Raw genomic sequence first — 72,089 nt, 5'->3', positions numbered from 1 at the left:
TTACTGTTTGTATAATTTCCATTTTAAACTTGGATGGAGTACAAATTTTGAAATTATAACACATATCTCATTTGCAATTGTGTTTCTTGTTCTCCTTTTTGCAAAAGTAATTTTTAAAAGAAGCAGGTAGATACATTTTGCATTTTCAAAAACCCCTTTTGGCATACTTTCAATCAACAATATAGTTGATTCAACAAACTGAAGCGCTTTGAGAGGCTTAAAAACAAGTTCGGGTGATCATACAGTATGCAAAGAAGAGGAATTTAGAGGATATGTTTCTGGTTTTGTCATTGGTACACAGGAGAGCATTTTTAAGTCTTACCTAAATCATATGGGGAACATAAGAGGCAGAGGCATTTCTTAAGTCATCGCTGTTTTCTGGGGTCACAGGACTCCAATAAAGTTCAACAGAGCTGACTTTTAAACCAATATTTAAAAAATGACAAATGGAAAAATATACACTAGTTTGTGCTTTAGGGAAGAGTGAGCAATGCAGGCAAAATTTTCCTGTTCAATTAACTTTTTCTAGTGAAAGTTATGCACTGGGTAATGTTGAGAGTTCAAAGTAAAATAGATAATGCCAACTGCACACAGTGGCTCAGGCCTGTAATCCCAGCCCTTTGGGAAGCTGAGGCAGGCAGATCACTTGAGGCCAGGGGTTTGGTAGCCTGGGAAACATGGCAAAACCCCATCTCTACCAAAAATACAAAAATTAGGCAGGCATGATGGTGCACATCTGTGGTTCCAACTACTTAGGAGGCTGAGGCATGAGAATCGTTTTTACCTAGAAGGTGCAGGTTGCCGTGAACAGAGATCCCACCACTGCACTCCAGCCTGGGCAACAGAACAAGACCCCGCCTCAAAAAAAAAAAAAGGGTAATAACTTCAAAGGGCTTCCCATATAATGCAAGAGAGTATTTGAATCCTATATAATAACTCCCACAACTTAGATATAAATTAAAGGCTTTTGTAGCCCAGAGGAGGAAAATGGATTCTTTTTAGATGTGGGCACGCATTAATTCCTGAAGAAGGTATATTTGAGTCGGCTCAATCTAATAAAGCTTTGCTCTTTTCAAATTGCTTTCACATATATAATCTCACTTAAAAATTACAAATCATCATGAGTTAAACATAGTGGGTATTATTTCCCTCATTTTGCGGTTCAAGAAATAAGGCCAATGAATGATGGGATTAATTCTCCAGGCTCCAGTTTGGTTGACTGCCTGTAGAGTGATTTTTTTCCCTTTTCTGTATTATATTTTAAGGGCAGTGAAGGTTAGAGAGTGTGATGAAAGAAGTAGATTTTACTCAAAACAGAAAAGAAGACTGAAAGGAGAGAAAAGGGAATAAAGAAATAAGACAAATAAAAGAAATATATACCATTGAGCCTAGGGTTTGGGAAGAAACATAATGAAAAACTCTTGGAGAATAAATGAGATCACCACTGATTATGACTGTGCATGGCATACTAGAATTTACCCTTATTCAGTGGAGTGTCTGAAGATTTCTGGCAACACTTATGCAATGTCTTTATTTTCTCTCAAATATAACCCGAAATCAATTTATCTCTATAAACCTTGATTTTCAACCTAGTTGGTCCTCTGTATTTCTCTTTCAGTACCTCATAAAGTTTTAAATAATAACTTCTTCAATATGAATTTTCAAAAACAGCTAAGTATATATGCATATAATATGCATATATTTTATATATACACACATACACACACACACATATATACACACACACACACATATAATGATTATATTCAGAAATAATGCAAACTACCAGGATAGGCCTATAGCTGACACTGAAAAGTTTAACGTACTGGTTATCACGCAGTTCTAACGGTTCAAAGGAATCCCTAATAAAGAGAGATAAATATAAATGCAACACTTTATATATAATGAAATATTGCAGATTGTATAGATTTTATATGAAATTGATATTTTGCTTTTTAAAAATAAGTCTTAAGGTTATTCTAATAAGTAGATGATTTCCAGTGAGTTGTAAAATAACATATTCAAGCTTACGCTGAAAACATCTCATAATTTACATGATTGCACCTTAAGGAAACAAATTTGATTAACAATATTATATGCTTGGCAGTGTCATTAGATGAAAAAGAATCACCTTTTAAAAATTTAACCTTCTAGATAACTTATTTGTGTTTATCAGAATATTCTCTCTTCAAGAAGGTAATTTAGACATAAATTAATCATGTTTTGATAAAGATGGACTTGCAGTAAAAAAACAGCATATTGACTGACACATGGTTTTCTGGTGTGTTTATTTGGCTAAACATCAAATTCACTACAGCTACAGTTATTGTGGGAAAGACCAGAAGAAAAAAAACTTAATTATTCAATAAAAAGTTTACAGTGTCACAAGTTTACATGTGCAAAAATTAAACCAATGTGCGTAAGTTTAGTCTTCACCATGGGAAGGCCTAGAAGAAGCTATAATTGAAATACCCTGAAAAAGAACTGGCATTTTAATTTGCCAATGACTTGTGGCAGACACACTGGCTGGCAGAGACAGAATATCAGTATTAAGAAACACACATAAAGGAAAAAAATCATATGGTATGGTAACTTGAAAATCTTGCTAATTATTTTCCTACAGAAGCCCCAGGCTTCTGCTTAAAAAGTCAAAAAATGAAAACCAAATGGGCAAATAAGTGTTCCCCATTTTATGCAACACTGTAATAATTTAAACATCATACAACCTAACCTATAATCTAAGCATGGACTCATGTAAAAGATATGTGTTAATTAATTTGAAATATGAGTTAACAAATGTTCACCAAGCAATAACTATGTCTAATGCTTACTGCTGAGCAGGTACCAAAATGCATGGAATGTAAACCAACCCTGATGTCCAAAAACCTTCAATTTATTAAAAAAGAAACAGAATAAATGCAAAAAATTGGTTAAGAGTACGACAATTATTATAAGGACATATTTACAATAAACACTGTTGTTGATTTGTTCAGATTCTCTCTGATCCCTCTTACAATCTGTGTGCCTGTTCTTCAGCTTTTTTGAGCTTGTTTCTATCACTTGGCCTCTACCATCTTTGGAAGGTTACCATTGTGCTGCTAAAGATGCACCATCCAAAGGAGCCTAGGGCCAGAAGTTTCTGGGAGTTATATCCTGCCCTCACCCCACCCCATGCCAAAAGTGGTCAAGTGTTACTAAAGGATAAATAAATCACTGGTAAGTGGTATGGAAATCCATGCCATGAGATGGGATAAACTCTCCTGTGACAGACCTTCACAAACGATTCAAGTGAATCTGGGTTTTCAACTCAATAATGCCTTTGCTTGACTTCTTCCGTTGATGCACAGATCCCTCTGACAAAAGCTGACTTAAGAAAATAATTGCAAGATATATTCTATAATAGTATATTGCTAATTGAAAATAACAAGTAAAAATATACATGTTGATGCCTCAGAAGAGAGAGACATTATGGGCTGGAACAGGCTAGCTTTATAACTAAGAAAGATTTTTTTGCTTGAAACAAGAATAGGGTTTAGATAGAGGAAGGAAATTAGCTATTCTGCCACAAGAACAATGTAGAAAAATCTTTATGACAGAGTCTTCAAGTCTTTGTACGGTTGGTAGAACAATTCTCGTAGAATAAAAGTCTTTATGATAACTGGTGATTTGCTTAGGAATAAAAGTCTTGAAGATAAAGAATGACTTTCTTGGAAATCGATTATGGAGGTTCCTAAAACTGAAAACCAATTGTAATTAAAGAGCGTAAGATATAACCAAAAATGTATTCTGTAGAATTGGAGAAATCATTTAACATTTAGGAATAGAGGAGGGATATGATTGCAGTTGTGTTTTAGGATTCATCTACTGGTGGTTGTACTACATATTTTGAGGAACAGGGAGAAAAGACAACAATTTAGAACCTAATACACATGTACCAACATGAAGTAACCAGTGGATCTAAATCTAAAATTTTGGCAACAGTAGGGGAAAGAGTTGTTAAAAGGAATGGAAATTAAGATTTTAGAATGACCAGTGCTCTAAAGAATTTTTAGAATCACTTATAGGGTTTTGTGACTAATTTGATGGCAGGTGGTAAAGGTGTGAACAGGCTTTAAAAAATAGAAGAAAGTAAAAATAAATCCAATGAGACATTTTAATTCTTAGAGACTAATCAATTCATAGCACCGTCATCAGAAATAGGCATGCATTAAATCGCAGGTCTAGTAGAAAGAACACAAAACTAGAATCCAGGAATCACCCATTTTACTAACTGTGTCTCCAAATCTTTCTTACAATATTATATAAATTGTAAAGTTTTCCAGGCTTTAAGAATTCATCCTCGGATAATTCTGATGACAATAATAATTGTCAAGTTATCTTCTGAGTCTTGTGATATCATGAAGAATCTTAACAATTTTGATTTAATTTTTTTTCTTTAGAGAAAATGTTAGGAGATATATGTAGAATTACCTAGAAGGTGGTTACTAGAAATGTAGAAGTGATCTTGACAAGAAGGCTGGATTAGGGCAGGAGTTCCCCCACAAGGCATTTAGTAATTGACAGAGACATTTCGGGTTGCAACAAATGGGAAATTGCTACTAACATCTAGTGGGTAGAGGCCAGCGATGCTGCTAAACATCCTAGAACACACCTGACAGACTCCCACAGCAAAGGCATATTTATTCCAAAATGTCTATGATACTGAGGCTGAGAATCCCTGAGCTAGATGTCATCATCGTGGAGTTAGATGCATTGACATTATATATAAACAGACCACATCAATTTTATTTGACTCTAAAAAGTTTTAGTTGACACTAAATAACAGTGTTTTCACATCTACCTCTTATTCTTTCTTGCATCACACATCTTCTAAATATCTACTTGACCTTAGATTTAAAGTTGTAAGTCACTATTCATGACACATCACACTATAAGATTCATTTATTCCTTACTGTCTACTCAGCTCTTGGCCCAGTGTCTGACCAGTGTTAGGCAAACAAGTGTAGTTATGATATAATAAATAAAATAATAAGTACTTTTATTATTTTTACCATTGTATTTCTTAACTTACTTCAAAGAAATATGCACATTTTTCCAGGAATAAATACTAATGATCTATATGTTCCAAAATTAGATATTAGTTAATGAGAGATGCATGGCACATAATAGATGCTCACGACATGTTTAGTAAATACTTGTGTGAAACAGGTAGACTAGAAGCCTTGATGAAATACATTTCATATCAAGATAAAGATGTTTAAAAGACTTTGAAAACAAGCAATAGCAGATAAAATGTCAACTGGCTATTAGGTATGCTTATTCCATTTTGTCAATATGACATACAATTGTCAATTTTACTTGTATACTATGAACTTCAGTAAGACATATTGATGGCAAGGTTAAAAATTAACTCATTAGCCAGATAGCTATTTGAAGTCACCACTAAAATAGCATCTAAATCTGAACTTGCCTAAAAAAAGAATATTCTCCCCAATACCTTCTTTCCCGATTCTCACTCATTTCTGGACATGACATCATCCAGTGCTCACTTTAACTTAAACTCAAAACCTAAACATTATTTTGCTCTTTTCCTCATCCTGAAATCCAAAGGATCCATGCGTTAGTAAAATCTCAAAACATAGAATTAATCCTTTTGACTCCATCGCTATTGACAATCCCCAAATCAAGATAGCATTGCCTACACTCTGGATTACAGCAAGAGCTTCTTCACTGACCTCTCTGCTTTCATTCTTGTTCCCAAATTTCCATTCTTTACATAGCGGCCTAAATAAATTGAGAAAAATAATAAATTAACTGATGACATTTCTGCTTATAAATCTAAAACTCTATTACTCCATTTAGTATAAACTCATTAATGCAGCACAATAGATTTCTTCGCTGCTTTCCTAGCATCATTTCTGTCTTTCCCACAGAAGATTCCTGTAGTTTTAGGGAAACTTTACTTTTGCCTCCTGGTTAGGAATATGCGACTAAACATTTAAACAGAAACAGAAAATCCTGTCAGCATATGTTACACCCATGATCACAGGATTGACAAAGGGAAGGCATGAGACTTACACCTATCCAATCAAAGTGAATTTCAGAGAAATTAGTGGAAATTGTGGAACACACACTTTCCTGTACTATGAGCGCTTCAACTGCTTCAGCAATTTTGAGGTCAGGAGAAAAGAAAGAGTCTGAGGACATAACCAACGTATAGAGGTAAAGAGCTGAGGAAATTACAGGGAACAGAATTCTCCACAGTGATAGACTGGATAAAGAAAATGTGGCACATTATACACCATGGAATACTATGCAGCCATAAGAAGGATGAGTCCATGTCCTTTGCAGAGACATGGATGAAACTGGAAACCATCATTCTCAGCAAACTAACACAGGAACAGAAAACCAAACACCACAGCTTCTCACTCATAAGTGAGAGTTGAACAATGAGAACACATGGACACAGGGATGGGAACATCACATACCAGGGCCTGTCGGTGGGTGGGGGGCTAGGGGAGGGATAACATTAGGAGAAACACCTAATGTAGATGATGGGTTGATGGGTTCAGTAAAACACCATGGCACATATTTACCTATGTAACAAACCTGCACGTTCTGCACACACATGTATCCAGAAGTTAAAGTATATATATATAAAAAAAAAGAATTCTGTACAAACAACACTTGAAGTATCTCTGACTTCTGGGTTACAGTGGCCAATACATTTCTTTCTTGTTTAAGTGAGTTATAGTTGGATTTTGTGACCGAAAACATTCTAAAGCAGCAGGGCTTACCCATTGCTATCTCAGGACTCCTTTACACTCTTACATATTATTAAGAACTCTATAAAGCTTTTCCTTATGTGAGTTTATCTGGTAGTAATCTTAAAATAGCATCCATAAACTCATTACTATATGTGCTCTTTAACTCATAAGATAAAGAGCAGATATTTGTAAAACTAACTATGTTTTCCAAAACAATATGCTGAGTGAAAGAATGACGTTATTTTACATGTTTGCAAATCACTTTAACATCTGGCTTAATAAAAGACAAATGGAATCCAATATCTGCTTCTGCATTCCATCTGCTGCAATTTTTTTTACCATTTTGAAGAAAATTTTATCACACCAGAATATGTAATTCTAAAGAACACATACAAATGACCAAGAGGCCATTTTCATATGAAAAGAAGCTTAATATCACTAATCATTACAGAAACATAAAACCACAATGAAATATAATCTCACACCTGTTATGATGGCTATTTTTTTCTTCAAAAGTAGAAGGCATATGTTGGTGAGAATGTGGAGAAATTGCAACTCTTGTATACTGTTGGGAGTGCAAAGTGGTGCAGCCACTAAACATGATGGAGTTTCCTCAGAAAATTAAAAATAGATCTCCCATACGATCCAGTAACACCACTTCTAGGTATTTGTTCCAAAGGACTGAAATTAAGGTCTTAGAAAGATATTAGTACTTTCATACTAATTGCAACCCTATTCACAATAGTCAAGATGCAGAAATAACCTAAATATTCACACATAAAAGAATGCATTTTTTAAAATCTGGTATATACATACAAGGCAATATTATTTAGCCATAATAAAAGAAAACATCCTGCAATATATAACAATACGGATGAACCTTAAGGACATCATTTTAAGAGAAATAAGCCCATTACAGAAGGAAAAGCACTTCATGATTCCACTTCTATGAGGTATCTAAAATAGTCAAACTCAAAGAGGCGAAGAGTCAAGTTTGTGGGCACCTTGCTTAGACTTCCCAGCCTCCAGAACAGTGAGAAATAAATGTCTGTTGTTTAAAGTGTCCAGGCTATGGTAGTTTCTTATTGCAGCCTGAGCTGACTAAGACACTCTTACACCCCCAATTTCCTCCTCTAGGTTTAATTTCAATCTGTTCACTTAAATCCCACCATTATCTTAAAAATATTATAGTTTCCAACTATTTTTATTCTGACTATAAAAATATTTATTTATTTTTGTTACCACTTCAGTCTGTTTAGTTGTTCAATAGATTAAGTAAGTAACACTGAAATATAGTGACATTTGCCACAAATTTGAGATGCAGGAGATAATGAATTTTAGACAAAAAAAAAAAAAGAGTCGAATTTACACCCTCCTCTACAAGATGTTGTAGTAAAATAGACATTTTCTTTGGCTTTTATAATTATTTACTTCTTCCAATGTGTAAAAGGAAAAGTTGACTCTGTAGCCATTGTGGATATAAGATATGATTCACACTGATGTCACTCTTCAGTTGATTTTTTTTTTTTTTTTTTTTTTTAGATTTAGTTACTTAAAGTTAGTTACCTGTGGAGTAAATGAATGGAACAGGTGGCACAAAAAAAGAATTGAAACCAGACATTCTGGCAGTATTAAGAAATAGTTTGTGACTGTCACAATCTGCCAGGAAGAAAAGGAGACCACACTTGGTCGTAAATTACATCCTATGCATTAATTTGCACTCATTATAGTGGCATATAGGTCCAAGACTCTACTGATCTGAATAAGTGAAACAATGATATCTCACCACTTAGTACTGTTTGATGATAATTGTTGCATTTCAATGAGAACAGAAGTAAAGGCTTTGTGATTTTCCTAGGTAAGGCAAGGCAAACAGAATCAACATCTGCGATTTACTTCATTTATGTGCGGCTTGTTAGGGAGAGAAGGAATAATGCTGGCAGCACTCTGCAATTTTCATCTCTGCTGCAAAAGGGCACAATGATTTTTCACTTTACAAAAATAGTTACTATTAGTCCTGTCATACAAAACCATTTAACACAGTTGATTTGGTATTGTATCACTAAAAATTCAAATGAAATAACTGTATTCTCATGCCAGAATCAGACTGGATTGTGAATATTTTTTTCCAGCTTGTATTCTCTTGTATTCATGAAAGATGAAAAGAGGAGGAATTATGTACACACACACACACACACACACACACACACACACACCAAACACTTCTAAATAATTCAGCTAGCTAAAAATCTTTTGTTTGCCAGCAAACAAGCAATGCTAATACTTACATACTCTATTTTCTCTGCTTTGCTTCATCAGATAAAACCAAACTGGACACTAGGAGATATATTTTATGTGAACTGCACAGGGAATTAGCTCTGCAGTTTCCAGGGACAACAGTAAAATTTGTGTGCTGGATTGCATTCATGTTATTTAAAGTAAGTCAGATATTTCAAAGCAAGCTGATTTAAGGAAACTGAAAATATTTCTTAAGTGATTAAAACAGGCTAGGATATTGTTTGTGCCATTACAAAATAATCTATTGTTAGGATTTTTATTTCACAGATTTTTAAAATTTGTATTATAAAATTTAAAATAACTAGCAAGTACTATAGTGATATGGGCAATGGGACAAATAATTTTTCATTTATGGTATCAATGAAATTATAAGGAACTAAGTGCTAACAACACGAAAATGTTTTTTAATAATTTGAGGTTTAGAAGACATTTTAATGTGCCTCTGAAAAACATTACGATACTTTAAAAATTTAAATCTAAAACTGAATGCCTATTTTGAAGGAAATAAAAGGAGATAAGATACATTAATTGCCTATTAGGCACTAGGATATTTTTCAATAGTGAGGTGTTGTATGACATGGAAATATTTCCTTCATTTTCAATGGATAAATTAAGCTCATTTACCACTTAAGTGGTAAATGCTTAGCATATTGTGAGCCGTGACAGGCTTGGGCCTGCTCTGACCTCAAAGTACTTGTTCAATGAAAGCCCTATCCTGTCTTTTCTCTCTTTGGAATCTAATGAATAATTTAATGAATGCTCTCTTTTCACTAAAATACTCTTAACTAAAGAATGGAAGTGCAATGCAGGCAATTATTATAAATTACAAGAAAATAGTCACTGTAAATAAATAGAGTTTAACATAGTGAGCAAGATTTAAAGACTTGGCAATGAAGATTAAGAATTATAAAGAAACAATGAATTGTGGAATGCTACTTATTATACTTCAAAAACTGCAATTCAGCTTTTGGGGATAGGGAGAGAGAGAGGAAAGAAGGGACTGAGTCAGGGAAAGAACAAGACAGAGAGTAAGAGCAAGAGCGAGCGAGCGAGAGAGACAGAGAGAGAGAGATTGTCACTATCCTGTAAGCCAAGTTGAAATATCGCAACTGTGATCCATATGTCAATCAATAATTATCTCCTTGGATCCAATAACACACTTGAGTTGCAATAATTCTGGTCTGTCTTTATAGCCAAACATTCAATCTAGTTATGAAGCATTGTCTTTTAAATCCCATATCTTCCATATATAATATCTTCGACCCTAACAAAACTATACAAATGTGTTATTCAACTGCTGCAAAAATAATAATAATAATAAGGTGAAGGCATAGTCCACCCAAGATATGATATTCCATAGTATGTTTCTGGTGGGATATTAGATGGCATTAACAACCACACAGGTCATGGGCTGAAAGTTACTATAGTCTGCACTGAAGTTATAATAGACATTGTTTTCTTCCAAACACACGTGCACATGCACACGCGCACACACACACACCCCATATATATAATATATATATAATAGAGCTCTAAATTTCTGGATTACAGGTAAAACTTCCTTAGCAATAGGAAATCTATTTTCTTGTTGTAAAAAGACCACTGGAAAACATTTGCTTGTTTTGTTCAATTTACAGAAATTATGCATTGTGTAATTGACCATGTAGCCATACAGCTTTAGATAATCTTTAGGCCTTTTCTACTTGACAACATGTATTTTTCTGTAGCAATTGCTACATTACCTGTTACAACTTTGCATCTCTTTTCATTTCGTTTTAGTTTTAAAAAACAATTTGTACTCCTGCCCTCCACTCTTCAATAAGTCCTTTTGGAAATGAGGCAGATAAAAATACATGAATTTTAGAAATACTTTTTCCAAAAGTATTCAAGTTTATAGAAAAAATTTTGGTAATCTGAATACTACATATAGAATGCCACATAGAATATCACATTAATGATCACAAATAATTATGTGACGCTAGGCTGCATATTGTGCCATTGCCAATCCAACCCCAGTTTGAGTACACCAAAATCCATTTTTACTAGAGATTTGTAATTTAATCCCCACCCTGACCTCAAATCAACAGCAAAATATACTAATAGACCCGCAGAACTGTGGTTAGCATGGAGGGAAACCTGAGGATGAAGAGAAGAAAGAACATTTTGCCTGTCATCTCTCTGCTTGGAATCTACTCTGTTTAAAGATACAGTGCTCCAATACATAGATAATATAGAAACTTCTGCTACAGTCCTGAGAAACTCATATTTTGAAAGTAAAGACTAATTTATATAGAAAGATTCTATATTTATTATGAGAATCTACAATATCAAGGATTGATAAAATACAAATAAATCACACTGATATGAGCTGTAAATAAAGTACCACTTAGATTTTAGCTAAACAGACTACCAAAACTATTTGACCAGGTAATAAAAATAGGAAATATGTTGCTATACAGAACAGCTCTAAATAAAACTTAGAGACTGAGACAAAAAGCTAAAAAGTAAGTGGGTAGATTTTAGAAAAATGTGGACAAAAATTTCCTCAGAATGTATAATGTGTATATTTTATTTCAAAATGAATATTGGTATTTTCAATATACAGAAAAAAATACTATTCGATATCTTCTACTGAGAATATGACTCATTTAAGTTATATTTAAATGATAATTAGCTTGACTCTAATATCTCAAATATCCAGTTTTGTGCATATTTAATATAAATTAAATAAATGAATAGTATCTGCATGATGCACATATACCTAATGAGCAAAATTTATGTTACTATTATATTAGAAGAAATAGATGCAATGATTCTAGAATATTGGACAACTTATTCATTTAACAAAAGTTTATCTGTAACCTATTCCTATTATATATAATGTATTACATACATTGTGCTGGATTTCAACTCCTATTACTAAACAAAACTTCTTTCCTTTTAACCTCCTCCCTGTGTTAAAGACATTGGAAGATTCAAAACTGCTTCTCTCAGATTTCCTTGGTTTCACATACTATTTTAGATTTCAAGAATGAGAGGTACTCACATAATACATGGAAGATGAAAGAGAAAGAGAAACCAACATTCTTCTTTGTTAAGTATGCCAAATATGTTGGCCTCAACCACACTGGCTTCCTCTCCACCAGCCTGATCCAACTAACCACAATGTTAAGTGTCTTAGAGACTGAGAAGAGTTGAGCTGTATGGCACCAATCAATCAGCTGTAAACAGGCTGATTGCATTAAATCAGAAGTTGAAGGCGTTTTTCTACATTAGAGTAACCCAAGTTTGGGAGTATGAACTTGCCTTCCCCGATTTCAATGCTTCTGCCTGCATCACCACCCATGGTAATCTTGAAAGCCATATATACATCATGATTTTCCAAATATCACTGATTTTGACCAGAAAGATAATGGATTTGAAGCCAATGAGATTGATCTTTTCCTATCTTTCTCATCACCCAGAAGCAGATGGCCTGAGAAAATAATAGAATGTCCTGTCAAAGGCTCAGTGGTGGTGGTGCTGCTGCCACAACACATTACATTTTTGGACCACTCTCTTATCAAATTCAGTCTATTCTTTGAAACAGTAGTTAATGTATTATACAGCATAGTTACTCTGGTAAGCAGGATCAATGAGTCCAGACATGAAGAAGGAGAGTTGAAGTTCATTCCTCTATTACCTCTGATGACCCAGTTGTGAAATATTTTCTTCCTGTCCCCACACTTTGGGCTTTTCTAGCTTAGGGAAATTAGTTCCCAAGGGAAGAAGGCTTTAAACAAGACAGAGTAATTGTCTCATTGAACTGTAAGTTGGAGCTGCAAACTGATCACTAAATCAGCTGGAGAAAAGTTGAGGTGACTCTTGTGGCTGAGGTGATAGATCCTGATGACTAAGGGGAATCATAGTTGTTGTTCACAATGAGGGCAGGCAATAATGTCTCTAGAATCAAGAGAATTCTCCAGGTGCCTCTAAGGTTTTCTACATCTAGTATTAAGAGGGAATCATTTTTTAAAAAAGATTATTTCACTGTACTATCATAAGTCTTTCAACAGTGAAAGCTTATGTCTACCTACCAGGTAAAAGCCTCATTTTCTGATGGCAAAGCAATCTTTGAATGTATGAAGGCCATAGTCCCATGACAAGAAATAAGAACTGTAGTACTTTCCTGTGTCTTTTTTTAAACTGCTCTTAATTCATATGTGATATATGTGTGTATATATAATAGTAACCAAATTTTATCCCCTTTACTGTATAATTTAATAGAAGCTGTGTTGGTGGATTATCTAGGTGGGCCTGATGTAATCTTAAAGGTACTTAGAATAGGGATGCAGGACCAGTCAGAGTCATGGAAAAGGGAATGTGATGCTGTAAGACAAAACTGGAATGATGAAATTTGAAGACAGAGAAAGGGGCCACGAACTAAAAACTTAGGTGGCCTCTAGAGGCTACAAAAGAAAAGGCAATAGATTCTTCCCTATAGCCTCCAGAAGGATATAGCCACGAAAACACCTTGATTTTAGTCTAGTGAAACCGATGTTAGACTTCTGGCCTCTAGAACTGTAAGGGAGTGAATTTGTGTTGTGTATAGCCAGCAAGATTATAGTAATTTCCTCCATCAGACATAAGAAACTAATACAATTATGTTTCAAGTATGTATTTTATGTTAACTATGTATATTTTGCTGTGTTGATTCAGTACAAAGCTCTTCAGCACTAAAGACAAATACATTAGTGTTTGAAATAATGCCTCAAAAAAACTTACTGTGAAACTCCACCTAATTGTTTATCACAATTATAAAGGCTGAATAGTATTCAATTTTAAAACCACAGGTCTTAGTTATCACTGAGATTAAGATATATTATTGGGCTAATATGATGGTCTCATCCTATTCCCTAATAGAGGTGACTCACTGGTTCCAGTATGATTGAAATACTATGATGCCCAAGGATAATGTTTCCTGTTCCTGCCCATCCCTGAATTTTTCTAGTCTAGAAACATTTTATCTACTTTTCCCTTTATTTGCTAATAGCACGGCTTGACCTATCCTTTTAAAATTCCACAATTGCCCGATCTTTTTTCATTTGGTTAAACACTCCCTGAAGGTGACTTGACATCAGTCTATGATACATAGTATATGTGACTAAACTATTATTTTATTCCCAGGACTCATTTCACAAATTGAGTTCCACATTTGTACTAATAACTCTGTATGACAGTTCCACTAAACAAGCAAACAAAAATATACAGCTTTACATGATCTTAAAACTAGGCAGTTCTTAACCTTACAAGTCTTTCTGAATATGCAGTCATGGACTTTCACTGGCTAACCTATTTGACAACCAATTGAACTCCCATCATGGCTCAGGGGCTTTTAGCCATCTGATTTTCACGCTGAAGAAAAAACAGATTCCACTAAAAAAGGACAATAGGAAATGAACCATAATAATCCTGCCTATAAGAGAATTTCCCTATGATTAGTATGTACATACTTTAGAAAAATATCAGTAGATGGAATAGGCTTTCTGAACAATAGAAATGTATTATTTCTCTCTTGGAGACAATTGTGTCCGTGAGGATGATATTTTTACAATAAGGATAGAGTATATGGAAACTGGGACACCAATTTATCTAAGCATTATTTATACCGTGGTTTCCAGAATGCCGGGAGGCTGAGTTTTGGTACATATTGAAATTGAGCAAGATAATCTCATGCACTTTGGGTAAAAAGCTTTCCTGAAGGGCAGATGGTCAGAATTCTCAGAAGGCACAGACCCAGGCGTGCAGGGCACACTCTTGCAAGCAATAAAGACTCATTGCCAGTGAAACCAGCTGTCCCAGCATCTGTGTGTGCTTCCAATGAATGCAAAAGATGAGGAAATGACAGTGTTGAACTCTCAGATTCTGTACTTCTGCAGCAAACAATGTTAAAATTATGACTTTAAGAATCTTATTTTTGGTTCCTGCTTTTTAATGCCTGTGACAACAGGACTCAGAAAAGACAAGATATATCCAGAAAATTATTTAAACCTCTTTTGACCTAAATCTGCAAGACCTATCTACATTATGAGAGGTTGCCTAGAACCTAGGATGTACTACAGGATCCTTTTTCTATCCATCAATCATAGCATACTTAACCCAATGCAGTATAGTTCTAATCTCTTGGCTCATCAGACCTGAAACAAACCAATGGCTTCTAATGTGGACTCCCGGGTATACCCTTGGAAGCCAGAAGCATAGCAGAATACTAAGAGAAATCTGAAATTCATTTAACTTTTTACTTACATCTCCCAGGTTCGTGCCTGCCAAATGGCTAAGCTAGCTTCCTTTCTAGGTCTAGCCCTACTTCCCTCTACTTACTCTCACAGGCTATGACGACTCTGCTCCCTTTAGGGTTCCTTACAGTTTAAGATTAGCTCCAATGTCTTCAGGCTGCTTCCTCTGTAGTCCTATATATCCTAAGCTGGCTCATAACTATGTCTCTTTCTGCAGCTGCATCTACACTGTGACCCACTTTTTATTCCATAACTAGGATTATACTATAGTATAAAACAAGAAGGATTAGAAACTGTAACCAAGCTTAAAAGGTAGAGTGGGATAGACGCTTGGGAAAATTCTGGTTTATGAGCTAGAACCAGGCACCTGAACGATGTAAAGACAGTGCAATCAAGAAAAATAAGCAAGATATTTGAGAAGATGGACTGGAGGTCAGTAATCAATGATGAGTAACCCTTGACTGTGCAGGAATTCATGCTCTTGATTTCTGATAATTTTTTCATAGAACAGGAGGATACAGCCTTTGGAATGGGGTTCAGAGGCAAGAACTTGGTGCTTCGAATTTCAAGTTGAAACAAAACAGTGAGCAGAACTCAAGAAAATGGCAAAAAAAAAAACCTATCTAAAGGAATAAGTTCACTAATTTAGGATTAAACGGGCAAAAAGATAATTTTATGCTGAAACCCAGAGCAAATGAATAGAAATTACCAACCAGAAAGGCTAGAATAGTGTAGGTTCTATCAAGACAATATAAGACTGAACTTGTTTTTGATCATCAGTTGGTCCTATCTATAAAAAAATAGAATGTGGAGATTAAAGACAAAAGCAACAAAATTGACAGGATCTGGAAAATTCTTTACCCATTTTGTACTTTATCCTCACTACTTACTCATGGAGTCCCATCTTTTCAGTACCCTTGTCTCCTGCCATCTCATGTACCCAGGCCTACAGATGCTAAATCAAAGCCTTCAGGTGAGTTGCAAAAACTCCTGACTTATCAAAATTTATTAGGTCAGACATAGCCTATCAGCTATTATTCTGGAGAGTAATTTTTTTCTGAGTTGCAAGACAGATAAGGATGATAGAGCAAGGTAGAGAAGAGCCACAGTCAGTAATAACTCTCAGATTCTTGAAAAAAGAGTTTATACACCACTCAGAATATAACATAGTGTATCGCTGCATTTATTATTGTGTTTTTTTAATTTGTGTTGTGTTTCAAAGTCATGCTTTGATATTGAAACAGCAGTTCACTCATTCTTTTAATAGATATGAATTGAGCTCAAGTTTTCCAATAGTGGATGGTGAGACAACAAAGTTACATGAAACAGTTATTGTCCATGTATTCGACTTCCGCTGCATATTTTGTTTGCCTCATCTTCTCTGCATTAGGTTAACACATCATTAAATCAATATGCCATCCTCACTTTTGCATTCTTCAAAATGTTAGGGCAATGCTTTTTGTCTACAATTTTTATTTTTGCATGGGTGAAAAATGAATAAATAATAAATGATTATAAAGATGATAAATAGAAAAAGAAGTACCACAAGCAAAAATTATCACTGTCACATAAAATGGGAAAACTTAATTGAAACAAAGTGATACAGATACCGCTTAAGATCTCTAAGTTAAAGGACCAGGCCAAGAGAACAGCTGCATTCAATATCCTCAAGAGTTTTTCCCAGTTACAAGTGATGGCAGTGACAACCCATCTGGAGTGGCCGCTGCGGGGATGCTGACTGCAGCAGTTGAGGTGTGGGGCTGTGCGCTCGGCAGACCCTGGGGGAACTGAGAACAGGCAAGAGCCCCACCGCTTATTGAGTTGGCGGGTCAGGGGCCCATGCTCCCAGGTGTAGCCGCAGCCTCCCAGGTGTAGCTGCAGCCTCCCAGCCGCAGCTTCAGACCATGGCATCCCCGCGCTCTTGGGGGCCCAGGAAGTCTCCTGCCCCCACAGGCTTGAAAGTGCCTGATCCCACTCCCTGGCCTCTCCCTGTTCTCAGTGCCCACTCCAGTGGGGAGGAAAGTTGTGGCCAAGCCTGGATACTGTCACAACCTGGCCAGATGTGCACATGCTCAGGGGGTTGCTGATACACCAGTCCCCTGCCAACTCGACCTGCTCCGGACTTTGGGTGCCAATGAGAGAGGAAGGGGTATTGGAAGTGTGCTAAGTGTTACTGGGCATGGGCCTGAAGGTGCCTCTTGGTGTGGACAGCCCAGGCGCCATGGACAACATATTAAAGGAAGACAGGTTCCTAGGCAGGAAGGGGTGGGTCTCCAGTGAAACCCCACCTTCAAGCCAGGGATGGCCTGAAGCCTGGGGGCCAGGCTGCCAGTTCCAGGCAAAGTCAGCAGACTGGAGTGAGAACTTCAATGATGGCCATTAGGCCAATTGGATGGTCTTCTTCCGGGCCCATCCATGGCTGCCTATGGACCAGTCAACATGTACTTCCTCCATTCTGAGGACCTAAAATTCCCAGACTGAGCTAGACTCACACACTGCCTAGGGAAAGGAGCCACCACTTTGGGTCTCCTGAGAGCTGTTCTGTCACTCAGTAAAGCTCCTCTCTGGCTTGCTCACCCTCCTGTTGTCTGCATACCTCATTCTTCTTGGACACCGGCCAAGTACTTGGGTCCCTCTGAATGGCAGAACTGAAAGAGCTGTAACACAATCAGGGTTGAAACATGCCCCGCCCCTCTCACCACATTGTGGGTGACGAGAAGGAGAAAAGAGCTGTGGCCTTTTGGGGAGAAAAGACCTATGGGCTCTCTGAGTCAGGGGTGTGACACCCTCTTTGGGGCTCTGTGGTTCCTGACATCTCCAAGCTTCTAGACGCCACCATGTTTCCCTCATCTACATGCAGGTGCCTACAGCGGAGGCTGCTTGCAGTACATCTGATCCAGCAGTAATCTTGCACAGAGCCAGCACCTGTATTGGCACCTGGAGCTGCCCGTGCTGCCACAGCAGCTGGCATACCTGGCTCTGCACAGTGGCCAGACCCTGGGCTCATTCGCTCACACATCCCTCACTACTCTGTGCCTGGCTCACCCATGGCAGACATAGGATCCCAGCCAGTAGCACGAGCGGAGCACAGCCTACAAGGCCGAGTGGGCGGAACAAGCCCAGCGGACCCAAGCAAAACAAAACAAAACCACCACCCACAGAGGCTTCTGGCTGGAAAAGCAACACCCTAAAAATCCTTTGACACAAGGATTACACTAAACTTCTATTAGAATAGTATTTCATTTCTCTTAGGCCACCTGGAATGATTTTAAGAATTAGATCTGTGAATTAGTGGCCTAGGAATGCTATGTTGTTGTATAATTATTCTACTCACATCAAAATAATGGGTAGGCTTATAGTAGTCAGGATGTTCACGCAATTTATATGTATTTTTTCCTAAAATAAAATGTATTTATTGTAATTTTTAGAAAATATCCCAAGCTCCACAAATGTTCATATATCAAATTGTCAATTAATATTATGTTACTGCATTTTTCAAAACCTTCCATGCAGAGTGGCTTCCTGATTTCTTGTTGGTACTCCAGAATGATTTAGCTATTAGAGTAAATTATAGATGATTTATTTCCTAAGCACTAGAGCTATCCATTTTGAGGGAAAGGCACAGGAATATCATTCCCCTTTTTTTTTTAGTGAGATATTTTCAAAATTAGGGCATATTTGTGTTATTTAACAAATGTTGAATTATATAAGAAGAAAACTCAATGTAACTTTGATGCCTTGACCCTACAGTTGCTTTTATATATCAATAAACAATACTTTTAATCTAAATAGCTGGATTATTAATTTTAAAATGCATGGATTAAATGTGTGTATATATACATACACACATATTAAATTTATACATACATATGTGTATTTCATATATACATGTATATATATATATATACATTCCCTGAATCAGGGAGTATATATATATATATACACACTCATTTAATACACAAACAGGCACACATATATATATGTGTGTGTACACATATGTGTGTGTGTGTATATATATATATATATATATATGGCACTGTAAGAAAGTTGAAAAGAAATTATTCTAACATAGACCAAAAAGAACCTAAAAAAGTAATTTAGGCATTGTTATAATAAGTAACACAAAATCATATGACAGTGACACTGAATTTATTAAGCACATATTAGGTGGTCTATATATATATATATATAATACTGGCACAGAAGTTGAGACATTCTACTAGTAATGTGTGCAGTTTTATTTTTCTGAAATGGTTTATGACTAACAGAAAAAAAGTTCTATAAAATAAAAAACCACCTTCAACATTCTTATCCATTCTAGATCACACTTTCCTCATCTATAAATAGAGATAATAATGCAATGTAATTTGTAGGGTTATTGTGAAGAATATGTGACATTACACATTTAAAGGCCTGAACAGAGAGCCTGGTATATGTAGATTTTCAAAATAAAGCCTTTTATTATTCCCAGCATGGTTACATAACATGCTCCTTTCTTAAACACTTTTCTAAAAATAGAATCAAACTTCTGTAGGACATGAGTTATGTGACTGTCTAAAGCTCAGAATAATCTGTTTTTAAATGGAAATACTAATATCCATTCTTGCTCTTTTGGGAAACTCTAAATGGGATTTTTTTTTCTCCGTCACTATTGCAGATGTACATCCAAATGCCTTGAATTATCCAGTTGGTTGGTGTATTAGTTTAACTAATATCTCTGAGGAAAGGAAAAAAATTGCTATGGATAACATAAAGAATAGATTCATGGCAAATCTGTTCAGTACAAGAGTATATAGGTCGGGCATGGTGGCTCATGCCTGTAATCTCAGCACTTTGGGGGGCCAAGGCGGGTGAATCACCCGAGGTCAGGAGTTTGAGACCAGCCTAGCCAACATGGTGAAACCCCATTTCTACTAAAAATAGTAAAATTAGCTGGGTGTGATGGTGCATGCCTGTAATCCCAGCTATTTGGGAGGCTGAGGTAGGAGAATCGCTTAAACCCCAGAGGCAGAGGTTGCAGTGAGCCGAGATCACGACACTGCACTCCAGCCTGGACAACAGAGCAAGTCTCCATCCCCCACCCCCAAAAAAAAGAACACATATATAGATATGTACATATCTATTATTATATTCACTCTGTGTTCATTCTTATATTGACTATTTAAATGATAAGAAACATTATATATTTTATATAATTATCTTATACAATTATAAAGATTTCCCTATGGTTTAAATAGTAAAAGAGTAATTGTGTTTACATATTTTGTTTACCTGCACTTCCCCTTCTCAAAATTAAACTGTGTTAAAAGAGAAAACTTTAATTAAATCTATTCAATATTGTGCATTTGAGTATCAGACAACTTATACATGTCTGATTATTTATATTCCATTTTCACTAATATCCTATGTATTGTATTATTACTTAGCACTCTAGAAAAACCTCCATTGTAAATAAAGGAAAATTAAACATGTCACATTTTACTCAATAATGAAGAGGTGTAGTATATAGAAAAAAATTGGGGGCAGTTAATGATTTCTACAGTAATGCTATTCTGCTTGTTTCATAGCTTTTTCTGTATTTGGCAATTATAATTACGAATATACTTTTGTTTCATGCATGGCCGAAATACAAGAAATTACTCATCCTTCTCTCTTATGAATAATGCCAATCTTTATAAATAGTGAAATAAACTTTAGTGCTTCAAGCTATACTACAATATTTGACACTTTGGAAAAATGATACACAGTTTTTCTGGATTCTCTAAACTTTTTAAACCTGGCTGGCTTGATGCATTAGTCAGAATGATCAAAGTTTGTTTACATCACAACCAGAAAACGTACTTCTCTAGGACCCAGAAAATATAGTTTTTGTTCCTGAGAAGACACTAATAATACCCCAATTCATCTTTATATCCTTGCAAGGTTTTATGGATCTGCATAGCTTCTCCATAAGGTGGACAATATATAGACAACAAATTAAAAAACTATAGATCAGAAAGCTAAGTAATCCTTCCAAGGTCACGCAGGAGTTAAGTAGAAGCCAGGAAATATTAAGCTGTTATAATGAGTTAATTATTGGCAGAAATATTAAACTTTATTTAGCATACCAAACAGCATTAATTTACGGCTGATAAACTGGCTAGATTGTGGAGAACTGAACTGACAGCCAAAGTCAATGGATGATAACCTATATATGTAATTGATTAACTAAATTTTGTGCTCAGTTAAAGAAAAGGCAATTTGTTAAGAGTATGACATGTATGCTAATAGTGAGAAATCCTACTGTTGGAACCCAAACTTCCTCTTTAAACAGATCAAAAAATAATTTTAATTAATGTGAGAGATTTAGATTAGGTAAAAAAAATTAAAATATTTTCAACATAAAAAAGATTCTAAAATGTTTCCACAAAGAAGGCTAGAAAAAGAAAGAGCTTCAGTTTTCCACTAAGTACAAGCACTTTAGAGAAACTTCATTTTATGTTTTTAAAAATCTGCTTTATATTGGCTTTGGATATATATAAAGAACTACTGCATAGAAATAAATTAGGTGGGAAAAAAGTTATTATTTCCTTTTATTATAAATTCAGGAGTGATATCACTATCCAAGAAGAAGGGAAAGAGACTAAAATGGCTTGCCCTAAAGTCTGAGATTTGGACCTAATCAGTGAAATTATACCTATCAGAATACAAAGATATAATGAGAGTAAACTCTGGGCCTTTCTCAAAAACCAGGTTGATAATTTGGGAAGTAAGTGAAGAATAAGTGCTTAAAGGCACAAGTTTGAAACAAAGCACGAAAATGCTAAGGGAAGCCATGAGACAGACATATGGCCAATTCAGGGAAACTATATTGTCAAGAAGCTGTTTTACATATCCAAGTACAATCACGATTGCATCCATCAGGGACTCTTTCTGTGGTCATTTTGCTTTTTTCTGATGTGGAAGTCAGAAGCTCCAGGAAAAGGCCAGCCACATCCTTGTCTAGGACCTGAAAAGTCATCGAAGCTGAAACAAAAAAGTAGGTTCGGAAAGTGTCTCCCTGTTACAAAGGCTTAAACAGAAATTAGACTAAGTGACTTTATTTTGCAGGAACAGGCCACATTTCTTCCTCCCACTTTGCAGACAGCTGAATCATTAAATCATGTTTCAAATGTTTACCAGACAACCTACAAGAGGGAGAAAATCACCATGACCCTCTGTATTCATATAAAGGATCTTAAGAAAACTAATGTTTAAAGTTCTAGAACTAATAGTCTAAATCATCCCTTATTTTCAAAAGATAAATATGTATCTATGAAAATAGTATGTAATGAAGGAGAATACAAAACATAGCATGAAGAGATGTCATACATTTGAATGTTAATTACATATGATTTATTCATTTAAAAATGTGAATTCTAATATATTTTTGCAATTAAAATAAATAAAATAATCATTTTTTATAGATGGCACTATTGAAAATTTCAGGAACAGATTATGTATGTGTATATACATAGTCATGCAAATTTGGCATGTGTACCTGTTGAAGCAAGGGAAACAACAAGAAGTGAAAAACCCACAGAGTGAGTGTTAAAAAGAGATATGGGATTGGATTTGGGCTCATGTTAGCTAATCTGGGGGAGAATTCAAAGTAGGAATTAGCTTTTGTTTGAGTGGTCTCAGGAAGGGAAGTGGGGACTTCAGTAATTAGATACTTCAATTTTTTTTTTAATTTATGGGGCAAGAGAAATGGAGTGTGCTACACCCTAACAGGTTAAAGCAGCAGCAGCAGTCACATTTACTGGCAGATGCTGGGGCGGAGGAGTGGTTGGTCTTCTTTGTGGTGCTCATGGTGTTTTTGTTTTCATCTGTGTAGAGCTGTGATTATGGAGCATTCTTGTTCTTACATGCTCCATACTGGGCATGGAATGCGCTTGTCTAATCTTAGCGTTCTGTGAAATTGTAGATGTTTCAGCAGAGAAACAACACAGCCCAGCTACCCAGGCCAGCTCCCAGGGGAAAGTTGCTGGGGCTGCTTTTTTCTTTCTTAAAAATTACTCCAAGAATGGGAAACTACAGAGAAAGAAGGCAGAGGAAAACAATGAGAACAAATTATGACTATTGAGGGCTCTGAACAGAGATTTATCTCCTAGTAAAGACAAATGGAGTAAAAACAATGATCAAAGTTATAATAAGGAAAAATTATGCTCATGAAGAGTCACCAAATCAGCATTAAAAGAGGGTTACACTTACAAACAAAAATTATTTAAAAGTTGCAGCTTCAAGTTTTATTGCAATAGATATTAGAATTTTAAAAATAAAGATTTGTTTGAATATCTAGTCATATATTTAAAAAGGAAGATAATTGTGAAAGGCTTTTATTATCTTCTTTGCAAAATAACAGAAAAAAGAACTTAGTCACTGAAGTTTAAGAACATTAAATATATCATTCAAAATGTTTTAAAACTCAAAAGTATCTATTTAATATTTCAAATACATAATTAAATCAGGGCACATTTATACTGGCATACCAAATTAACGGAATAAAATAGAAAGATTGGCTACAAAATTGAAAAAATATATGCATTTAGTGTAAATGGCATTTTAGTAGATGGTAACAGAAATGATATAATAATAATAATACAATTAGTTAAATATTTAGGAAAAATTATAATACATATGATTACTACACTTCATTTAAAATAAAATAAAATCCAGGTTAATATGAATTGTATATATGGAAGTAAAATGAAAACAGAAGTAAATACTGGTATATATGTATCTGATGATGCTGCACAGATCTTTCTAGTTGTTAAAAAAGTGGTGGGAACTTGAAAAACATAAATAACTTAACTGAAAAAATTGACTGTGTACAACTTTTATACATATACCATATCAAGGAGCACAGTCAAAGAAATGTTTTAAAACAAAATATCATCTGATGAAAAACATTTAAAAATATAATAGTAGCAAAAAAAATACTAGTAATATACAGGGTTAAAGATAAGTGATTTTAAAAAATAATACCTCAACTAAAAAAATGGAAAAAGGCACATCCAACTGGTCCTCTGAAGCAGTAATGCAAATGGCATCCAAATACCTGAGAAAAACAACCTCATTACACATAAAGGAACACAAATTAAGTCATCACCACAAGATGATCTGATTGCAGTGGCATAGCACTTACAAATAAAGATTAAGTGTATATGGCAATAAATTCTCCTTAGATGAGTATAGCAACAGGTGTTGCATCACGAAATATAGTTACAGACTTTCATCCAAAACTCCCACTTCTCAAAACCTATTTTAAGAAAATAATTAGATGTGTGTACAGAAATATATGTAGGAAATTGAAAGCAGAACTATTTATAATTGCCAAATATTGCAAATTATTAAAATTTCCTATAATAGGTGAATTTGAAAATAAATGCAATACATCAGCATTGTGCAGTAATGCAAAATTGTGCTGCATAAAAATATACTAAAATCAAATACATTGTTATTAGTTATTTTAAGAAACGACAAAGTGCAAGAGAATGTAAACTTAATGCATAGAAACAACCTATGTGCCAATATATTTGAAATGCAGATATATTTACTGACTTATAGAAAAATATTTAATGAAATAAAATCAAATATTCTTAGTAATTTTCAAGGTAGCAAACTTTTAACCAATTTAACTTATTCCAAAGTTAATTACATATGATTTATTCCTTTAAAAAGGTGAATTCTAATATATTTTTGCAATTAAAATAAATAAAATAATCATTTTTAAAGTAACACGGCTAGTACACTTGGAATCAGGTTGAGAAAGTGAAGTATGGACTGTCTCTTAGGAATGGAGATAATATAAACAATCCTTTTTCTTATATTTTATGCATAATACTGAATTTAATGTATAACACAATTTTAATAGCAAATATCATAAATTACAGTGTTAAATTATTCTCATGTTACCCATTTTTCCTGTGAGAAGTGCATGTATTTTGTATCTTTTTTTGTATATAGTTGCAAATTAGTTACCACCAAACAAAAAACTAAAAAGACATTTCTATTAACTCTATCATAACAAATCTTCATTACTTCCTAAATTATTTGAAAATCCTGGTCATATCAAAATCCAAGTTGTGACCCCTTCATAGCCATATACTGCTGTTGTCACAGACAATAACTCTACAGTACTCACTAACATACAAATCCAAATGTGACGCTTGTGGAGTGTGTATTGGTTTGTTGGTTGTTTATTGGTTTGCTTTTATTATTAAAATGCTGTTTCTTTACTGGTTTCTTAGTCATCTGCCTCTCTCTGGCGTAAAGAAAACATATTACTTTAGGTTGTGGAATCAGGCTATTCCCTTCCCCCTGAGTGTCCCCAACTGTTCCTTCAAGGGAGAGGGCTGATCGTTTTTTGTTTAGCTTGGCTAGGCAGCTATTTCTCATCTTATTGCTTTACTACACATTTCGAAAGAGACCACTTGGTATCTACAATACAATTAAGTCTATCTTTCTCTGATGCAATCTTTCCCTTCCCTGCGTATTTTGTGTCTTAGCTTCTGCTGAGTGCTTTATTAACTTCCTGCTGTAAATCTTCTGAAGGCAGAATGGAGATAATCTAAAATCCTTTTACATGGCTATACAATGGGAAAGAAGGGAGTACAGAATTGTCTGTCTGCAGTAGCTACATAGATTTTTCACCCACTCTTTTTCTCCACAGAAGTTTCCTAACTTCTAGTTTTCTTTTTTCTTGGAGGAACTTTGGAGCTTTTTCAAAATAATGTATAAAGTCAATATAAAATACTATAATTTTAAAAGACAGCTGAATAAATATCCTAGAATTTTCCACGTCAGATTCCATAAATTTCTGTTTATTGTATTTTCTGCCATAACTACTTATTGTCAATACAATGTAACTTGAGCAAATCCATAAAAGAGTATATAACAAGAATACCAGATTTTTAAAAAGAGATTGAATTTCTTGTTCTGGTTCTGTTAGCAATTGTTTCGAGATCATGGGCATATATCCTAGTACTGTTTGCTTTTTCTTCTTTTATATAAAGTGAGGTTGATGATACCCACCTTAAGGAATTAATGATATATAATATTTGATTCATCCATTTTTTGTCCTTTTACTGTTACTTTTTTTCTACTATATTCCAACATCCACATTAGTTCATGGAGAAAGTCCACTTCCAGGAGACGGAGACACCAATTTCTTTTTTTTTTTTTAATTTATTTTACTTTAAGTTCTGCAATACAAGTGCAGAATGTGTAGGTTCGTTACATAGGAATACGTATGCCAAGGTGGTTTGCTGCATCTTTCAACCTGTCACCTAGGTTTTAAGCCCCACATGTATTAGCTACTTGTCCTAATGCTCTCCCTCCCCTCAACCCCCATCCCGATTGGCCCCGGTGTGTGTTGTTCCCCTCCCTGTGTCCATGTGTTCTCATTGTTCAACTAACTTATGAGTGAGAACATGCAGTGTTTGGTTTTCTGATCCTGTGTTAGTTTGCTGAGAATGATGGCTTCCAGCTTCATCCATGTTCCTGCAAAGGACATGGTCTCATTCCTTTTTATGGCTGCATAGTATTTGACATTGTATGTGTACCACATTTTCTTTATCCAGTCTATCAGTTGTGGGCATTTGGGTTGGTTCCATGTCTTTGCTATTGTAAATAGTGCTACAATAAAACATATGTGTGCATGTGTCTTTATAGTAGAATGATTTATATTCCATTGGGTATATACCCAGTAATGGGATTGCTGGTCAAATGGTATTTCTATGTCCTTGAGGAATTGCCATAATGTCTTCCACAACGGTTGAACTAATTTATATTCCCACCAACGGTGTAAAAGTGTTTCTATTTCTGCACAGCCTCTCCAGAATCTATTGTTTCTGACTTTTTAATAATCGCCATTCTGACTTTCATGAGATGATATCTCATTGTGGTTTTGATTTGCATTTCTCTAATGATAAGTGATGTTGAGCTTTTTTTCATATGTTTGTTGGCTACATAAATGTCTTCTTTTGAGAAGTGTCTGTTCATATCCTTTACCCACTTTTTGATGGGGTTTTTTATTCTTGTAAATTGGTTTAAGTTCCTTGTAGATTCTGGATATTAGACCTTTGTCAGATGGGTAGATTGCAAAAATTTTCTCCCATTCTGTAGGTTTCCTGTTAGGAGGAACTTTTCCTGAGCAGAAGCTCTTTAGTGTAATTAGATCCCATTAGCAATTTTGACTTTTCTTGTAACTGCTTTTGGCATTTTCGTCATGAAGTCTCTGTTCATGCCTATATCCTAAATGGTATTGCCTAAGTTTTCTTCTAGGATTTTTATGGTTTTGGATTTTACCCTTTAAGTCTTTAACAAATTTTGAGTTGATTTTTGTATAAGGTGTAAGGAAAGGATCCAGTTTCAGTTTTCTGCATATCGTTAGCCAGTTTTCCCAGCACCATTTATTAAATAGAAAGTCCTTTCCCCTTTGCTTGTTTTTTTCAGGAGACAGAAATTTCATAGAGGAGAAATAAAGTGACAAATTAAAATGTAAGTGGTAAATGTGATTACAGAATTCTTAATAAAGCAACCTTTAGGCTGCCTTTAAAAGGAGTATTAGGAATGTTTCAGGTTACAGCAATAGGGTATTCCAGAGATAAGAAAGAAAAGATTCAAAGAAAAATGTAATAAAGGACATGGTGGTGCAAGGGACTATTGTGGAGTTCCTTGTGGTGGGAGTTTAGAACAAGTCAAAAGAGAATATGAAGATAAAACCACAAAGGTGGATGTAAATCTGTGATGGAGCTGTTATACTAAGCTAGAAAGTGTTAATTTTAAATTTAGGTACTCTGTATATCAGGAACGAGATTATCAAAACTTTGACAGAATACAATTCTGAAGGCAATATGCAAAATTGAAATTTTTGGCATGGAATTCAACAGAAAGTTATAATATTTCAAGCAAAAAATAATGAGGTCTGGAAGAGAGGCATTGAAGCAACAATGGAAAAGCTAAAACAGAGTATGTAATTACTTTTATTACAGATGATGGGTATTTTTTGTTCAAACCAATGTGAAAAGAAAATAATAAAACACTAAAGAAGAATATCTTGCAATTTTCTGTTTTAATAGAAAAGGTAGGCTGAGCACAGTGGCTCATGCCTGTAATCCTAGCACTTTGGGAGGCCAAGGCAGGTGAATCACTTGAGGCCAGGAGATTAAGACCAGTGTGGCCAACATGGTGAAAACCCGTCTCTACTAAAAATACAAAAATTAGCTGGGAGTGGTGGCGGGCGCCTATAATCCCAGCTACTCAGGAGGCTGAGGCAGGAGAATTGTTTGGACCAGGAAGGTGGACATTGCAATGGGCCAAGATCGCGCTACTGCACTCCAGCCTGAACAAAAAGAGCAAAACTCCAACTCAAAAGAAGAAAAAAGAAAAGGTGATAATGCTAATGAAAATCAAGAACACTGGTAGATCAGCATCATACCATATAACCATGTAACAAACCTGAACATGTATGATCAGCCGCTTTGTGATTTGGGTGAGCCACCTTGTGTTAAAGGAATCGAGTGATATTTCCATTTCGATATGTCTATTAGGAGAGAAGCTGAAATAAGGATCGAAATGACAGGGTCATGGTGTAACTGAGGTTGTACGTTAGAAAGAAGTGTTAAGAAAAAATGATTAATGTGAGATAAAAGAAAGCTGAAGATAGGATTAAGGACTATTAGCAATTAAGAGTGGACAGAAAAGAAGGAACAAGAAAATAGTATATGGACAGTTAATATTCTGACAGAAAAAAGTATGAAATATTTTTGTAAACGAGAAAAAAACATTTTAAAACTAAGAGAGGTCAATAGTATCTCAAAACTATTCACACAATATATGAATAAACATTTAGATTAGGTGTCTTAGTCCATTTGTGTTGCTACAAAGGAAGACCTAAGACTGCGTAATTTATTTTTTAAAAAAGTTTATCTGACCCATCATTCTGCAGGATACACAAGAAGCATGGTGTCAACATGTGCTTTTGATGTGGGCCTCAGGAAGCTTCCACTCATGGTGTAAAGTAATGAGAAGCTGATGTGTGCCGATATCACATGGTCAGAGGGCAGAAGCAAGCGAGGAAAGGGAGGTGCCAGAATCCTTTAAACAACCAGCTGTCTCTGGTACTAAGAGTGAGAACAAACTCTTTTCCCTACCATCCCAGAAAGGGCATTAATCTATTCATGAATGATCCACCCCCATGATGCAAACACCTCCCATTAGGTCCCATCTCCAATATTAGGGATCAACTTTCAAAATTAGGTTTGGAAGGGATCAACATCCAAACTATACTATATATACATATATTTTTATATATACACATATATATTTATATATACATATATTATATATTATACATAAAATAATAAGCATGGCATGATATTACCTATGAATAATTATTTATAATTATATTTATAATATATTAAATATAAATAATTATTATAATTATTTACCTGTTTTTTCTTACACCAGGTTGATGAGATCCCCAAGAAATCCTAAGTTATCAAAGGTGATTTTATTATATACAAAAAATAAAATATATTTTGTTAAATTCAACAAAGATGATCAGGTTCATGTACTAGGCAAAGTTCTAGTGACCAGGGGATATATCACTTTACAAAAGCAATGTTCCTTATGAAATTCTAGTTTAACAAATCAGAAAATAAAAAGGTAAATAAGTATATAATATGTCTGGTAAAATGTTAAGAAAAAAATTAAGCAGGTTAAGAAACGAAGAATGGTGTTGCAAGCATATGCTAGTTTAGTTTGCGTAGGCATGAAAGGTTCCACAGTATATCAGCATTTGGGCACAGACCGGTAGGAAGTGATGATGTGAACCGTGTGGATGCCTGCAAAGGCTGTGAGCAGAGGAGTGATTTCATCTAAAGAGCTTTTTAAAAGGATCCTTCTGACTCCTCTGTGATTACTTGATTGTAGGTGGATAGCTAGGGAAGAAATTTAAAGACTATTTAGGAACACATTTTAGGAAAACAGTAGTGAGAGATAATGGAATCTTGGTGCACATTAGGGTTTCTCAATCTAGGTACTCTTGCCATTTTCGAAGGGATAATTTGTTGCTGTGGAAGACTGCCTGTACTTTGCAGGATGTTTAGTGGCACCTCTAACCTCTACCCACTGAATGATAGTAGCACCCTCATGTTTTGACAAGCAAAAATATCACCAGATATTGCCCAATAATATGCAATAATATAGCTCGGGAGCAAAATCACCCTCAACTGAGAACCACTGGTTTCTGTAGATAATGGCGGAGTGAAAGAATGTGTAAATAGATATATTTCATAGCTAAAGCTGAAAGAAATTTCCTGTGAATTGGATATACACTGTGAGAGAGATGATGCCAAGGTTTCTGACTTTAACAGCTGGATGATTAAATTGCCATTCCTGAGATCCGGAAGACTAAAAGTGTAGTGGGAATCAATATATCAGTTTTGGCCTTACTAAATTTGATAACAGTTAGTTGTAAAAGTACAGTTTAAGGGAGAGCTCAGGTTGTGTATATGAATTTGGTTGCTATATGTATATAGATAGTATTTAAACCCATAGAATGGATGAGCTCATCCAGGGATTGGGCAGACATAGAAGACAGGACATATTCAGAGACTGAGCTCTAGGCTCCTACAATGTTGAGAGCTGGAGAAGATGAGGATCTGCAATGGAGAATGAGCTATCAGATGTGTGCATGTGTGTGCATGCTGATGTGTGTGCTTGATTACCTATTTCCTGTTTTATCTCACCTTCATGAATACAAAATAAAAAGTAAAAAAAAATTACAATGCAGTCTGAATGAGAATATTGTTGTGTTATAGAAATTTTTAATGACAAAATACCAACTTAACTGTGTCTACAGAACATTTTTCTTTTTATATTAGCAACTCCTTCCTTTAGGGAATTGCCCCCTCTCTCCTCATCAAACCCTGTAGTTTGGTACTGGCAATGAACATAATAAAGATCATCTAACCCAAAATTTTCTGGGCTCAGGAGTTGCTGGCAGCCATTGTGGAAAATTTTTGTGCATAAAAAAAAATTATCTATATATAAAGTAAGTAAATATAGACTGACAGCAGATATCTTGATGGCATCTGATGCTCTGGTCTAGGATCCCTGATGCCAAATATACTTTAAGCCTTCACAAATTTTGTTCTGAGACTAAATATTCATCACATCCTGCCTATTTCAAGTTAGAATTCTCTCACTTGAAACCCAAATCATTCTGCCTAAAATAATAATGCAAAATGAGTAAATAATGCCAAACACCCATCAAATATGTTTCAGTGTTATGCAGACAAAGCAAAGAAGAAAAATTTAAATAAGCATGACATGATGTTACCTATGAATAATTATTTGCCTGTTTTTTTCTTACTCCAGGTTGATGATATACCAAAGAAATCCTAAGTTTACAAAGGTGAATTTTCTTAAATCCCCTAAAAATAGTTTCAAAATATTGATAGTGAGAGGCCCTTGGAATTATTTTATTGGTGTCATAAATTCATGTGGAAACAACAAATTCATATCTTATGTCAATGTGTAAAGTTTCCTTACCTAAAAAGAGAATTCTAACATTTGAAAAATTAGGATCCATTGCACTGTGACATAAATTATGGTCATTTGCTTTTATTTAAAAATGAGCCAGGCATGGTGGCTCACGCCTGTAATCTCAGCATTTTGGAGACTAAGGTGGCTGGGTCATTTGAGCCTAGAAGTTTGAGACCAGCCTAGACAACATGGCAAATCCCCATCTCTACAAATAATACAAAAATTAGCCCCGCATTTTGGTACACACCTATAGTGCCAGCTATCAAGAGGCTGAGGTGGGAGGATTGCTTGAGCCTGGGAGGTCAAGGCTGCAGAGAGCCTTGAACATGCCATTGCACTCCAGCCTGTGTGACAGAGTGAGACCCTGTTTCAAAAAACTAAAATAAAATAGAAAATAAATAAATAAAAATGAAAAAGAATGCTAGGCCACCTTATTATTTTCAGCTCTGTAGCACAAATTTCATAACAAAACAAATTTAAGAATAGAGCGAGTTTTCCAAAAATAAAAAATTCTAGGGTTTTTAGAGTTCACTGAAAGGAATCTCTATTTTGAATGCAATTTATTATTTGTTTATGTTACTGTTATGCTTCTCAGCCTGGCCTCTTTCCATTATTGGTGCTAGCACATAGTTGATCAAAAACATCTACAATTCTCTGATTACTACCTTTATATTAAGCTCATTGCTGATATTTATTATATAATTTATTATAAACAATAATTCATGATTTTATAGTTCATCATCTGACGGTGTTCACCTTCATTAAAGACTACATAAGTCTAAATTATAAACAAAGTTGCGGCTCACGCCTGTAATCCCAGTACTTTGGGAGGCCGAGGCTGGTGGATCACGAGGTCAGGAGATTGAGACCACCCTGGCTAACACAGTGAAACCCCGTCTCTACTAAAAATACAAAAAAAAAAAAAAATTAGCCGGGCGTGGTGGTGGGCACCTGTAGTAGTCCCAGCTACTAGGGAGGCTGAAGCAGGAGAATGGCATGAACCCGGGAGGTGGAGCTTGCAGTGAGCCGAGATTGTGCCACTGCACTCCAGACTGGGCGACAGAACGAGACTCCGTCTCAAAAAAAAGAAAGTTGCGTGCAGCATCTCATGCCTGTATTCCCAGCAATTTGGGAGGCTGAGGCGGGAGGATCACTTGAGCCCAGGAGTTTGACACCAGCCTGAACAAGATAGTGAGACCTCCATCTCCATAAAAAACAAACAAAAAAATAGCCAGGCATGCTGGCATGTGCCTGTGGCCCCAACTACTCAGGAGGCTGAGGTGGGAGGATCTCTTAAGCCTAAGAGTCCAAGGCTACAGTGTGCTAGGATCACAACACTGCACCCCAGCCTGGGTGAGTGACAGAGCAAGGCCCTGTCTTTTAAAAAGAAAAATAAAATGTTGAAGAAGACATTTAAGAAGACTACCACTATAAGATAGTGAACCATCGTTAATTATTATGCTAGCATCTTCTTTATCACTCATTTTTCACTTTTCTGTTCAAATTGCAGCATAATGAATCAGAGGGGTTATTCTGCCTCTAACACTTACTTAAGCATCTAATGTCGAAATTTCTTATCTGCAAAGATAAACAAAAATACCAATCTCATACTTAAGATTTGTAGAGGAGTAAATGAGTGCTTATTTTTAAAGTGCTAAACTCAAGCCAACTTTAAAAATATTAGGTCTTTATGAATATCTCACAACATGACAGACATTCAATAAATATTTGCTAATATATGGAATCCCAATTTTACTCCATACATATAGTTATATCTTACATAGTTGGCAATTGTTATCTAATGTGTGCTTTTTCAGATGACTATATCTATTCTTTGTCTACTGCTGTTTGACAAGAAATATTAGACATAATGCATTTTTCAAGTCCCTTCACCCACCTGGCTCAGTTTCTTCATCTCTGAAGTGCACCTACAGATATGTTATGGTGAGATAGTCCTTATGAAGACATATGGACAAAATTTAAATACGAACTAAGTTAACGTGACCTTTTAAATTTCTAGATAGTTGTAGATTTATATGTAACTGCCCATAAGTAATTAAAATATTATATGCCCTTACCCTTACTCAGTTACCCACAAAATCTATAGTAGAGTATAACAACAGGATTTTCACAATGTTATAATCAACCAATCTTATTTAGATTTTCCCTAGATTAAGTGTACTCGTATGTGTATGTGTATGTGTGTGTTGTGTTTGTGTGTGTGTATAGCTCTATACAATTTTATCATATGTGTAAGTTTAATAAATTTGAAGTTTTAGAAACTCCTATAGTCATTTGCATGACTCTCTTCTTATTCTACTCTTCTTTATTTTGTTCTTTTCCTCAGTGGTCATGTTACTCAATCCAGGAAACAGTGACCTAAATGATTTGATATTTAATGTGAGGGTAATTATGAATAACTTGAGGAGAAAGTTTATGATAGAGAGGAGATTACTCAACATGTACAGAAATACGAATGAGACAAGAGGATAAAAATAAAATAATCCACGGGCTTAAAGTTACCAAAGAAGAAATTATTAGAAATCAGATCGTAAATGTTATCATTACATTAAAAGTCATGAGGTCATGAAGAGAGTATTTTAAAGGGGCAGTTAAGCAACACCATTAGAAATACGTTACAAAATGGAATATTTTCAACACCAGGTAGTTTTATATTAATGTATAACAATGAAATAATTCAATTAACTTGAATATCTACTTAGTGAATATCTATCATATAAATCAATCTCCAGTAATGAAGATGTATAAAACGCATTACTCCCTAGGTACTTACAGTCCAAAAAGAAAATAAAATACATGCATGCATGTGCAAGAGTGGAAATGAGTAATCTAGACAATACGTAGATAAGGAATCCAGAGGTAAAAGAGAGCAATTAGGTTAAATAATATTCCACAAAAGAGATGGAGGATTAATTATACTTTGGTATAATAAGTAGCAGATTGCTAGAGAAAAAAGGAAAAGATAAAGATAATGAGCCCAAGGTATGGATGAGAAAAAAAAAAAAAGCTGTCATCCAGAAAGTTGGGTTGACTGAAAGCAGGATTTACATTAGGGAGTATGAGAAGATAATGTTTCACTGATAAAGCCTGGGTTATATTATAGGATTCTTGAAAACAAGTGAGACCCAAGATCAACACATCAAACTAGGTGACGTGGCAGGCACACACTTATTTTAGTTCTTCCATTCTATGAGATACTGTGAGTTGGCACTCGCCAGGCATAAATGATGATGTTTTTAATCTATAAAATTCTTTGTCCAATTTTAACTAAAGAACTTTTCATTTTTGCAGTTATATTTTCACAGTATCCCAAACAATCCCTGAACACATAGAATGTGGGTGTAACTGATAAAACTGCATGTACAGATATGGCTAAATTGCTGTGTAATCAGGGTCTGATTGGGTCTGATTATGAAAGCTCTCCTTAATGAATACAAATGTTTGCTGGACTGTTAATTCCTTCTTATATTATTGTGTATTCACTATATAATAATTGTGAAGCACTGAAGAACAACTATTCTCTTTTTATAATTTTTATTTTAGTTTTGATTGACACACAGTAAGTGTACATATTTATGGGGTACACTGTGCTGTTTTGATACATGTATATATTCTGTAAGGATCAAATCAGGATGACTGGGATATTCATCACGTTAAACATTTCTTATTTCTTTATAATGTAGACATTCAAAGTTCTCTGTTTTAGTTATTTTTAAATATACATTTTGTTAACTCTAGTTTCCCTAATATAACTGTAACATCATATCAGTAATGAATCTCTCCCCTATCTCCTCTCCTCTATACTTCATAGCCTCTGGTAACTATTCTACCGTCAACATCTATCATTTCAAATTTTTAAGATTCCACATATAAATAAAATATTGTAGTATTTGTCTTTCTGTGCTTGGCTTAAAAATAAAAAAAGCTGAAGGCATCACAATACCTGACTTCCAACCATACTACAAAAATATAGTAACCAAAAAAGCACGGTACTGGCATAAAAACAGACACATAGACTGATGTATCAGAATAAAAAGCCCAGAAATATATCCACACACTTACAGCCTACAGGTTGTTGACAATGGAACCAGGAATACACATTGAGAAAAGGATAGTCTCTTCAATAAATGGTGTTGGGAAAACTGGATATCCACATGTAGAAGAATAAATGAGACCCTTATCTCCCACCATATGAAAACATCAGCTCAAGATGGATTGAAAACTTAAATATAATACCTGAAACTATGAAAGTACTAGAAGAAAACATAGTGCAAAAGTTTCATGACAGTATTCCGGGCAAAGATGTTTTGGATGAGACCACAAAAGCAGAACAAGAGAAGCAAACTAGATAAATGAGATTACAGCAAACTAAAACTCTTTTGCACAGCAAAGGAAACAATCAACAGAATGAGGAGACAGCCTAAAAGTGGGAGAAGACATTTGCATATTTGCGAACTATACATCTGTTAAGGGTTTAATATCCAAAATATATGAGGAACTCAATCAACTCAATAGAGAAAAAACAACCTGTTTAAAAAGGGGGGCAAATTTCCTAAATAGATATTTCTCAAAGAAGACACACAAATGCTTAACAGATATATATATAAAAAATGCTCAGCATCACTAATAATTAGGAAAATGCAAATTAAAACCTTCTCACTCTTGTTAGAATGACTATTATTTTTTAAAAAAGATAATCTGAGGCAAGAATGTGGAGAAATGGGAGCCTTTCCAACGATTGCTTGGAATGTGAATTAGCACAGCCATAATGGAAAGTATTATGGAGGTCCGTGAAATATTAAAATTAGACCTACCAAATGATGCAGCAATCTTACTATTGGGTATATATTCAAAGGGTATGAAATCAGTATGTCTTTGACATACTGATTTCATACCCTTTGAATATATACCCAATAGTAGGTGGGTGTAACTGATAAAATTGCTTACGCAGATACTGCTAAATTGCTGTGTAATTGAAGAGCATATTGGAGAGACATCCGTACTCCTATGTGTATTGTATGATTATTCACAATAACCAAGACAGAATCCACCTAAGTGCCTAACAGTGGATGAATGTATAAACTGTGATATATAAAATGGAATACTACACAGCCATAAAAAATACAAAATTTCTGTCATTTACAACATCATGGATGAACCTGGAGGACATCTATTCTCTTTTGAGTCTCACGTGCTTTATTTTATAAAATGTTAAAAAAAAACATTAATTGACTTTTTATATTATCTTTAAAAATGCTAGTATGCTAGTAAACTAGTAAGCCAGGTCATCTTTAAGCAAACAATTAGTCATAACCATGTAGTATCAAGTATCTTCTTATAAAATTACATGTGCAACTTATTTGTACATATATAGGTCAAATAATGTCCAACAAACAAAAAGTGGGAGTATTAACACTGTTGTTTCTTTTTAATTGAAACAGAAATACGTTTTTTAGCTAGTTATCTTTCTAGTTCATAAACTACAGGTTTGCAACACAACATATAAGATAAATCAAATAAAGATACATACATCTCTATGGTCATTAGAGTGGTAATCTGGGGGTTTAAATTGATATTGCTCAGCAAAAGAGGCAGCTAAGATAGCTAGGCTCTTTTTAACAAGTACAGAGAAAGGTAATTAGTACAAACCTTTACTATCTCTTCAAATTTACCAAGTTAACATACTGTCTTTTCTGTAAAGGTTATCCATCCTATTACTCTATTACCATAAGAATTACCATCTCTTCTGGACTTTTGAGAAGTTTCCTCTCAAATGTTAAACCTGTCCTAGCTAGTAAGTCTCTCTCTCTAGGGTGCATTCATCTTTGTCTTCAAGTTTACATATATTCTGGATCTTGATTCTATCACCTACAGTGTGTTAGATTTGTAAATTATGTTATAATACCCTCCAAACAACTGTTTTAAACTTTAACCTTTTTCTATAATTAATAACATAATATGTAGGATATAAATTGTTCACACAGTAAACAGGTTAGCATATACTTACAGCACTTAGCCTAGTCACTGACAAGTAGGAAGAGCTCATGGCATGTTATTTTCCTCCTTTCTCTTACCTTTTTTTCATGTCCATACTTCACAAATAAATGTCTGGAGCTATTCCATTTTTTCATCATCAGATTTAAATTTGCTTCACCATTGCATGCTCTACAAAATTGTCTTTATAAAAATCTCCACTGATCTGCAATTAGTCTCAATCCATCTGTTAAAATTCTTCCCTCTCTGAGCTTTCAAGTGCATTTCGCACTTTTAATTATTGCCTCTTTCCTGAAACCCTCTTCTCCTTTGGTTTCCATGACCCTTATTTTCCTTTCCTTACTCCACATTTTCCTCTTCTTATCTCTAGAGAATTTAGTGGCTGGTTAAGCATATTTTTGCAAAGTTGTATGAGGATTCTAAAGCACTGACAGTAATGAGCTATGCGGTTTTATTGGACTACTTCACTTCTGTAACTTACCTTTATGAATCTATAGAATGGGTTGGTTTAATATTATTAACATCTAAGATTCTATCAAAAGTAGAGATTGTGGAATACAAGATCATTTTTCATTTTAATTTAAAAAGCATAATTCAAGTGACATATAATTTATATAACAAAATAGATCATGCCATAGAAAGTTGAACCAAGAATGTGAGGAGTATATAAAGCGTTAAACTAGTGAAATACTAGAGGAAGTGATACAAATTTGTTAACAGAGTTGTATGTATTTTCCCACAAGACTCTTCCATGATTCCAAAATATTTCATGGATCTTTTGAACATCACTAGGATTGCAATAACTTTTCACAAAATTATAGGTCAACTAAAGAGCCCCCCTGTTAACTTTTCCTCCAGTCTCAAATTTCTCATTTCAATGTTAGTATCATTAGTATTAGTCTCCTAGAGTAAAAAATGAAATATAAATTTATTCATTCTAGACATAATAACAAACTCCATTTGCTTTTAAATATTTTTATTCCAAATACTACATTACAAATTTTATTATAGCTACAATTTATTGATTGATTCGATCCTATTTAATACTAGTGTGAGCTATTCTAAATTATAGAATACATACGTGAAATTTCTGGAGAATTTATTAAGAGTACAGATATATTCATGCTCTTCAGATATGAAGCTCCCAAACCCATTTGTATGTTTTTTCTGGTTTTTATCAAAATCTGAGGGCCACCTTTGGCACTATATTAAGTTGTCTGTGATACAAGCATGAATCAAAGATACTGCCTTCAACATGAAGGATGCAGAATTAGAGACACATAAAAACAACTAACACAAATAAATAAAATCAGAGATAAGGGCAAGTGCAATGGGAGGACAGGGTTAAAGTGTAGGCTGAAGACTATGGCATCAAGTGAGAGGAACTTGGAGTAAGACTTGGGGAAATTTCAGGAAGAATTATGAAACAGATTTTAGATTTTAGATCAATCTAAACAGCAGCTCATAGTAAGGGAACCATGATGGATGTAAATAGTTCACTGTGATTGGAGTAACTGTAACACCTTATAGTTTCTTCTTATTGTTTGTTCCCTTCTTTCAGCAATACACAATCCTCAATGAAAAGGACATTGATAATGGTCCATATTGTGATAGGTTTTATTTGTATATTCTTATTTAACCATTTCCAAAACTTTATTAAATATTTTTGCTATTCCTATTTTGTCACAGTGGTTGAAAAACCAGGATTCAAATTGTGATTTCTGATCATGAAATATCATGCTAATTGCCTTATTTTTATTTTGCAATCATATAAATAAATAATAAATATACACATTTATTTATTTAGTTAGCTAATCCCCCTCCACTTTAGTGTTAACCACTTATTACAAGCCCTCATATTTTTATCTTGATTTTCATAAATCTCTACTACTACTGATAGAATTTTAGATCTGGATAATGCTGGAACAACCCATTTTATAAAGGTAAGTTAGACGTGAATTTATTTAACAAAATTGCATAGTTAGATACTGTCAAGGACCATAGCCAGAAGCAGAAGCTTTTACATCTCTTGGCATGTTACTTTCTATTTTACTATCCAATTTATTTTATCTCTGTCAAATGTAGCAGCCAAGAATGTTCCTTGAATATCGCTTTTATCGTGTTAGTCTGTGACTAAATCCTATATTAAAGCCCCATTTTTTGTTATAAGCGGGGAAAAAACTCTTTAATGCATACTGTGAGCCATCTCTGTCTTCATACCTGGTTCTGTGCAGTATATTCTAAGAACCACCATTTCAACAACTCATTATTTCACGGCAATAATTGTGAATGTATCAGATAGAAAGGAACTACACTTTGCACAGAAACACAAATGTGTTTTGTCTGCCCCCAGCCTTTGCTCTTTCTAAGTCTAATGACCAGGAAAATATCCTCCTAATCTATAATCTGTCTTCCACTTGTGTTCTTAGTCCTATACGCCACCGTTTGGTCTATTATAGTCTCTCTTTCCTGTAGCCAGTCCCTTCCTTCCTTCCTTCCTCTCTCTCTCTCTATCTCCCCTTCTTGCTTTTGGCAGTAATTTAAACAACTTCAAATCTCACCTACTTGTGGCAAGAATGTTGGAGAAAGTTTATTTCTTTTTTACTAAGATCATTAAAAACTGCAATGTTTTTTAAAAAATTAATCGAAATGTTTATCTTCCATCCTCTTACCTTAATAGAATAACAATTATTGATTATACTTTTAAAGACTAGTTTATTTATGTGTATATACTCCTTTTTTTTATTTTTTATTTTTTATTTTTTTGAGACGGAGATTTGTCTTGTTGCCCAGGCTGGAGTGCAATGGCGTGATCTCAGCTCACTGCAACCTCTACCTCCCGGCCTCTCCTGTCTCAGCCTCCCAAGTAGCTGGGATTACAGGTGCATGCCACCATGAGCAGCTAATTTTTGTATTTTTAGTAGAGATGAGGTTTCATCATATTGGTCAGGCTGGTCTCGAACTCCTGACCTCAGGTGATCTGCCCACCTTGGCCTCGCAAAGTGCTGGAATTATAGGCGTTAGCCACTGCACCCAGCCTATATTCCTTACAAACAAAATTGCATGTAAGATATTTATCATGTGTGCTTTAGTAAACCAATACATGTAAGCTGAATTGATTAGACTGTTCTAAGGTTATATTTTGCTGTTCAAATAATCTGTAGTTTTTGTTTTTGTTGTTTTTGTCTTCCTGGTTGTGTTTTGGTTCAAAGAGACCTAGAAACCATTTGGTTCAATTCCTCTACTATTTCACTATGTATTTATTTTAGAACTAACTTTATACAAGTGAGAAAACCGAAACCCAGTGAGGAAATGTAACTTGCTGGTCAAGGTCAATGACTAAATCAGTCACAGAGCCAGTAGAGAAAGCTAAGGTACACTGAACTACTGTCTACTAGAGTCTACAAAATGACTGATATACAGGTATTCTTCAGTCTTCGCAGCAAATCTGTAAAGTAACTAACTACAGTTATCCTCATATGTCAAATTAGAGACCAACAGTGAGGAGCTGGGGAACTGGAATCAAGCTTATCTAGAAGGTACGCCATAGGAATTGGTATTCAGCTCTGTCTGAACGCAAGATGTGGTAATGCGCACTAAAGCAGAATTCACAGGTGACACACCTTTAAAAAACTGATTAGGAAAAAAATGAAAAAAAAAAGAAGAAAACTTACGTGTATGTGCTTTACTGTAAACTAATTCATATCTATTATATAAGTAAATTTCCACTACAGAACAGTCAATGAACAGCATATCATTATCTTCCTACTCCTCCTTTTTCTGATGCTACTACTACTGCTACTACTGCTGCTACCATTACGACTACTATTAATGCTGCTACCACTATTACCACCTATATTACTAGTAGAACCATACTGTAATAGTTTTTAAAATATTTTCCAGGCAGTTGTCTAAGTTATTTTTGTTTAAAATGTACAACCATTATATGAGATAGATATTGTTCTTATCTTCCTTTTGAAGGAAGAGGCAAAAAAAAAAAAAAAAAAACCACAGAGGTTAAATAATGTTCTTGAGAAAATGAATAAAGGATACTGGATAGATGTTATAGCCACCATGTCAAATGGAGGCAGAATGAGTACAGATCCTGCAATAGAAATGATCACATTCTAGAACCAAAATTGTCCTCAGGCATGTAGGCAGATAAATATAGAATTACATCCTTGATTAAATTGTGTTTCTGTTCCTCATTATTTTATACATTTGGTCAGACTGTATTTGAACTTTTCGAGAATGATTCTCTTGTACAAACTAGAGATAGTACTGACTTTACAGGATTACAGTTAAAATTAAGTCGAATATTAAGCATTTAATTGGCACTTTGTCCATGGTTGATATTTAAAAGACACTTGCTTTTCTTTGCGTTAAACATCATTGTCTAAATTTATAAGAATATAAAAATTAGTAGCATGATTTAGTAGGGTATGTGTATTTGCATTCATGCATATTAAAAAACCTGAGTTTGGCCGGGTGAGGTGGCTCACGCTTGTAATCTCAGCACTTTGGAAGGCCGAGGTGGGCGGATCACGAGGTCAGGAGATGGAGACCATCCTGGCTAACACGGTGAAACCCGCCTCTACTAAAAATACAAAAAATTAGCCGGGCATGGTGGCGGGGCCTGTAGTCCCAGCTACTTGGGAGGCGGAGGCAGGAGAATGGCGTGAACCCAGGAGGCGGAGCTTACAGTGAACCCATATAGCGCCAGTGCACTCCAGCCTGGACAACAGAGCGAGACTCCATCTCAAAACACAACAACAACAAAAAAAAACATACACAAAAAAAAACAAAAAACAGAGTTTATATGTGTAAGAAATCGACCCTTCTAGAAAAACTTTAGTGTGTATATATATACTAAATATATACATATATATATATATGTTCCTCATGCCACATTTTAAATAAATATACTAAGATCTGAGTCAAGAAATAGAATGACTAGCAAAAGTAAAAGTAACAAAATTATTACCGTAAAAAATCGTCAGAAAAAAATATACGCTAAGGACTACAGGGCATGCCACCCAAACTACTACCTCTAAAATGAGCTATGGAAGTTCAGAGTACAGTTCAAAGACCACATTACAAACACAAATGAACAGTTTTCCTACCACAAAACCAACTCTTTGGAACTGTAAAATTATTCATGCGAAAATTTTAAATCCTTTTAGTTATACTTCCAAAAATGTCATGTCATTTCAAGAAAGTTAAAAAAAAAAAATCAGTCAACTACTACTTCCTACCCTTCTTTGTTTATAAAATATTTTTTACCTGAAGTGCCTTGCGTAGAATAACCAGATTCATAGCAACTTATAAGTCAGTTCACTGTAATAGCCTGGAAACCAGGATTATTAATGTGTAGCTCTTAATATATTCCAAGTGTTGTGTCTACATGCAAAATATTCTTTCTCAGTTCTGCATATAATATATGCCACAACACCTTGCCAAGCACGAAGATTGAATTCTAATAAAGAATAGAATTTATCAGAGTAATATAAGGCAGCATAGCTTTTCATAATAAGGACCTTCAAGGAACATGAACTTTAACTATGAAATATTGTTTCTTTTTTTTACATTCAAACGTATGTCGCAAAAACTTGTGTAACAATGTGATATCTTATTAAATACAATTTTCTAGAACTGAAGTGTAATTTTTCCAGCGATTTTATGTATAGTTGCCTTATTTTGTTACATTCTATACAATTTCAATAAAATATTTTTAAAGCTCCTAAATTAGAAAGAGAGAGGAGTAAAGACAAACTTACTTACTACTACCTAGTATGGAGAATGTTTTAATTCATGTTAATGTACTTCTAAATTTCTTCATGAACTAAAGTGAAAATGAATAATTACAAAGCGTTTATAAATTAATTGTTCTTGTGGTTCAAATCAATAATATAGTAATATATCAATTATGTCTAAGTTTTTAATCAAATGAAAAGCATACTCTTTCATTATTGCTACTCAGTAGTATTATTTTTCCATAGCATACACAAAAGGCCAATTTGCCATAACTAAGTTTAGGGGGTACACCAAATAATTAATTGAATACCTTTGAAAAAAATAAAACGTTCAGGGATGGGGACACTTTCACTTCTTCCCTAGGTTCTTCTGAAAAGATATCATGATTCTTTACTCTTTTTTTGCTTCTCAAATTACAGCCCCATTAGCAAATTGTAATTTGCTAATGTGTCCTCGATATGAAACTCACATAGATTCTGTTTAAGACTAATTAATTTTCCTTTAATATTAATCATATCAGGTGTCTCATCCAGTCGTTGGGGAATACCGACAGACAGAGAGCAGGAGAGAATGTTTTGGGGCAATGGAACTATTCTGTGTCTAGACTGGAGTGGAGGGTAAACAAGTATATGCATTTGTCAAATCTCATTGGACTGTACAGTTTAAATGAATACATTTTATTGTATGTAAGCTATACATTAAAAACTCCAAAAGAATTTGAGTGCCTATTATGTACCAAAATAAAGTATAATTCATAAATTCTAAATTTAGTTATAATTTTGAAAAAAATGGCTTTGTAAAACAAATGCCTTTGTCTTGTTTAGCACATTTCAAAACTTGGGTATCTTTTTCAGAGTAACACAACTTTAGTGAAAAGCTGAGACTCTCAGCCTGCCTTAGTTTAATTCTTCATTGCTCATATGGCCAGAACATTCTACTAAGTTCCGGGGGAGGGTGCAAAAGCAGTAAAATCTAGGATACCTGTCTTCAACGAGTTGACAATTGAGTGGGAGATTTAAAATATTTTGCCACCTTTAAAAAGCAACAGATAAATGAGAGCAATTTAAAACTGCACAATCACAGTGCAAGTTCTGAGGTGTAGTAAATGAGAAAAGCGATCACAGTGAGTCTGGGTTAATCAGGAGAAGTGCAGAAATGATTTGTGTTTCCAGCCAGGCAATAAAGGAGAGGGAAGACAGGTTGGAGGGAAAAAGAAGGTCGGTCGGTTTTAAACACATATGCATACTGAAAGCAGTTTCTAGTGAAGAAAGATTGTCTTTGCAGCATCCAATTGGCATTACTGAGGGCCTCCACCTCATACCATCTCTGTTCCTCCATTAGAATGCCATCTACAAAGCTGCAGAATTGAAGGAGACTTGTGGCCTCCTGGTGCTTCTCCATCCTCTTGCTACTCAGAAGCAAAGCATTTCTATCTTTTCTTTCGTTACAGCTCAGTCAGCTAACGTTTTAAATAACTAGCTTTTTAAAAAAAAGCTATGAGAAATAACACAACAAATTCCAAAGTGTATTTATTTTTTTCTGAGTATGTGACAATTTCAATCTAACGGAATAATTTATTGATATAAAATATTGAATACTACATAGGGTCTTATTTATTTTCTCCATCGATCTGGAAAATCCACAACCTAAATTATTTTTGAGTTTGGCTAGCAATTGATAAATTCATTAAGACTCATAGTCTTCCCAAATATTAAGAGTCTAGTCCTCTCCCTGATTATAATTTCCACAGATATGTCCCAGGTACCCACTGCAGCTCTTTTCCCAATATTGTCTTTTTCCTTCACCCTGTATTTTTAGCTACATCTCTTTGAGTGCAAAGAATAGAGAGATACTCAAATTTTCCCAAGCACAGAAGAGAGGTGTTTATCATACTGATGTGTAAGAATACAAAATGCATGGCACATATATGTGTACGTGTCCATTTTATACACACACATACACACACAGAGGTTATATTGCATATTACAGCAGTAATTTGTAACCAGAAAAATGTCTGCTTCTCTGTGAAACAATGTGCTACAGGGAACTCAGATAAGGATGTACTGTGTTGTGTTAGATGTCAAAGAATCAGCAGTGAGCAAGACAGACATGGTCTTTGAATTCACGAAATGTGAAGCCTAAAGGGCTGATAGGCATTCAGCAAAGCACTATTCAGACAAGTGCAGATGCTATAAAAGTATACAATCAGAACTCCTAAACACTATAATACAGGCTTTCTATGGAAAATTAAGGTTGAACTATGAGCTGAAAATTATTGAAGTCAGCTATCTTAAAAGTAGGTAGAGAGAATTTTATGGGTTCCACAAGTTTTTGCATACTTGCAGAGTCCTTAAAATTCTCTCCGCCTACTTTTTCATGGCTCCTCTGAAACCAGTAACTTATTTGTTTTCTTTGTGTACTGGTTTCAGAGGAGCCATGAAAATTCTCCAATCATCCAAAACACAAGCTGACACCAGAAAATCCACCTCCGTTGTTACAAAACCTTAGAAAATTATTGTTGAATTTAACATTTAAATTCAAGTTTAAATTCACTGCTTCACTGATTCAATAAATAGTTATTAAGCATCTACCGTGTACCCACCCACCCTTATTCCAAGTAAAAGGCAAGGAACAGTGAACAACTAGGGTGACCAAACATTCTGGTTTGCCATGGACCATCTCAGTGATAGCACTGAAAGTGCCACATCCTGAGAACCTCCCTACTCCCCTTCCCTAGTCTCACACCAACCAGAACATTTGGCCACCCTAAAAAAGACACAACACAGCCTTAACTGTACAAAGTTTAAATTCCAGGTGGAGGAACAAAACATAAATGTACACTTCTATATGTATAAGGCATTAATAAATGCAAAGAAGAAAAATTAAGCAAGGCAGTGGAAAAGAGAATAAGGAGCTAGAATTTTTGACATGTTATTCAGAAAAGACTTCTCTAAGGAAGTGATATTTAAGCAGAATCTCAAATAAAATGAAGAAGCCAACCATGAAAATATCTGGGGAAGTTTCATAAAGAGAATAAAAGGGAAAACTTTCTGAAGAAGCAGAAGGCTTAGTAGGCTCAGGAAAGTTCAATGAGATTAGAGAGGTAATTGGGGACCAGCTCAGGCCAAACCTTGGTTGGGTATTGATTTAATTCTCAGTGTGATAGGACACCACTGAAGAATCTAAACAACTGATTTGTGAACTAATAACACACTACTTTTAAAAGCTTAATTGTCTCAAAAAAAGTGCTAGAGAGTTAGTTGTTTTCTTATTTTGGCTCACATTTTTGTTACACATTTTTTTCTGATATTTTAACTGGAAAATCAGGACTTCAAGATTTCTAGTTAGAATTTTCAATGCTTTTTTGGCATAAAATAACTTCTCTTATTTTTTGTTACTGTTTTGATAAATATACTATATATATTTAAAATAATATGTATTCTACAGTCAAGTGCACATAAAAAGCCATATGTATGTGATCACGTGCACGGAGAAAGATATAAAAATAAATATTAAGAAATAAATAAGATTACCTCAAGGAGAGGAAGTAAAAGATTAAGATAATAACAAATAGTATCTGATTTTTGTATAATTAAAAATATAGGCCAGGCACAGTGGCTCACGCCTGTAATCCCAACACTTTGGGAGGCTGAGGCAGGCAGATAGCTTGAGTCCAAGAGTTCAAGACAAGCCTGGGCAACATGGTGAAACCCCATCTCAACAAGAAATACAAAAAGTTAGCCTGGTATGCTGTGTGTGCTTGTAGTCCCAGATACTTGGGAGGCTGGGGTGAGAGGATGACTTGAGCCCAGGAGGCAGAGGTGGCAGTGAGCCAAGTTCACGCCACTGCATTCCAGCCAGGGTGACAGAGCCAGATCATGTCTCAAAATAAAATAAAGTAAAATAAATATAATTTTATATCCCACATTTTAAAATTACAGAATATTTATATTTCTGTTTTGATATAGAACCTTTTAAATTAGTTATCATCATCTTTATCCCTATTCTTTCTCACATCATTAACACATATTGGCAATAGTATCAACAAAAAGAAAAACCAAAAAGGAACCAAACTAAAAAACTATAGCTATCGTGGACAAAAATCACCTAATAAAATTAATGTTTTTTGAAATTGCCAATACAAATACTTAATTCTTATATAACTAGAAATTCAATGTGTTGTTCTACATGGTTACTTAATTTTATATGCATTTGTCAAATTTTATGTATGATTTTAAAAATATGCATTATTTGTGTGGGCAACATTAAATATATTAACTTTATTAAGTGATTTTTGTCTTGAACCTTATTATTTGAAGACTGTTTTGAAATAATAAAAAAAAATCCTTTAACCAATGGTTGTTTTCTCTTAGTAAGGTACAATGTAAATAAATATCAATTTTAATATAATTTTTATAATTGCTATTTTAATTTGTCTTTATCAGTAGATTTTAGACAATACTTCCATTACATAACTGTAAATGTGTCCCCATAATATTTGCTAAATAATGAATGAAGATAAACAGTTTACTTATCTGCATTATTTTCTACAAAATGTCACTGGATTATTTCTTGAACACTATTAAATGGATTGTTTTTGAATCTCTGACATTCTTACCAAAAGTTCTGTTTCTTTTTTCTCTTTTTGACACAGGGTCTTGCTCTGTCACCCAGATTGGAGTGCAGTGGTGCAATCACAGCTCCCTTTGGCCTCCAACTCCTGGACTCAAGCGATCCTACCACCTCAGCCTCCTGAGTATTTGGGGCTACAGGCATGATTTACTGTGCCTGGCTCTCAACCAAAAGTTCAAGATTATTAAGCATTGTTTCACAAGGTTTGAAATATCCTACTCTTTTGAGGCATTATAGTTCTATGTTGCTGTTATTAATAGCAATTAACATAAATATATGAATAACTATGAATATCTTAAAAATATTTATTACACAATGTCACTAACCTCAGAGATGGAAAAAATAATTTAATAAATTATGCTTTTTGGAGGAATTTTCCATATACTTTATCTCCATTTAGAAAAAATATGTTTTTAATTTGCAATGCAAAACATAGCTTTGACTGGACTGTAGCTTATTTTCAACATCTTCATTACACTCTTTGGTGCTAATCCATGGCAGTTTCTAAAGGATTTGAAAGACGGTGAAATAGGTTTAATAAATAAAAGATTAAGAAAGTACTTTTCTGTATCATTGTTGTTTTAAAACCTGAAACTAAAGGTTGAGGTAAAACCTGGAACTGAAGGCTGAGGTATAATCAGCTAAAGGATGATTACAGTCTTCAAGTATACTGAAGAACAGTTTCCACACTGAAGTGTACAGCTTCATTCCTGAGCAAAAGCAGACTACAAAAACCCAGTGAATTTGGATAACAGAACGATGAATTCAAGTGTCCATTTTTTTAAGTTGTGGAATATTTGAATTTGTTGTGTGCTCAACCTTGAAAATTTTTTAAGAAGGAAAAATAATTCCAAGTTTTTTTGTTTGTTTTCAGTAAATTAAGTGCAAATAAAAAAGTAAAAAGTAAATTACAAGGTCCTTTTTTCATTTCTGTGTTCAATCTTCTCTATTCAAATTTTTTAAATCATGGCTGTAAAGATATTGCTTTACAGAAGATTTCAAGAAGTTTTTTCCTTATTTTTCTAAAATGTCACATGTGCCAAATGAAATGTGTGTATATGACAGCATAACATTTTAACCAGCATTTATTTATGATCATGCATTCTTTAAGTATATGGAATTGCCAGAAGCTAATGTGGATAACAATATTTTTCACTACACATACATAAACAGAAACACATACACACACTTTAAGTAGAATGTGATCTCCATTATGTATAAATATGGTGTATGTTTACTTAAGCAGAAATAACCTCCAGGAGTCTATAACAATAAGTTCACATCTACTTTTACACTTTAAGGTAGCCAGGTATTATATAGAAGTTTTATACTATACAAATTTAAATTATAAATAATGCATCATCCCACAATAATTTTCATATTCTAAACATTTCTATAAAATGTATTATTTTACTTACTGAATGGTTCAATGTAACTTCTTCAAAAATAAATTTTTCAGTGAATCATTATCATTGCTAAGGTAAGTGGAGGGTTTAACAATTCTTTTCTCAATTCCATTATAGTGAAAGCTTGAGGATTTTGTACGGTTATTAGGCACACAATGCCATTTTTCCTTATTAAACTGTCACCAAATTTCTCGTATACCTCCATGAAAGAATAATTGTGGAATAACAAAGTACAAAATTTTACATTTGAGCCAGGCTGCTCTGAAGATTTGGAGTTTGTTTTGTTTTGTTCTGTTTAATGTCTTTGTGAATATAAAGATAACAAAAAGTCCATCCTGATAAACACGCACACATACACATACATATTCACAAACACAGAGAGAAAGGGGCAGAGATTGGCGGGGAGAGAATGGATAGTACAAAGTTCTGATGCATGGAGACTGTGAAAAAAAGGAATTTAAAAAAATTCATCAGCCAAGAACGCAGCAAAAATATAAATTTTAGTAGAAGGTTAAGAAATAAGCAAGTAAGCAAATTACTTCTAACTTTAAAGACACCTGCAGATAATATAAGGAAATGAAACAGATATTAATGTGTAAACAAACTTCAATAGATTTAAATTTTATAGTTAATTTGATTTATTCAGCTCTTTTATATCTCTAAATTCTAATGAATGAATACATAAAGCTATGAGTGATCATAAGTATATAAGCTAATTTCATTCAGACTCATTTTTCTAAATTACAAAATGGCAGTAGGATCTATTCCTTTATGTTGTTAGGTTGAACGTTAATTTGCATAATGCCTTTAAAATATACTTCATAAAATATAAAGTGACACAGACAGGAAAGTGTTAATATTAGGTTGCCTCCCAACTTTTTGTGACAATGCAACAGTTCTCTTTAGAAGCAACATATGGGACAGTTTTTCATGGAAAAAACAATATAGCACATTAGTAAACACTTGGAAATAACATTCTGATCTGATTATCAAGGAAGCTAATCTTATGTCAGTTTCAAAACCGAGTGAGTGATAAACTGGTTGCTGCAGAGGTTAATGGTTGAAAAATTGTAGTTGTGGAGATGAGTAAAATACAAAAGCTCTATTCTTTTCTATCTCTTTGGCTATATAAGAAAAGATGTGGGGGCCGGGCGCGGTGGCTCACGCTTGTAATCCCAGCACTTTGGGAGGCCGAGACGGGCGGATCACGAGGTCAGGAGATTGAGACCACGGTGAAACCCCGTCTCTACTAAAAATACAAAAAAAAAAAAAAAAAAAGTAGCCGGGCATGGTGGTGGGCGCCTGTAGTCCCAGCTACTCGGAGAGGCTGAGGCAGGAGAATGGCGTGAACCCAGGAGGCGGAGCTTGCAGTGAGCTGAGATTGCACCACAACATCCCCCCCCGGGGGACAGACCAGGACAACTCCTCATGAAAAAAAAAAAAAAAAAAGAAAGAAAAAGAAAAGATGTGAGGATAAGGGCTTCAGAAGCTTAAAAGTGAATACATCCTTCCCTGAGGAAGCCATAAGCTCCAATGAAAAAGTCAGAATAAAATATGTTTTAAGTCCAATGTATAACAAGCATTTGATTTGGAGCAATATGCAAAACATATATGCATATATGTAAACAACCTGAGAGGCATTTGATAAAATTTAAATCTCAGAGTGGTATTTCTATTCGGTAATATCAAGGGAAAGTTCTATTTGTAACAAAGAATTATAAGGATAAATTTAGTTCATTAAATTCAAATACAAGGCATTTTAAAACCTGACCCCAATTTGTCTTTTCAAGCCTGCCTGTCATTTCTGAACTGTATACACATTGTGAGTGAAGATTCAGTGTTCTGTAGCTATAAATTTATTTTTGCTAATTATTCTATTCGGGGACTTTTTCTATTCAAGTACTTTTTATTGCTATATAATAGTTGTATATTTATAAGGCATATGGGGTTTTTAAATACATGCATATAATACATAATTATCAAATAAGGATAATTGGGATATCTGTATCATTTATTTGTGTTGGAAACATTTCAAATATTCCCTTCTATTTCAAAATATATAATAAATTCTTATTAACGGTAATTGTCCTAGTATGCTATTGAACACTAGAACTTCTATCTATTTTGATTTTTAAACCTATTAACTAGTCTCTCTTCAATGCCCACCACCCTCTTCCCTTCCCTGATTCTGGTAACCACCATTCTACTCTCTGCCCCCATGGGATAATTTTGTTTTAGCTCCTACATATGAGTGAAAACATATTATATTTCATTGCCTAGCTCATTTTACTTAACCTCTAGTTTCATCTATCTTGATGCAAATGGCAGAATTTTATTCATTTTATGGATGAATAATATTTCATTGTGTATGTGTACCACATTTTCTTTATCCATTCATTTGTTAATGGACACTTAGGTTGATTCCATATCTTGGCTATTGTGAATAGTGCTGCAATGTACATGGGAGTACAGATATTGCTTCAATATACTGATTTCCTTTAGGAAAAAGTGCTTTTTTAGGCAAACTTGCCCTCACCAAATTAATGTCTTATAAGACTTTCTCTTTTAAGGTATACAAACTATATTAAGAGAAGCAATACTAAAGTATGACTAGTCAAATGCATGAATAAAAATTAAGTAGCCATTCTATAACCCTAGAGAAGTAAGCAACATGGACAAAACAGCATTCTTAGTGCAAAAGCTATTTCAGACATATCATATTTGTTACTTTTTGTTCCCACAGAAACACTTTGCAAAGATTGCATTTTATTGATGACAAATTATGTACCTATATATAGATTAAATGAGTAAAGATCTCAGACATCTTGTAAACTGTATATATAATCTGGTTAAAATTGGTCAATCTGATACAAATCAAGTTTTCATTGAACTTTATTAACTATAAGATCTAGGTTCAGAATCAGAGCCTTTTCCTAAATAAAATATTCCGAACATATATTTCTTTATAGCTTATCTCAGCTAAGAATTCATAATAGGCAAGAGAAGAAATTTAGAAAGCAGAAGCTGAGATCAGAAGTGGAAAACAAGAACTAGCACACAAGCTATATGGTTGTCTACTCAGTGTTAAAGTCAAAGGTCAAACAAAAAAGGAATTAACTTTCAACTGATGGCAACATTCAGGAATTCTGACCCAGAGGATTAGGAGTACATACAAATGGGTATTCATAAATAGCTTGGGAATATTTTGGAATAACAGAACTGTGGGTCTCTCTATCATTCATTCCATCAATATACATTACTAAAGCAATTGGGAAGGAGCTATTAGATTGCTCAGCTACACAGGACACTAGGATTTGATGAACATGTTATTATTCCAGTAATAATTGGAATTGCTGAATGCTGAATATGTAACTGGGAAAAACATCCACTAATGTAAAGTTGAAAAGATAAAGTGTTAATGGAACCTCTTTGGCCTAATATATTCACAGGTGTTTGGATCTATCCCCAGGCACAATCACTACAAGGTCTATAACAATAATGGATATCAGATATCATCTTCTTGTGGGAATCAGTCATCGCTGACTTGAGAACTGAGAGCCGCTGAGCCTAAAGCTTCCAGTTATCAGTGCATGATTGATGCAGGGATGTATTTTATTCACTTAGAACAATTCCTAGCATTGAGGCACCGCATATTAAATGTTTGTGAAATGAAAAGAAAGTTTGAATAAATGAATGGATGATTGAATGAAGGGACTGAACAAAGTAGAATTATTTTTATTTAGTATTTACTTCTGTTTTGAGACTATGAGCAAATGTTCCATAAGTATTAGTTCAGAAAAGAGAATGCCATAGAGAATGCCATAGGATTAAAAAAAGAAGGTACCAGTAACTGAAATGATTGCATTTTATATGAATGGCATTTCTGAAGAATACAATAGTGTGGTTAAGTGATTTGAAATAGTGGGGAATCATATTGCTAAATAATGCCATTAAATTTCTGAGAACTTTCAGGAATAACTTATTTTTTAATGTCCAAGACAGCTTCCAATCATAATTGTCATTGAAGAAACAAAAAATACTGATAGGGCTTGGCCGTGTCCCCACACAAATCTCAAATTGAATTGTAGTTCCCATAATCCCCATGTGCCATGGGAGGAACTCAGTGAGAGATAATTAAGTCATGGGGGTGGTTTCCCCCATGCTATTCTCATGATAGTAAGTTAAGTTCTCACAAGATCTGATGGTTTTATAAGGCCTTCCCCCTTAGCTCTGTTCTCATTCTTCTCTTTCCACCATGATCATAAGTTTCCTAAGGCCACCTAGTTCTGCAGAACTGGAAGTCTATTAAACCGCTTTCTTTTATAAATTACCCAGTCTCAGGTTTGTCCTTATAGCAATGTGGGAATGGACTAATACAGATATGTAATATTAAGTACTGTATCTTAGTAGATCAGATTGGTTAGGTATCTAAGAATTAAATTTAAGTCTTGAACTCTCAATTTACTATACAAATTAAAAATAAAAATCACTGACGATTTCAATTATAGCTGAGGTAATGGTTTCCACCATTGTACAGAATTGAATTGCTGTGTCACCAACTCTACTTGATTAAAAATACATTCAATTTATTATCTTCAGTATCTTAAACAGTTGACACATAAATGTTTTAAGTATTCAATACATCTGAATAAATGAAAAATGAGTATGAATCTTAAAAAGAAATTCTAACAATTTCTTACGATAACCATGAAATCCAATAGCTATTTCAGAGAGAAGAAAAAAAAAATTCCTGGCTTTAGAGCACTTGAGAAGCAGCTTAGGAGGGAGGCAATTACTTATGTTTTGTGAACTATTTATCCTGACACTTATTGGTGAAAACAACAACACAAATCTCAAACCAACTTACACAATGCAGATGGGTTTTCTCAAAGTTCCAGGTTCATATATAAAACAAATCCTTTTGTTTCAGTCATCACTATTCTCAAAGATTTTTAAAAAACAGACAAATATACTAATTGTTTTCAAAGGACTTATGCTTGAAATGCAGTAGTTTTTAGGATGTTAACTGTGAAGAATATCTCAAAAGAGAAAAGATACGACATTATTTTCATATACAATTATTTGTGAGTTCAATAACTACAAGGATTGGAAGCTATCTTGGACATGTATTGTTTGTTTTGAATATCAAGAAATTAATGTCAGAGTTTACATAGCTCAAAAAAACTTGTATAGATAAATGGTAGCTACATTGGGATTAAGACTCAGGTTTTCTAATTCATGGCCTATATGAATATTAACTTGCTAAAATCTCTGTTTATTCAATTAGGTTTCATGATAGCATATTAGTTATTGCCTTCATAAAATAAATAAAAGTGAATTATAAATGTCATTTGGAGTTAGGAAGTGGGTAAAAAGCAAAGAGAATTCAGTAGGACAAAGATGATACTTGGGATAGAAACCATGCCAATTAGTCCTTTTTTCATTTGGAAAAAGAAGCTTGAAATATCTCAGAAAAAAAAAGATACCTTCACGAGGAATTACTTCAGATGCTAAGAGTGAAGATTAGAGGCAAAATATGGTTAGATGTGGAATATGCCCTGGAGTATATATTTGTGAAATACCATGATTGCTGTTTTCTTTTTAGGAAGGGTTTTGCTGCTTTAGAGATCTATGTAGATATTTTGGCTTTTCTTCTGAATCTGCCTATTTTTCCCAGAATGTTAGCGAAATTTTTAAGCCTGTGATATTTTTAGGAATATGTTTTCTGTTATGTAGGAAAACATAAAGATATTTCTTCTTCATTACAAACTCATGATCATTTATTAAGGTTATTATCAATATTTTTTCTTTGAAAGATCATATACATCTACTAAGTCATAGGATGTCAGGTAGCTTCTAACTTTTACAGAGGTGGATCCAATAAGCTAAGTTTTGAAATCAACATTTTGTCTGTAGCTTAAAAATGAATTGGTTCATTGAGTTGATTTCTATGACAACTACTTGGCATTAAGCTTTGTCAGCATTCTGTGAGCTATTGGGTTAATGATAACTAGCAAATGTAATGGATTAGGTAATGAGATTTTTAGTCACCCCTATCTGACTTATGGATATATGGCTGTTATTTGGAATTACAATTAAACATCTCACATAATTACTCTCTGACATACAAAATAAACAGAGTAAAATATAATATGTACTACTATATTTTTTCAATGACACTATTGTCCTTGGTAGGCATATGCTCACCATTCATTTTATGAAATACACTTTACCTGGCACCAAATCGTGAAGTGTGGAAAGAGAAGGAAGGCATTTTAGCATACATATTAATACAATTAGTAACAAAATACAAGTATGTAAAGCAAGCATATGAGGCTGCAGTTTTCAGGAAGCACCAGGTTTCAGTAAAACCTTTTGAAATACCCAAAACATAACACTGTTGCCTCATGCTGATGTGGTTTATGACAGTTACAAGACGTGGTAAAGATATATAGATAGATAGATATAGATTAGATATAGATGTAGATATAGAGAGCACATCTGTAAAAAAAATCTGCTATACTCATAGTTAGTGTTGGGTATTAGATACTCCATGAAAATATATGACCTAATTTAAAAACACAGGACAACTTTCTACAATAGTATCATACTATTGACATATTTTCACTTAACAAATATTACTGGATTAAATATGTGTGACTAACGTTATTAAATGTCTATCTGAGTGCTACGATGAAAATTCTCACAAAATAATTACACAAAAAAGAAGTTTTGATTCTAAAATTTAGCAAACTACTAATAAAAAGGCCTAAAAGATGTCTATTTTCTCACATTTTAGGTCTTCTTCAATGTTACTGTTAGGAAGAAACACTTAATAGCTCTTCAGGGTCAAAGGTGTCCTGTTTCTGGCATTTACAGACCACATTCCTGCACACCTTTTCCAATCTCACAACTCTTTCTTTTATCTGCTGTAGTCATTGGGGCTTTCAGATCCTTAATTTTAACCTCATAGCTTCCTCAGTTACTGCTGCTTTAAAAGAAAAGTCTGATATTCCATATTTGAATCTTAATATCCTTCTTGAGGCGCTTGTTTCTCTTAAACACTTGATTGTAGGAAACAGGTACTCTCACCTTCTACAGGCCCTGAAAACCCAAGGTGATGAGCCAAGCTCCAAATAACCTCGTCACTAAATAGATAATTTGATATCAAATACATAAAATGATAAAAGGAGATATTACACTTTGAAAAAAAGAAGAGGCAGATAATTGAAAAGTAATAATCAATGAGAACATACTACATTTAATATAGGAAGACAAACTATCAAGCCATAGCTGGACAATTCTTCAAAGATTCCATTTCAGTTCAGTTATATCATTGTTGTATTATTCCATTCTCACATTGCTATAAAGAAATAACAGACTGAGTAGTTTTTAAAGAAAAGCGTGTTTAGTCAGCTCACGGTTCTGCCGGCTGTACAGAAAGCACAGCACCAGTATCTTCCTGAGGAGACCTCATGGAGCTTTTACTCAAGGTGAGAGGTAAAGCAGGAGCAAGTACATCACATGGCGAAAACAGGAGAAAGAGAGAGAAGAGAGGTGCTACACACTTTTAAATAACCAGATCCCATGAGAACTCACTACTGTGAAGACAGTATCAAGGAGATGTTGCTAAAATATTCATGAGAAGCCCACTCTCCTAATTCTGTAAACCCTCACCTATCCCCACCTCCAATACCGGGGATTACAATTCAACATTAGATTTGAGTGGGGATACACATCCATACTATATCAACTGTTATCAGAGAAAGTTGTCCAGTATTGTCCAGGAGACCATGCCATACCATACCATACCATACCATACCATACCATACCATACCATACCATACCACATACCATACCATACCATACCATACCATACCATACCATACCATACCACTCACTCCAGTTGAACGATGTCTGGTGACTCTGTACATTTACATAAATTTCCTCTATGTGGACCATATCATTCTGGGCATAAAAATGATACTGTTTTATTTGAAATGAATTTTTCCTTAGTAATCACTCAGTTTCTATAAAAGGAACTCCAGAAAATATGTCCAAATTATTTCTGCAAACTGCCAGAGGATATTTCTCATTTGGGCACATACAAGTTTTCTCAACCACATTACTGTCTGTGAATTTTACTAATATTATATTTAACTTCTCTTACGTGTTGTTGCTTCATTTTGGTAATATCTCTTGACTAGTGCATTAAGCTTACTCACCTACACAAGGTTTTCAGTCCTGTTATCACCAGGTTTCCTTCTCCACTCACGTCGGCAAGTAATAATGAGAGGTGACAGCATGCCGGCAGCCCTCGCTCGCTCTCGGGGCCTCCTCGGCCTTGGCACCCACTCTGGCCGTGCTTGAGGAGCCGGCTCCTTCAGCCCACTGCTGCACTGTGGGAGACCCTTTCCGGGCTGGCCAAGGCCGGAGCCGGCTCTGTCCGCTTGCGGGAGGGTGTGGAGAGGCGCCGGCGGCAGGGCTACGCGCAGCGCTTGTGCGCCAGCGCGAGTTCCGGGTGGGCGTGGGCTTGGCGGCCCTGCACTTGGAGCGGCCGGGCGGCCCGCAAGCCCCGGGCAGTGAGGGGCTTAGCACCTGGGCCAGCAGCTGCTGTGCTCAATTTCTCGCCAGGCCTTAGCTGCCTCCCGCGGGGCAGGGCTCCGGACCTGCAGTCCGCCATGCCTGAGCCTCCCCCGCTCGCCCTCGGTGGGCTCCTGCGTGGCCCGAGCCTGCCCCACGAGCGCCCCCCGCTGCTCCACCGCGCCCAGTCCCTTCCACAGCCCAAGGGCTGAGGAGTGCAGGTGCATAGTGCGGGACTGGTAGGCAGCTCCACCTGAAGCACTGCGAGTTCCACTGGGTGAAGCCAGCTGGGTTCCTGAGTCTAGTGGGGACTTGGAGAAACTTTGTCTAGCTAAGGGATTGTGAGTGCACCAATCAGCACTCTGTATCTAGCTCAAGGTTTGTAAACATACCAATCAGCACCTTGTGTCTAGCTCAGGGTTTGTAAATACACCAACCCACACTCTGTATCTAGCTAATCTACTGGGGATGTGGACAACTTTTGAGTCTAGCTCAGGGATTGTAAACACACCAATCAGCACCCTGTCAAAATGGACCAATCAGCTCTCTGTAAAACAGACCAATCGGCTCAGTAAAATGGACCAATCAGCAGGATGTGGGTGGGGCCAGATAATAAAAGCAGGCTGCAGTGGCAGAGGCAACTTGGTCGGGTCTCTTTCCACACTGTGGAAGCTTTGTTCTTTTGTTCTTTGTGATAAATCTTGTTGGTGTTCACTCTTTGGATTCACATTGCGTTTATGAGCTGTAACACTCACTGCGAAGGTCTGCCTGCAGCTTTTCTCCTGAGAAAAGCTGGGTTCCAGCAAGACCACGAACCCACCCAGAGGAACGGACGAACAACTCCAGACTCGCCGCCTTAAGAGCTGTAACACTCTGGCCTGGCGCAGTGGCTTACGCTTGTAATCCCGGCACTTTGGGAGGCCAAGGTGGGCAGATCACGAGGTCAGGAGATCGAGACCATCCTGGCTAACACGGTGAAACCTCGTCTCTACTAAAAATACAAAAAAATTAGCCAGGTGTGGTGGCAGGCACTTGTAGTCCCAGCTACTCAGGAGGCTGAGGCAGGAGAATGGCATGAACCCGGGAGGCGGAGCTGGCTGTGAGCTGAGATTGCGCCACTGCACTCCAGCCTGCGCGACAGAGCAAGACTCTGTCTCTTAAAAAAAAAAAAAAAAAAAAAGAGCTGTAACATTCACCGCGAAGGTCTGCAGCTTCGCTCCTGAAGCCAGCAAGACCACGATCCCACCAGTAGGAAGAAACTCCGAACAGATCTGAACATCAGAAGGAACAAACACCGGACACGCCGCCTTTAAGAACTGTAACACTCACTGTGAGTGTCTGCGGCTTCATTCTTGAAGTCAGTGAGACCAAGAATCCACCAATTCCAGACACAATAAGTACTGTCTTATTGAAATACTGAATATGCAAAGACTAAACTCTGTTTTTAGGAACCTTCTTTAAAGAAAGGCCTCTGTAATTTAAGAAAATGTGTTTTCTTCCTTTTTTGTTACCTGCCGTTTGATAGGTGCGAAACCGTGTATTTTTGCCCACCAGTGTTTTCAGAGTAAAATTTTTAAACATGCTATGAGACTTGCACCTGAAAGGATGACAGACATGGCCTTGCACTTGAACTCTTAACGTTCCTCATACATCCATGATTTGTATATAAACTTTATAAGCTTACAAGAAGGAAGATCATAGAACTTTTTTTTAGGCTTTGAGTCTGGAGAGCCTCTCCAATTTTCAGTGGATGACAGAGAAAACAGTTAAGCAAAAGACAAAAAAGTAGCAAATTTCACTGTATCATTCAAAGATTTACAAAAATCCTTTAAATAAAAGGAAAATCTGCAATATGAATATATGATTAAAAGGGGAAAAATAAATGTACCATGTCTAAATTTACAATGTCAAAAATATCAACAGAATAAGAAATCACAGTTTGAATTTACATAAAGGTAATTAGATCGACACGTTTAATTACTTTAACCTCTATATAACCTTGAAACAATTTCTCAACTGAGATAAGCTATAAAAGTTTCATGCAGAAATAGAGGAAAAGTGTACCTTAGTGCTATTCAACTTTTTAAAAACAGCTTTTAAATAATTAAAACAGAAAATCAATGTAATTATATTATGGTTTCTCCTTGTGCAAAGGATCTCAAAATTTAACTAACATCAGAATGATCTGAAGGCTTTTTAAACTACAAATTTCTAAGCCCCTCTCCTAATTATGATTCACTATGTCTGGAGTCAAACAAAACAATTTGTGTGTCTAACAAGTTCCTAAGTGGTAATTATATTATTAATCCAGGGGTTATGCTTTCTTCATCCAATGTAACATCACAGAAAGCAGCCGAAGAAAATGCTTGAAGGATTAGTGGAGTGAAAAATCTTTCTTGCATGGCAAGTTCAAGATTTCTGAGAAATCACTCAGAAAACATACAGTGGCAAATTTATATCTAATATAACTTAGTGGATGCTTTGCCTTGAAATACTATGTGGAAGTCTATAAAAAGTAATTATTAACTTTACAGAAAAAAATGCTTCAGGAATGAACTTGTCAAAGAAAGCTAAGGTCTCATCTGAAAGATACAATGATCAATGTTACTATTATCACAAGGAAGGCAGCACATTTTTCTTTGTTGCTCTGGTAGATTGGAGATAGGGTGATGTTAAAGATTTAAAGTTTGTACTTCACCATTTTATGACTACAAATATATATTACTAATGAGGCCTCCATACTGATAAATTTACGTGAAATAATATAGAGAAAACATATGTAAACAAAATTGTGTGAACAAAATTATGAAAGGCTTTATATTCTGTTTAAAAGCAATAGCAACATCATTATAAAGAAATAAAATAAATTGTAAAGAAATACTTTTATGGAAATAAAGGCCATTCACATGCATAATTTCCACTGCATTATTCTTTTAATACGTCTACTAAATCTTAAGAGTTGCAACCTCCTTTATTTATTTCCTGAGGATTTTTTTTCTGCAATAGAAAACTATACTATCAAGACACTATCGTACCTCACAACCATAATGGGTGATAGAAGGGAATTCGTGTCACTTTGAAGAACTATAGGACATGTGTTACTATACAAATATATTTAACACCCTCTATGTATTTGAATGATTTGTTTTAAAATAAGAATAGATTTTAAATATATTGTTCAAAGTTTCAGGGTTATTTGCTTTTCTTCATTTTCCACATTGCCTGCAAAATAATCGAAGATAACCAAAAATTGTAGAGGACCAACAAAAGCAAAATTTCAAATTAAGATCTATTGAAACTAATCATCTTTTTATGTGACATTAATATAAATGATACATATGGTATTGCATATACACAAAGTTCTCTGAGAGCAGAAAATTTATTATACCCATTTTTGCTATTCTTTATAATACCATTCAAAGATTTTTCAAAAAACAGTAAAAGTATTGCTAATAAGAAGTTCTTCACTTATCTCTCCATTTCATTCTTCCCTTTATTGCAAAACTGAGTGAAATATTTGCCTATACTGCTTTTCATTTTCTTGTTTGATGCATTCCTTCATTCACAATAATTAGATTTTCATTTCTACTTCTCCAAAGAAATTGTCCTTACCAAGTTCATAACAACTTCACTAAGCCAAAGCCAGTGGCGAATTCTAAGCCATCAACTGATTAGACGCTCGGCAGTATTTGACATTACTAATGACTCCTTTCTTCCTATAATACTTACTTCACTTGCTGTAAGGGACACCATTACACTCTTGCTTCCCAATGTCATCCCCTTTGCTGGCCCCTATGCTTTCTACCTTTAATTTTAGAAACTCCACAGATTGACTCTGATGTTTATTTGTCAGAACTAACCATTCCCTTGAGCTTCACATTCATTTATCAAACTGTCCAATTTGCTACATGGCTTCGGTAGGTAACAGCATCACAAATGGACTGTGCTTATAACAGAACTCTTGATTTCTCCCTTCAAGCTCTAGAATAAGTTATGCTCTCTTAGGACACAATCTTGTTAAGTATCATATGTAAAGGATGGACAGTCAGACCTGAAACACAGTGTTCAAGGAATGAAAACTAAAACAAATCAAAACAAAAAACAAACAAATATGAAAATGACCATTTAAATGCAGAAACATGGTATTTGAAACAGCATGAGACTTCTATGGGTAGCTTCATATGATGCAGAGCTAGGATTCAAAAAAAGGAAATGATTGATTAAGACAGTCTCAGAGACTTTTCTCAAAGATGAAATGATGTATTTGGCTGAGTTTCCGGAAATCCTTGAGTGGAAATTTACAGAATATTTGAAAAAATTGATTTAAATAATTTCTATATTTGGTTATAAATGTCTCTATATATGTAAGTTTCTCAAAGTGATTTCAATGATTATTTAATTTTTAAGGTGTTTATAATAGAAAACTTTCAGATATTATTAATAACTATGGACAGCATGGGTTCTACTACAGGTATGATTATGCTACCCACTTTGGACAAACCAGGTAAAAAATATCTCTTTCACATGGCAGACTGCAAAGACTGACTCCAAAGTGTCTTTTGTACAGGTCTGTCACAAGAGTGAGGCCATCTGAAAGGTAACAATCAAGTCTCAGATGATATGTATCCAAGTGGGCTACTTCCAATTTCTATGAGAGGTACCTGCACTTAAGAGTCTGCTATTGCGTTACTTAAGTTTCAGCTTCTAGACAAGATCCTAGTAGGGAAAAAAGGAAAGCATACATCCACATACCTCCAAACACACAACGCGATGAAGCTCTATCTAAAATAAGAAAGATGCTGGTTAATCTAGATTTGATACTGGGTCTCATTCTAACTTCAATGCATCAGAGATTTAATCAGACATTGTTGTTTTACTGTGAGTATTCAGAAGAGTGTTTTAATTTTCTGAGTTATTAAATGAGAAGCGTGAATGAAGAAGAAAAAATCAAGAAAATAAAAAAAACCTAAAAGAATCCGCTTCCATTTTTACTCACGTCAATTACCTGTAAAAAATTATCATTCAATTTGAAACACGTTGCTCTTTACCAGCATGTTATGCTGCTCCCCATTGTTAAGCTGAGGAAAAATATATGAGGTCGTGGGCTTGTGGATAAGAAGCAACAGCTATTCTTCAATCAAGGGGAGATGCAGCTGCATCCCCTATGTCCACACCCTTTAGAATATACATATCCCCGGTGGCAGCTGTGCACTGTAGTATCCTGGCTATAGCACTTTCTACACTATTTCATGAAGCTTAAGATACTAATTTCAGGATGTGGAATGTTTAGCCTTGCAGCTTTGAGGAGCTTTGAGGATGTTGGCACTGAAGCTGATAGAAATGTGATTTCTCTAGTTTGAATATGTCTTTATGCATCAGCATCTCTGGTAAATAATTCCTTACATTTATTTTCAAGCCCCTGTGTGCATTTGATAGAGTGAGACCAAGGGATTATTGCAGTGACACACTGCACATCTTTGTTATTTTGGGGAGCAGTTTTCCATTCTCAAATATCAAGCATATTTTGGGTTTATTATCCCAAAACATTTCAGTTTTGCAATTTTTGTCATCCTCAGCAAATTAATCCCACACATGCCTTTGTCTGTCATGTGAACCATGCAGAAATTTTGGATTATGTCACCTCTACAAATGGGAATCTTGGAAGAAGGATTAAATGCTAAGGGTGATCAGTCAGAGAAAGTGGGAACTCGTCTGGTTCAATGATTAAAGTCTAGACCTGAAAATAAGAATTACTAGGTTCTATTTGTGGCTTTGCTATCAATTTGCTATATGACTTTTAGTACAACTTTTCACCAGGAATTAGTTTTCAGATATGGGCTAAAGGAAAAAAATATAGACCTTCAAAACCTAAAGGAAGAATTTGTTTTATTTCTTAGAAATATTACGCAGTTTATTAGGAGGGCCTTTCACAGAGTTTGGATAAATCTCAGCCCAATGAATGTTTTAAATCAGCTAAACTAATAACCAAAACATTAATTGGAGAAAAAATTGTAGGATGTTGAATTATCTCACATAGGCAGTTCAAATAGGCATCTGGCTATGTTTCTGTTTAGACAGAGCTGTAAACAGGCATTTCTAAGATACGTAAATAACTTACAAAATCAGGATGATATTTAGAAACCTTAGGGAAAAAACCTGCTAATTTCAGAATTTAGAGTGATTTTTTTTCCCACTGTCTCTATGTTTAGCCTGTTTGGAACAAGACACAGCTAAATCCTTCCTCTTCTGGCAATTTGCTGTCAGTTAAGACTCCACTGTATATAATTGTGCCTCCAAATTCACATAACATAGGTTTTTCTGATGCTTTGCTGTCCTTATTGTTTACTTTGTTGGTTTTTAAATATTTTTTTCAAAATGTTTAAGTATTTTAAAGACTTCCTTTCAAACTAAAAAAGCTTTATATGCTTATTGAATCAAATTAGGTCATACAGATGTCTACAAAATACAATGCCTGAATGTAATTTTTCACTATTCCACTTTATAGTCATCTTTCTACATTTTTTCTATGTATAAGAAACAGATATATATATAAACACCAAATTTCTTATTACAAAAATGTTATTATAAAAATTTTTGCCAATTTACATTTTTTCTTCTTGATTAGAAAGAAACTTAATTAAGGTGTTTTCATCATGGTTTTCCAGAGCAACAGAACAGAGTATATATTTGTGTATATATATCCTACACATGTATATGCACATATGTATATATACATAGGTGTATACATACACATATATACACATATGTATGTAATATGTCATGTGTTATATAATGTTCCATAATATATGTCTCATAATATGTGTAATATTTAATAATACACACACATGTGTATATGTGTAAATATATATACACACACACACACACAGAGAAGGTGGAAGAGAGATCGATGTTAAAGAGTTGACTCTTATGATTATGGAGGAGGTTCACAAGTCCAAAATCTGCAAGGTAGGCTGGACGACTGAAAACCCAGGGAAGAGTTGCTATTTGAGTCTGCTGGCAGAATTACCTCTACCTCCTGAAAAGTCAGTTTTTTTATTTCTATTAAGTCCTTCAACTAATTTAATAAAGCCCATCCATATAATGGAGAGCAATCTGCTTTATTCAATGTTAATCTCATATAAAAATTAACCTCACAGAAGCAACTGGAATACTTGACCAAATGTCTGGGTACCATGGCATCTAGCAAAGATGACTGATAAAATCGAACATCACATAGGCCTACGACTTTCTAATCTGTTCTAAGCACTTTTCATGTATTATCTCATTTAATAATCAAAATGACCCTATGATATAGGTATTATTATCATTTCAGTTCCTAAATACAAACAATGCCAACACCTTAAGCACATCGCTGTCTTCCTATGCTTTAATTTCCTCATCTATAGGATTAAAAAAATAGTATCTACCAAAATGTTGATATGAGTAATAAAAATGTAATACATGCAAAGTGTTTAACCCAGTATCAGGTATATGGTAGGCACATTAACACTTTTGTTATCATTTTATCAGACTATATTCAAACATTCCTTATCGATGGTTATTTATGTTGCTTGCCATGACAAATACTTGGGTATAAGACTTTTTTATTTATTTGCTGGTAGTTTTGTTTCTGTAGAATATGGTCACAAATAAGGGTAATTGACCCCTTTAATAGGTTCAAATCAATGATTTTTTATACTGTTCACCAGATTTTGCAATCATCACCATTAATTCCAGAGTAGTTCATTATCCCAAAGGAAACCCCATACCTATTAGCAATCACTCCCTATTTCTCCTCCTGCCAAAACCCTGATAACCACTGGTACAGTTTCAATGTGTGTCCCTGCCCTCAGTCTCATGTTGAAATATAACCCCGAATGTTGGAGGTGGGGTTTGGATAGAGGTGGTTGGATCATGGGGGCAAATTTCTCATGAATGATTCAATGCCATACTCTTGGTGCTGTCCTAGGCATAGTGAATAAGTTCTCATGAGATCTGGTCATTTTCAAGTGCTTAGCACCTCCCCATTCTGTCTCTCTTGCTCCTGCTCCCTCCATGTGAGACACCTGCTCCCGGTTCACAGTCTGCCATGACTGGAAGTTCCATGAGCCCTCCCTACAAGCAGATGCTGACTTTATGCTTCCTGTACTGCTTGCACAGTGAACTAATTAAATATTTTTTCTTATAAATTACTCAGTCTGAGGTATAGCAATGCAATAACAGCCTAATACAACCACAAATTAATGTTTTGTCTATTTGTCTATGTTGGACATTTAACAAAAAAAAGAATCGTATAATATATTGCCTTTTGTGTCTCACTTATTTCACATGGTATAATGTTTTCAAGATTCATCCATGGTATAGCATATGTCAATACTTCACTCCTTTTCATGGATAAATAATATTCTGTTATATAGATGTATACCTCTTTTGTATATCCATTTATCACTTGAGTATTTGAGTTGTTTACAGATTGAGATATTATGCATAGTGCTGCTGTGAACATGTATGTATTAATACAAGATTTTCTGTGAACATGTTATTTATTTATCTTGGGTATATATGTAGAAATGGAATTTCTATAATGTTTTCATAATTATAAAAATTTACACTCCCATCAGCAATATGTGCCAATACTTGGGCTTTTTGTTTTGTTTTGATTTATGATATAATCACCACAAAAGAGTAATTTAGTATTTCCTCAAATTTTTGTCTTAGAGGATATAATTAACAGGGACAGAGATTAACTAATATTTGTTAAAGCAGGCAAAAACATGGATACTTTACATATATTATCAAATTTTATGTTCACAATATCCTTGGAAGATTTTATAAGATATACTTGTATGGTGAATATTCATTATCACAATTTTAATATAAGGAAGTTAAGATCTAGGAATAATTATTCAATATCACTCAGCTAATGAAAAATAAGACCAGTGTTTGAAAATACTACAACTAACCCATGTGTTTCAAGTTGCCTTATGAATTTTAAACATATTTTCGCAACTTGTCCAAAGCAACACAGCAACAAAGTAACTGTAATTTGGTAGAAAAATGATTCAACATTAGTGCCTTCTGATTCCCAAGTTTCTTTGCCTGAAAAGTGTGTGAATTTCCCAGGAAAATCTCTTTTCTCTATTTCTGTGTAGAAATGGTGGCTTTACCTCGTATGTTTCTTTTTAAAAGATTGCATAGCATAAAAGGTTAAGCCTTTTATCCTCTGGGAAGAGCACTGTGTTCATTTCTGCTGAGTCCCTCCATTGTAGTATCACACATCAGCACATTTCGTTATGTTGTTCTTGTTCGCCAGGTCTTGATTGCAAAGCTTCCTTTATCTGATACTGTTGGAGAAAACCTCCAATGCGTTTTGATGAACAGACTTGCAGTTGTCTGTCCTCATTTTTAAAAATGATCTCTTAATTTTACCTCTACCATGCTTACCTGAACTGATGTGATGCTTTTACATGATAACTGAATGGGCTGTGAAATAATACAGTTTAAGTATAGCAATTTAAATCTGACAGCAATTAAACTCGGCACTAAATATAAGTACTTGGCTATTACATGCTCTTTAAACTGGAATATGGTCTTTTCTTATTAAGCTATTTAAAACATTATTGACTATATTTGTTTTCGTTGTTTTTTTAAAAAATCCTCAGAAACTATTTACATGTTTCCACATTTTATTTGGGTGTCAATTTTTAATTTAAAATAAAATGAAAAAATAATAAATAGAGTCTTAAGAGACTTATCCTGTCATTCCTAGTTCTAAAGGGGGTTTCAGCTCTATTTACTTTCTGGTACCCAGTGCTTCCTTTGGGAAGAAGTGTAGTTGGCCTATTCTGTGGACCCAGCATCTGTTGGGTAATATGTCATTAAATTTGGAAGCAGAAATACTGATTATGAAAGCAGTAAGCAGTCTCCATTTAGGATCTCTGCTGGTACTGGTCTATCTGTTCTCAGACATGATGAAGGTACCTTGCTTGCACTTTCATTCTCCTTGAGGTGAGAAGTTCAGGCAGGACCGGCCTTTGGGGGTGTGCCGAGTTCTCCTTTCCCACTGCTCATACTTTCCCATTTTCAGTTGAGAATGATGAAAAATTAAGGTAAGCCCCTATTTGTCTCCAATTCAAGTAAGAAAGATTTGTAGGCCTATGTTGGGCTGAAGTCCTTGTCTCATTCTTAATTCATTTTACAGGGAACCCTGCACTTTGAGTAGTAATAGAACACCTGACTCTTATGTTTATCCTCACTCTCAAAAACAAGCCTGAAATGAACAATGCATAAAACCCTATCTCTCTAATAGAATCCCTGATCAATCCACTTCAACCTCTAATCCATACAAATTTAGGAAAGAAATAACTATCAAATACAAAAAAAGGGAATTTTTAATTATTCATGTTTCTGCTCTCTTTTACTATGCGTATATAAAACCAAATGTATATAAAGCTACATAAATCAAATCACAATATAATTATTCGTTCAGCTTTATTTTTACATATGCAATAATAAAAAGTTTAACAATATAATAATTTATTCTAAAAATTAACTTTATTATTTAAAAATTTATACCTAATGAATTTAGAGGTTTTGACAAAAATCTAATAAAAATCTGTGTCAATGACTTTAATTGACATTTTGGATATATCAGTTTTTAGAATGACATTATGAAGTAACTTCACAGAAAAGTTGTAATTTCACAGTTTATTAATGATACTAATAAATTGCATATTTTGAGAGATGCTCAAGTAGGCAATTACTATTACTTTTCCTGTTTCATATGTTAAGGAGCTAATTTAAGAATGAAGTTTTGAGAAACCTTCTTTTTCATCTACTTAGTTTTAGCTACTTAGTTTATTTATTTTTAGCTACTTAGCCACTTAGGTTTTCCAGTCTGCCTCTTACTCAAAGACCTGATTTGCAATCAACAGTCATGTAAATTTTTTATCAGATTAGACTTTCAGAACTAAATTTTCAATAACATACGTAACAATTACTTCAGTAAAACTGACAAAATGTCAGAGAGTGGGACAGGGTAGAGTAATTAGCAGAATGGTGGGACTCTGCAAGCAATTCAAATAGAGAAAGTTTTTATTTTCCTGAAGGTTGTAATTTCCTAGAGGATAAGCAAAGAAAAAAATTTTTATGGACAATTTTATCACCCAAGTTAGGATGTAGAGAATCTACATATCGCCTAATTTTAAAGTTCCTGATAACTTACAATTTGAGTTTTATTATATAATATTTTTATCTATAATTTATGTAGCAATAAAATTTGGTACCATTTCTAGGTCACTTGCTGTGGGTATTATAATATGCAAATAATGATATAAAGGATCTAATCTTTGCTTTTACTAAACAAATCACCTTTTATAGGTTTCAGGATGCTAATTTTATTTCATCCTGACTTATAGCCTGCTAAGGTGACAACAAAATGCCATTGATGTCATGATTTTCTCATTGTGCTAAACCTTTAATGTACTACATTTACAAACTCAAAAGCAAGACCAGCAGAATCTGAGAACAGTGCATTCTAATGTGAAATGTTTACCAATTTTAAAGTTTTGTAAATAAAATTGACTTATATGCAAGTAGTTTACATCTAATTATAAAACACACAGGTAAAATTGTTAGTACATTGTTAGTACATATGTTATTTAAGCTTTAGTAAACCCTTTTTATAAACAATTCTTTGCATATTGGAGAGAATATTGCCTTGATTAAGCTTATTTGCAATACAAAATGCATAGTTCCTTTTCTTAAATTTGATCCTTTTTTGTTTCTAGCTTAATTAAGAGAAAAATGTATAAAAACAAACAAAAATCTGTTTAATTTTGGATCATTGCTACTTCTATTTCAAATATATATTATATGGGAGAATAATAATTTCTTAATTTTCATCTTTGGAAAATTTAAAACAATTTAGGTTTTTCTTATAATTATTTCTGTCTTTTCATAGTCTTATCCCACCTGCCCAGTGACAACATGTCACCAACATTTTCCAAAATATTGTACTATGATTTGCACTGCTTTATTTTATTATTGTCTCAAATCTCAATAGGAAAAAATTTAAGAAAGGTCTTTATACTAAAGTTATAGTTAATAACTTTGTATCTTATAACTCTAAATGGATAATGTTAGTTTCAACAAGAGTTCTTTAACACAAAGGAATTAGTCAACAATGTTGGGATTTTCATCATCTGCAGATTTGTAGAAAAAGGAAAAGACATTTTGGACAGAAAAACTTCCTCTCAAATTGTATCCTATAATTGCACATAAAAATATTAGAAATAGCACCTTTTAAAATTAGACACTTAGTATAGTCCTTATTCTTTAAAAGTATTTACATACACCATTTCAATTAATCTTTACAACAATTCTATTAAATTGGTTTTATTATTATAAGTGAATTTACTGATTTACTGATGAGAAAACAGAATAATGGATAGTTGCATCAGGCCTGACATACTGATAAAATACCAGATATAAATGGGCTATGTTTTCTGAGAATTCTGGGAACAAATAGCTGTCACTCCCCTCAATTCCAAATAATATTCACCACATTGATGTGTCATGATCTTCCACTTAAGAAAATACAAATTTCTCCTGTGTCATATCTGCCTAAAATGTTTTGATTTAAAAAATACTCCATATGTTCAGATCACATTTCTACCTGCGTTTTAATTGATGCCTTATACTCTTGCTTCACATCTACAAACCCTGAGTTTGTTAATGTTTCCCAAAATGTTGAATATCTGTACCACAAAGCAGATTAACACAATAGCATATACATTAGGCAATACATACATTAGGCAGTACACAGCACAGAGTACAGATAAGCCTTCCTCTCAAAACTCCGGTCTTTGTACCATTAACTACTTCCTTGAATGAGATATCATGAGATTAGCGATTCCTTCATGTGTTTCACTGTCACAAACTTCTCACAGTCTGGCTTTGCTCTCAAAATAGCAATTTCATTGACCTGTTGTCATGACACCAATAATTATGATCATCTCATTGAAAATTTCTTCTCAAGGTACCTCTGGGCCATTGATAAATTTGAATATTTAACAAATTTAATTTCCATAAACTGTCCTTAAAAGAGAAAGGTGATATAATGCACTTCCATGGAGTAGTAGTCACTTCTTCTTTGTTATTACATTCAGGCAAAAACACCCATAATTTTCTAAAAAGTCATTAACAATATAGATGATTTATTCATCATGAACTTACTTTTGTACTGATGTTATTCAAGGGCACAGCTACAAATTTAAGAATTTTATCATTGATAAATATAGATAAACAAACAACTATCCCAACAAATACACACCCCCAGACTATCCTTAGTGTCAATCTTAATAAACATTGGTAGGACAAACAAAAGTGCGTGAAAAAGCTTAAAAAACATGTATCTGATGGAAGGCAGTACCAACCCTCATTAAGCCATAGTTCCTACACTAAGAGTTCTATACATTTTCCATCTTGACCATCTACTGAGTAATTAATTAAAATTATTCATTATGTTCCCATGAGGTGTTACTAAACTTTATCTCCAAAAACTACACCCTCAGTTTAGTTGCATAAATGGCAATATAGATTTTGCTAATATCTGTGGAATTTTAAAAATCATGCTGAGATCTTTATTACTATGCACATTTATCAAATTGAAATTTTTGTTTTCCGAGGTGTGTATACATTAATTCAACAGTCTAGACAAGTTTAAAATAAAGAAAAACTACAATGTTGATTATCTTAGGGAAAACAGAGTTTCTGATAGAAGT

This window comes from Hylobates moloch, unplaced genomic scaffold (genome assembly GCF_009828535.3).
Source record: "Hylobates moloch isolate HMO894 unplaced genomic scaffold, HMol_V3 SCAFFOLD_4, whole genome shotgun sequence".
Taxonomy (NCBI): Eukaryota; Metazoa; Chordata; class Mammalia; order Primates; family Hylobatidae; genus Hylobates; species Hylobates moloch.
Note: the sequence above shows the minus strand (reverse complement) of the source record.